The following is a 53,538-nucleotide window of genomic DNA, read 5'->3' on the forward strand; positions in this document are numbered from 1 at the left end:
TCAAAAGAATTGGTTTTTTTTTTTAGAATAATAAAAAGTAGTAGTTTTTTTAGTATAATAAAAATTTTTTTAGTAATATAAAAAACAAACAAACTTAAACTTTAAAATTAATTTTATACAAAACAATCGAAATGAGAATGAGAAAGGCATTAAAAACAATCTAAATTGGAAAGATGTTTCTTTAAATAATATATAAACTTTTTTCAGGAATATAAAGATAACAAAAGATAATTAATATGGAATGTCATTAGAATGATGTTGTCAAATTCAAATAAAACTTGCTTTCAATTTGAATAAGTCTGAGTGCATAACCTTAAGAATTTCAAAAAGTACAAAATTAAATTGCTCTGAAAATACTACATAACATTTCGAGGTAAAAGATCCCCCTCGCCAAATGGCAGAGTTCTTATGCCCATTTAATAAATCAAACTTGACTTGAGACATCAACCAAATAAGAATTGCTTAAAGTATTCTGCAACTCCCACAATACTGATGGTAATATTGCAGGATTAATAATGTTTCAAAATAATACCAATGTTGTATTTATTGTATAATTGACATTACAAATTTCAAACTTATGCAGAATTTGATCTTACTGTAATACTATCAGTTTTAAATGAAAACAGATAGCTTTAATATTTTTAAGTTCTAAAAATATGAAATAATGAATATTACAAATAGTTTATAATAAAACAGCATTAAAATAACTTTGAAAATCGAGAAACACCCATTTCATACAATGCAAATTTATAACACAATAATGAATGACTAATAACTTGTAGCAGTGAATGACAAGTCAAGTTAAGCTAAATCTTGAAAATTACATGCAGTTGTATCACATATATCATTTTAGAATTATAATATGTTTTGTTAACCTTCTAAATCTGTGAAATTTTCTCAGCAATTGTTAGACAACATTTCAGGTTTTGAAAAGATGTTGCTGTATTGATTCAATTAAGTGTCTGTGGAAAAGTTGCTTATTAAAGCCATATAATTTTTGTATAGAGCTATAACAGCATGATTGGCTTGATTTTAGTTTATTAGTTAAAAAATATGATTACCTGACGCACAAACAATGCTCAGGCACCAAAGGGATTAATATCATACATGTTATATATATAAAAAAAAAAAAAAAAAAAATGGATGTTTATTATACAGAATTTTTATTACTGGCATTTAAATTTCAAAAAAAAAAATCAGTTCAAATATATAAATAACTTTTAAATATACAGTTAATTATATATATTGAACTGATGCATAATTTTTAAATAGATGATTAGAAGTATTAAAATGTGTAAAATTATACATTATGCAGTTTTCTTCATATTATCAACTTGAATTGTGAACAACAATAATTTTATATTTAACCAAAAATTTTAAAAATAAACTGAATAAGAATGAAACATTAAATTGCTTTATTATTAAAGCAGTGAACAAACTTCTCATCTATACATAAAACAATACTCACCTGAGCATTTTGTAAGATATTATTGACCAACATGACTCGACGCTTAGCATTCATTAGTTTCTTTACATACACATCCAGGTCAAACATAGAATTATATGTTTCTGAGATTTGCCTTAATTCTGAAAGATTCAAAATTAAAATAAAGATTTAACATATACCTGATGAGCTAAAATTTATAAAATATAAACAGAGAAACAGTTAAATTATCTTTTATCTTTGCAAATCAATTGAAAATCAGATTTTGAAACTATCACAGAACATTATATCTTGAGAAAATTTTAATTATTCAAGGTTAAGTTTTAATGCATTTGAATGCATATAGAGATAAATGATTACTTTCCAAAGAACTTTATACAACACTTTGCTCAATCCAACATTTTAAAAAATGAATAAAAAAACCCTTAATTCTATTGATAACAAGAAATATTTTAATTATCATAAAGAGTATTATAGTGCTTGATAAAAAAAAATATAAAAAGAAATAATATAAAAATTTTAAACAGTCTTTCACTTTTCTAATGATAAAAAATGTTAATTTTTTTTCTTACATATAAAATTTTAACAATTAGGTGATAACAGTCAAAGATTAGCAACAAATTATTAACTTCATCAGTAAATGTTGAAAACATGATTAACTTAGCAAGGCATCAAATTGTCAGCATATTCAGTTCCTAGCATATGGATCAATTCTTAATGTAATCATCAAAGTTTTTTTCAAAAAACTAAAATAAATTTGCTTTAAAAATTCTTTCTCAGAACTTAAAGTTTGAATTCAAAATTATAAGCAGTAAAGAGGATATTTACAATTAGTCAACAAAATGAGATATTGGAATAACTAAATTAAACCACACTAAAGAGACTATGTTACAGATGCTGTATATTAACAGTCTAGAATTCTAACACATTTTAAAATAAAAATTCTACTGATCATGTCAATGGAAATCTGAAATATTACTTTGATCATGCTAATTTATATACAAGACATTATATTTCTTTTTAATTCCTTGATACTTTACAGAAATTTAATTTCTACAATTTCAAAAGATAATAAATATAGCTTCAGATTCACTGGATAAGTTGAGCCAGTGTTTCATATTAAAGAAAATTATTTATAAATATAATGTATGCATGATTCAGTTATTCAATACAGAAGGACTTAGTTCTTTACACAAGGTCAGAAAATGATTAATAACATAAATAAGAAAAAATTAATAAATAATATGCACAGCCTGTTAAAGATTTTATTTATATATATAATGCATAACATTTTTTTTTAAGTAGAAGCAACCATAGAATTCTTTATTAATATATTTTATTCTTTAGGATGTTGCAGAGTAAGTTCAATTTTTATCTTTAAGATTTCTTTGAATGAAATTACAATCAACAGGAGCCTCAGTTTGAAAAGTAATGTAGAAAGTAAAAAAAAAAAGGGGGGGGGACATTGTGTTGAGTTTTGAATGATTTAGAGTTATCATGGGAAAAAAAGAGCTCACATAACTCAGAAGTTAAAAGAAAACCTGAGAATAATTAAAAAGTAATTATTTTTAAAAAGCAGATTAATTAAAAAGATTACATACATACACATATCTCTTCCTCTGACATAAGAATTAATTCAACATAAACATTTTCAAGATAAAATTGAACATTTCCATAAAAATGAAAATGGACTTTTGATTTAGAACTGAGCATTTAAAAAATTTTCATTTAACATAAGACATTTACATAAACTGAAATTTTTTACATAATAATCATTCAATAAAAAGTAATGAAAATGAGACACCAGTAATTTTATATATTTGTATTTGAGCAAAAGTTTTCAAACAAATATAGCTCTAAGATACAATTTTATTATAAAACAATAAAAATAATCAGTGATACCTTCAGACAAACTTTCTATTTGCTGTCGCAATTCCTTTTGGCTGATTCTAAAAGATGGAAAAAAAGTCAATTTTTAAAATCCTTTTAAAAAAAAGTATTTTAATCAATTATATGAATAATATAAATCTAAACAGTTACATTTGAATTTAGTGCTGCTATTTAATATAATTTTATCACTACTGTATACTTGTGATAAATATCCAAAGAAAATTCTTTAGATGGGCAAAAAGATAATCCAATATCTGTTAAAATGTGATATATTATAATATAAAATAATTCAATAAAATCAATCATAAGTCATTTCTTATGATTCACAAAAGGAATACTATAAAATTATTATATTCATAAAATCAGTCTGTTAAGTTGTAAATGGATTACTATAAAGAATTTTGCATTTCTGATCTATGGGCAGATGTGGTAAACTACTACTGCCTACTTATTCAATGAAAGTCAGAAAAAATTGTAAAGTTGATGCAATTCATTTAATTTTCTTTTAAAGTGTTTTATTTGAAAATCATGTAAGATATTATTTCACTTCCACATTTTTGATAAAGAAGAAGGAATGGTAGTGTAAACAGGAAGAAAGTATTAACAGGTGTTTGAATATATTTATGACCATCAGTTTATTGGTGGTTTTTCAAATTATGTTTAGATTGCCAAGCTCATTTAAACTTAATGCAACCATCTAAGTGATATCTCATTTACTTGGTAATGGTAATAAAACTTGGAGATCATAAATATCTGCAAGTACCTAATAACATTAAAGACGGGAATGCAAAGGTAGGGTAATACTGCAAATATATGTAGAAATATATCTCAAATAAATTCTATTCTCTAATTGAAATCAAGAAATATGCACTAAAAAGAAATTTTATTATGCAGCTGAAGATAATTAATTACCTACAAGAATGGCTGATACAGTCAATTTCAATAACTTTTTCCATAAAATTTAAACCCATATACAATTTTTAATTGGTATAGTTCAAATCATACAATTTTTTAGTACATAATAGCCAAGATATATACTTAAAAGACAGTGTAAAAAAGAGGGAGGGGAAGGAAGAAAGAAAGAAATCCATCCAGCAACTTCCTCTTTTCGTTTGAGAGTGTAATATCACATAATTCATTTGACAGACTCGATGTTGAAAAAAAAAAAAAAAATCTGTCAGATATTGTTGACAAAATCTAACATAGAGAAAACTTTAAATGCTTTAAAATGCAAACCATGTCATGCTTCAGTGAGATGACCCTTTGTAGTACAGTCAAACTGACCTGTCTAAGATTATAGAATCTTGTAATTAATTCTTTGTAAATGGTTTTCATGAAATGAAAATTAATTAATCTGCCCAAGAAATGGTTTCCTGAAGATCTCAAACTATCAATTTTATTGAAATCCAGAAAAAAATTAATTCTATCAATCTAATTCTAATTTCTTAATAATGGCATAAAATATAAGACTTGCAGTTCCAATAAAAGGCTTCAAAATGAAAAGTTATACTTTCTAAAGAGCATCTTATTTTATGTGAAGCTATAAATAGTTCAAATCATATAAATATCAAGGTATTAAGGTAACTGTTACTTGTTTACAAATAACGATAATTCTTTTCAGTTAAAGAAAGATTGGACAAACCAGATAGCTAATTTTCATAAAATTCTAAATCAGCAACAGATACAGCAATTCTTTCAATTTTACTTTAGAAATACTCAAGAAAAACATCTGATCGCAATAAGGGACAGCTAAATAATTATCTTCAAAAGCTAGTTTAATGCTTTGCATGGTATAATTCTTGCTTGTGAAACAAATATTAAAAAAATACAATTACATAATTAGATTAATATTTACTTGTTTATCAAAATTACAAAACAAATGCTTAATAAACAAAACATATTGTTTTTGATAAATGTATTAAAATTCAAACAAAAATAATTCATAATGCAATATTTAATAGGAGGATAATTAGATAATTTATTTATTTAAAAAAAAACATCAATAAGAAATTAAATAAAGTAAAAAGCACACATATAAATCTTTAAATAGCAGTAAAAATAGCAAAATTTCTAAAAAAATCTAGAATATTAAATTAAATTCAATATGAATGCAGCTGAAGATTTTAGTAAATGAAGAAAACAGAAAACTAGTTTGCATTGTAAAAAGAGTTTAAACTTTCAGGGAAACATGGAGGAAAAGGGAGCACAGACAATGCATGTTTTGATCTCTTCCATTTTTGACCAAGGTTCCAGAATTAAATATTTTTAATTTAATATCTATATAACCAACATCAAATGTTATAATAAATTAAAATAACAAACACAGTTGCAAACACCATTCCAAAGGGTTAGTTTCAAAATGCTACATATAAAAAAAATCTAACTTTAAAACTAAATTTAATGTTTTAGAAATTGGATCAAATTAGTTTCAAGAAAGGTAACTTTAAAAAAAAGGTAAAGGAAAGTTGAAATCTTTCTAACATAGTTTAAATATTCAAATATAAAAATCTTCAAAAGTAATTAACAGAAGCTCATTCTGAAAACTGAAATCATATCTAGATCACAATTAATGAAAATAGATTTGAAAACACACACAAAAAAACTCCTAAAACCAGCATTCTGAAATTTAAAAGCACTTGATTTCCTTTATTTGAAATTATTATTAATCAGCATGTTCCAGAATAGGGCTTTTTGTAAATCAATGAAAGTGAAAAATCAGAATATCCTGATAACCTCCCAAAATAATTGTATTTTGAAGAACTCTTTCCAAGCCTTAGGGATTTCTCTAAGCTGTGAGACTTTCAGACATTTGCCTATTTAATAATTTGACCCTATAATCTTTATTTTAAAGTTGTATTTTAATCTCTTAATAATTATTAAGTTGATAAAGTAATAAAAAATGCTATATTCAAGCATTCAAATAATTGAATGAAAAGATATTTCGTCTCTTTAGATATATTGGCTTTTCGATTATGATTATTATTTTTACTCATTACGAATCTTCCATCATGCAGAAGACTGAAAAAGATGAGAGAGTAAAATTATCAACACAGTGATTACAAGCATAAACAAATTAGTTCAATGAGAGAAGTGGAATCATAATAACTGACTGCGCACAACAACAGTACACTATTAATAATTTATGATTAGTATAATTATGATTACAGTAAATGTATTTTTAATTGCAACAATTGCATCATCTCATAAGCAAAAGATAAAGATTCTTTTGGCACAAGACATGCACCATAGTACAGAAAAGATTAATAATAGCACTATTATTTTTGAAAAATAAAATTATAGTTAACTACAACTGGGCACAAATTTTATATTTATTAACTTCACTTACACAAACTAATCGAATATGCAATTTTCAGTTATAAGCATGTCAAAATTTTAAAGTATTTAGCTGAAGTTACAATTTTCAGTATTTAGTCTAAATAATATCTTTATGTTAAAGCAACATTATTGAGACTGCTTATAAATATAGAATCTCACTTTACATAAAATAAAGTGGCACACACTTACAAGGTAAGTCTAACATGATCATCTAACTGTTCCACAGATGGCCGTAAAAGTTCCATTAAACCTTCAGCTAACGCATCTCGAGTAGGAGAATCGCCACAGTCATCCGTCTTATCATCAATAGATGTTGTTGTACTAGCCGTATCTTCCATCAGTACTATGCACGGTATGAAGTTTACTGAATGTAATAATTTTCAACGAGCAGACAACAAAAACGAAAATTTCATTCAGAAACTAAATATATTTAACCGTTGCCAAATATTAATTCAAAAAATCTATAAATTGAGAAACATTTAGTCATGTGACCAACCGTCAGAAAATTAATTGACACAAATAAATGTATTTGGATTTCATTGAAATATTTTTGAAAAGTTAAATTAAGAAGCTTTAATTAAAACTCAATTACATGAAAGATCTTTGATTTCAGTCATCAAACGAAATTTAAGGTTTGCTAGATTTCAGTCCGATTTCTTAAGCTCAGAAAATTGTGCTAACCATAGAAAAACTCGCCAAACGTCCACTATTATAGAAAGATATGGGAACAAATATTTTAGTTTCAATACAAAAATTGTCACGACAACATTTAACAAAAAAATCGTCCCCCAAAAAATCCACTCTTTGTAAACAGACATTAATATTATGTTGGGCAAAATGTTATAATATTTTGTAAATTTCCGAGTAATAGAAACTATCTCAGTAAGAAGTTGATTGAATTAATTTGAATAGACAGCGAACTCACTGAACAAATGTAATGAAACTGAAGAGGATTGATTAATCCATAATGTTATTTGCCATGATCTGACTCCATGTAAGGATTTGGGAAACAATCACTCTCCGTTTATTTCAAAAATATATCTTTATTCGACACACAACAACATCGCGCACTCTGTCCCTCGGAGCTACTCTGATTGTATTTCACCGCGTTCCCCGAGAGGCGGGAAACTGAGTCATGCTGCGCGTTCAAGGCCATTTTATGATTAATGGAGAAGAAACGCACGTCACACTTTGGCGCGCTTTCTCCGAGAGAATTAGAACGATCGCTACAGAGTATCCCCCCAGTGACAGAGGATAATACGATGGAACGATACAATATATACATTATGATTACATGGAGCTATATACGAATAATAAGAAATTATTACAAATAAAAGTTGATTATTTACATTGCAAATAATTTAAATGACGATTATTACATTTATTGAAAACAAGACATGAAAAGCAATTTTAGTTTTTTTTTTTTTTTGCATATATAATCAAAGTATTTGTTAATACTAATAGGTGATGTATTTTAATAGCTTCGATAGGAAATGAACTCGTCTGCCCGATCTAGTTGTCACAATTTTATCTGGTGCAGTTTGATCGTCAGACTGTCCTCCCAGAAATTTGCTGGCGAGACAGTTTTTTCTGCATGAAGAATTCGAGTTTTTTCTTCACAAATAGGAATTAAATATGCTGGTTTGACACGATTAGAACGATCGCTACAAAACTCACTTCAATAATTACTTTATTTAACTATACAGAAAAGATGCCAAGATCCTATTGAAAAATTTTGAACTTGCAAAAAATTCAAAAGGAGATAAATTATGTTTCTCTGAATTAATTCGTATTATTTCTTATTTTTTAATTAGTATTATTTCCCATTTTTATTTCTACTTACTATCATCTTTTAAAGTGTTTTTATACAATTAAAAATATATAAAATTATTACGGGTAATGTTTTAATACATTTTTCTGAGTTAACTATTATGAATAAAACTTTCTTGAAGTTTCTTTTCCCTCCCTTTCTCGTGCACGAAGCAGGAAAGGTATTATAACGGTAAAAAAAATTCTAGTTTAACATTTTGATAAATCACTACTTTTTATACCTCCCTGAGTTAGAAAAATACATGTTTCGGCGTTATGTCTTTCTGTCTGACAAAAATAACTTAAAAATGTTTTGAGCTAGACTGATGAAATTTGGTATATAATTTTTACACAAACTTTGAAGATTTCTTTCAAATATTGAGCAAAATCCATACAGAGGAAACCTGTCTGCCTGGGTTTGAAAATATAACTTAACAAGATAACTATAAAGCGAAGAGAACAACGTAGATAAATTTAGTACACAGATTTAACATTAAAGCGTAGATGCCTATTAAATTTGCAACGAAATTCGTCATGGGATGACTGACTGTCTATGGATGTGTAATTTCCTAAGCATAAGTAAACGATATAGCTCAAAAACTCAATAACTTGAATTTATTTAATTTGATACTAATTTTATGATTATAATTTTAATACTATTAAATTTTGTTCTCAATTAGCTAGAAGAAACGCGTTTAAAAACTAATTTGATTTGCGGTCATTATTAACCTCATATTAGGGATTAATAGCCAATAAAATCGATTAAACATGATTAATTCTGTAAACATGTTAAATTTACACCAAATGTCAATATTTCGTAATTACTGTTCACCAACGCCATGCAAGGCATTCATGGCCTTACACAAGGTTTAAAATTTTATGTTGGTTGACGAGGATGACATCCAGGAAGCATGCGAGCAAATTTTGGGCAGACCACTCCGGCTGATTATTTTATGGATGTAACCAAAATTTACCACATAGTGTTTGTATCTAATATAATAATTAGTTATCTCCCATGACTATTACCGATTTGTACATTTTATAAACAATATTAATTTACTTGAACAGCTTATTTAATTTTTGACTATTTGAAAGTATTAAATGTTAAATATAACCAAGAAATAAAATTAAAAACTCAGCAGTATATGGTGGTCAAAAAATGTTTTAGTATTTAAATGAAATTTTGATGCATAAGTAGATAAAAAATGTGATGAATATTTTATTTTTAATAAGAAATCAATGATTTACACTATCACAATCAATTGTTAAAAATTTTTAGATAGAATGCCTTTCCAAAAATAAGATTTAAGTATCGTTTTTTTTTTCTTTGCCATTTATATTTAATCCTTTTGACCCGAATTTTGGCATGATTGAAATTTTAAACCCATTTAAAAATTGTTCTTTCTGCAGTAACCCATATAAAAGTAGAATTTATTTACCCAATATGGACAAGTTTGATCTCCGGAACTCGTATTGCACAAATGCACATTCATTTTACAACCGGGGGGGGGGGCGATATTCTGATTTTCAATCTATCATAGTTTCATTTTCGTATGATGAAAAAGTAGAAATATGTAAACAAATAATGCGTTTCGTTTCAAGAGCTTTGCAATGAAAAATGAAACTTTTTGGCTATATTTATTTTATGACACATTTAGAATGATAAATTGTTTAATTATTTAAGACATGCTGGATGAATAGGCAATATGTGTGAAGAAAAATTCCTTCTGTTACTTTGCAATTTTTGTATATGCATACATAAAAAAAACACTGCAGATAATTTTCTAAATATAATACTTCTTTTGATGATAATAATAAAATATTTTAGAATTTTTTTTTTAACTGTTGTTTTTATGTTGCATTTCAAGTATTGTTTTTTCAAAGTTTAATTTGAATGCTGGAATAAAATATTCTTCATTAATACTCTTCCCTGTTTGAAAAATGTTTTAATATTGATACCATCATTTAACTTGAAAACATTGAAATGCAGCTTAATTGTTAATTCAGTTCAGTTTGAAAGCCTGATAGACATCGAACTATCTCACATCTCTTCCTCAATTGCAACTCTTATATTTTTTGTTTTTTTATAATGGGAAAGTGATTTGAAAACTTTGAAAAATTAAATTTATACGATTTCAAATGGTAAGTAAATAGTTTTAAGAGAAACTAATATTTTCCTCAAAAAGTTGCCAACATCGGCGATAAAACATTTTGTAAGGATTATTCCCGCGGCCTAGTCCACGACCTCCGTGTATTACGGAGGTCGTGCCTAGTCCTACTGAGATCAGCTCTATGGAGAAGATCTACCAATAAGAAGGTCGGAGAGTTCATTGTTTGGTATAAAATTTATAGCGTAGCGTTTACCGGTAACCGGCGTGGTTTGCGTCCCTTCTGTATGCGGGTAGAGTTAACCGGAGGACGTATTGGAGGATCAAGCTAGGTTCCAATTAGTGCCTGTAGACGGCGCCAGCAGTCTACAGCCATCTATAGGCGCTAACAAGAACTATTCCAATTGCAGGATTAGCTATAATCGGGGTTATAAGATTTGGCAAATAAGCACATTTGTGGCGAATTATGCCAATCTTTTTCATTTCCTATTACGCGATTTTGTTTTTTATTTTATTCCGCCAACACTTGGAATCATCAAACTGATTCGTTTCTTTTACTCTTTCTGAAACTTTACTCGTTTTTTTTTACACTCTTTCAGAAATTCATCTGATAATTTTTTATTTTAAATTGATTTTGATGTAAATAAATTCTTTATTATTATTAAAATGTATTTATTTATTAAGAATTTTTTAGGTCATTTGTTAAAAATTATTATTTATTAAATAACTTATTGAAAATATAAATGTATTTATTTATTTTATTATTGTATAATTATTTTTCATTTGAAAGAAAACGTCTCCAACAGTCGATAATAATAGAAATATTTTCATGCGAAATTTGAATAAATAAATTCTTTTATGTTATTGCGATTCGAAATAACATTTGGCTGCAAGGACTCTCCATATAATATATATATAAATTTTTTACTAAATGCAAATTTTTTTTCTAATAAAGGAGAACGTGCGCGTGTGTATGCAGAGAAGAATAAATATGTAGGAAAGGAGGGTAGGAAAGTGTAATGTTTGGTAGAGCAATTTTTTAATTTTTATTATTTAAAAACAGCGAAAAAGTTTGAAGTTTTTCTGCAATAACTTTCGAAAATATTTCCAAATTAAAAAAAGATTTTAATTCATCTTTAAAATAAAAGTATATTTAGACATATATCTTTTTAATTATAAAATCTTATAATATTCTTTATTTTAACAAATTTTTAAATTTTGATTTTCAGCAATATTGTAAATGAAAGACAAATCATTTTCATTTTTCAATCAAAGCTGAACGATTTTTCTTTGTTAAAAAATATGAGATAAAATTATTCATACTTTTAATATAATAAAATTTATAGGCTGGCATGCTATCAATAAATTGCATCTTTTGAGGCAGGTTGTTGGACTTAGAGCTTCCAAATTTGGCTGGCAATTAGCTATTTCTTAGATAGCAATATTAAGAAATCTTGTTTCAAGAATTAAATTAAAATTTTAATAAAAAATTAACAAAATTCCACCATTTTCTTTATAACTTCGAAATATATCACTGACCAAAAACATTTTAAATTTTAAAAAAATTAATTTTTCAGTTATCTTTTTTTTTTTTTTTAATTCCATTCAATATTTTTCTTCTTTGATCTTAGTATTTTTCAAAATACTTTTAAACATATTTTTCAAAAATATTTTTCATTGGTTTAGTAAACTATACTTCTATATGAGCACATTGCAGTGATATTCAATGCAATTTTATGCGCATTTTATTGTCATTTTAATTTTTTAAAGATAATATAAAACTAAACAATTAAAATCTACAATCTTGGCTTTCTATAATATTTTGGATGAAGATTCAAATCTACTTTATTATTATCATTTCTATTATTTATTTTTTATTTATTTTATTTCATTTATTTTAGGTTAACATAAAATTAAAAATTAGGTATAACTGGATTATCATCTTTTTCTCTTTTTTTTTTTTTTTTTCCTCATAAAATACAGTTGATTTTTTTATTTGACCAGCTTTTTATGGGTTTTTTCTATCATTTAAAAAAAGCAATTTTAAAAATTAACTTTCTATTAGTTTTAATATATTTACTTCTTAGCCCAATCATTAAATAAGTCCTCTATCAACTGCAAGATAATTCTTTTCGAAGGTTATGTTAATTATTTACATATTATAGTTTGCTTAAACAGTAATTCACATAAAAAACTAAGAATTAAAGAAGAATTAAACTGAAATTAAGTATTAAAAAAATAATTCTCAAAAAAAATTCTCATAAACAGTATTTTTTATAATAATTTACAATTATATGTAACTTGTTATTTTTTTTCAATTCATGCATTAATTTAACAAAAATTAAATTTATTGCAAATACTTTAATTGACATAATTAAAGTAATACTAAATGAATGATGGACAGACCAGCTGGTCACCGAAAGCAGCTGGTACATCCCTAATTATTTCGATTTCGTTTCCAAAGTATACATCTAACAATAATCATCCTTATAATGTAAATGTGTTTTCATTGTGAAACAAAACCGTCTACTTATATCATTGGGGAACGCGGTGTTTATTTATTAAATAGTTAGCTAACATTAGAGCTCATGTTTCTTCTTCGGCTCTAGCCATGTCATACATGGAATACCTGCTTATTTATGCACCGACTCCTCTTAAAATCCAAAATTAATATTTATTGATTGATTCTCTATTTAGCATTTATGTTCAGCTGCCGGGTATGCGCTTATATTGTTATATTAATGTTGAATGTGTCGCATGGACCTTTAATTGTTCTATAAATTTCTATATATCTTTTCTAATCAACTACTATTCTTTGAATAATCTACATTTATTCTCTGAAAATGTAATGAACTTGTTTGTAAATTATTTGATGAAAATAAGCTGGAATGTATAAACCCCTTCAAACCCATAATGGGATTTATGATATTTGATTTTATCAAGTAAATTCTTCCAATCAGACTTCAAATCTTAAGAAATAAAAAATTCAGTTAAATTTGCATCAAAAACTATTGTTATGACTTTTTCAAACGCTATCAATAGAAGGATATTGGAAAACCTATCAGGAAAAATGATAGAAAAAAACCATGAAGGAGTCCGAAGTGGAGCAGTTCTCTTAGTGTTCGGAAAGGGGACATCCTACAATTGCAAATTTTCAGGCACTGTGTTTTAATTTTGTTCAATTAAATCCTATTACTCCTTCCAATAATTAATACATTAATCTTATCCGGTATCAATAACATCATGTAATTGATCTTGACCATTTGTTATCTGCTAGGAGAGAACAGATTAAGGAAAAAAATCTCTTTGACGGTAGATCAAAAAGATCCTTATATTTTCTATAGACTACTTATATTCTCTTTTCAAATTTATCACAGAAATTATACAAAAAATAAATATTAAGGTGATTCGAACCTTTAATTTGAAATATCGTAGTATAATAATATTTTAGGTTTCATTTTAATCTATCTTTATATTGTTCTTTTTCCTTAATTACAACAGCTTAATTACAACAAAAATGGTGTTTAATATCGACAATATCAAATACATTCTTGAGTATAAGACCAAGAATTAAGCAGGATCGGTCTTTAGTCGATTGCTTCCAATTGGGCGACGTTCATAAGGTCTCTTTCATATTTCCTGCATACAGGGTTAATTTTTCTTCTTCCGCCTTGCCATGGACCTTAACAAACATAAAAGAATCCTAGTAGTCTTTTTACGAAGGGTATTGTATGTCCGTTTGTATGGGATTTGTATTCCCGTAACATAAAATTTACAGCTACTTTGTCTATTTAGTAGGGGAAAAAAGGGGAGGGGCACGAGAAGGGTATTGGGACCAGACATTTCTGTACGAGTTAAACGTCCAATAAATCATTCTTAGCTTATTGAAAAAAGGGGCTAGGGAGTGATTAGTCTTTACTAAAAACGCATAAGCCAGCTGGCAAGAATGTTTAGTGAGAAAATGTATTGGTATTTTAACTAAATTTTGATATTTAAACATAAGGAAAAAGCTTCTGTCTGTTTGTACATGTGCTGACTTTACAAACCAGCCTTTTTGACATGTATCAATCAAATTTGGCAAATATTTAGTTTGGTGGGTAAAAAGGTGCTTTTCAGAGTGATTAAAAAATTTTTTAATTAATTAAAAATTAAGCGAAATATTGGTCTTTATTCGGGATAACTTTTTAAAAGTTTACAGTAGAAAAATAGTTTTTATAGCATTATAAAATTAAAATATATACATATATCCTTTTAATGATACCAAATTTGTTTATCATACAATTTTTCTTACAATATTTAATAAATTTTTTGAAATATATTTTAAACGTATTTTGCAACAATATATATTTCACTGTTGAAAAAAAAAAGCTCAAAGCCGTTTTCAATGTTACTACTATATTTGTATCAGCTTTTTTTTTCTTTCTTTTTTTTTCTGTTTCCATCATTGTTATCAGTTTTTTGTCTATCATTGTTTCTATCTTTTTTTAGAATTTACAATTTAGAAGAATTCGGAAAGTTAAAACTCTTCAGCAACGGAAATTATTAACTTCTTTTCCACTTAACATGCTATTTACTAATGGATCTGTGGCGAAACTTTTCATGAGCAGAAAATAAAAATTTCAAGGCATTTCTTCTTTAAAAAATAATTAGAATTTTATGCATTAGATTCTGGTTCATTATAAAAGTGGTGTTTTCTATAGAATTTGAATAAAGGATTTTTTTTTAATTAAAAGCCTTTTAATGAGGAAATGTGAATTTATGAAATTATTATTCTGCACTGAATTTATTCAAAAACAAGATATTTGTTCTTAATTCGAATTCTCCTGTAATCCTAAAGGGTTATTTTTAAGAATTTTATTTTAACTTTTGCGAGCTCACAAAAATAATTTTTTTTTTAAATTTTAAATTTTTTTTCCATTATGGTAGATATCGATATTCTATCAACATTTTTATTTATTAATCACCATTTTAACAAGACGCATTTATCCATATGTCATTAATGGGAACATTTGGAATAATATAGTTTTTTTCGTAAAATAATTTGCAAAAGGGGGAAAAAATCCCATTCCGATTTCTTTTTTGAATGAAAATATGATAGTTGAATGCTTTGTGAGGAAATTGAAGAATGCCTTTGGAAATAAAATAAAATTAAAAATAAAAATAAAACCATGAAAATTTTGAATTTCTGGCTTGTGATAACAGATAAGACGCATTTCAAATTTATATATTCATCTACGGATTCTCTTGACAGTTTCAGTTTCTTTAGCATTTGTAGAAAGAAAGTTTTCCAACTTGAAATTAATTACGATCATTAAATCATTAATTATAAAACATACTTACGATCATTAAATCATTAATTATAAAACAAACTTACGATCATTAATTCAGCAAGGACGCTTAAATTGTTGGACAGTTATATCGATTGGATCTGAAATCAGCTGGATTTCGGATTTATATAAAAAGTTCGCAAAAGGAAATAAAAACAAGAAAAATTGCTCCCTAATAATAAATGACAATAATGATCTATGAATTTTCAATTATTTTTTATGTAAGTCCTAAAAATTATTTATTTCTGACAATGTTCTTGCATTTTAATTTTCTTTTTGTACCAAATAAAGAATTTTCATAAATCTTTGTTAAGTCACTGAAATAAATAGTATAGTGACCTATTTACTTATTACAAATAGTATACAAATTTTTGTCCATTTGTTGGCTAGCTTATGTGCATTTATGAATTAAAAATTAAAGCATATGTTTTAAAGTATATATAAATTTACGAGTATGTTTGGTTTATTAATGCATTTTCCTTATTTTTTGCCAACGCCACTAACCATCGTGGATGCACTTTGATATTTTTAGTCTTTTGACAATACAATCTAATTTCTAACCTAGAGCAAAACAAAAATTGGCATTTTTCTTCATATGAAAAATATTTTAAATATAAATTTTTCAGATTTTTTTTTTTTTTTTTTTTTTTTTTGCAGAATTAGATAATTATATTGCTTACTTTCCTGAGATCAGCTTTGCCAGTCATAATTTTTTTAAAGGACAGAATAATAATTCGCACAGTAAAACGAAAACTGAACATTTTTTTGCAAATTTAATAATAACTTTGGTGTTCATCAAGAATTCTTATGCTTTTGTATAATTATTCTTGATACGCTTAATATTTGCTCAGAATTCTTAAGATTTTTGCTGGAAAATGTGCCTAAAATATTTTTAGAAAACTGATTAAACATGAAAAAAATATTTATACTGCAAAAAATTACAATCATAGAAAAAAAATTCTGAATATATAAAAATAACATTTATACTGTAATATTTTCGAAAGTTATCGAGGGGAAAAAACATCAAGAACTTGCTTAATTTTTAATTATATTAAAATTCTAAATGAAATTTTAAAAAATTGCTCCGAAGTGCACATTTTAACCGTCCAACATAGTAAGTGCGTACTAAGTTTGGTAGCTATATGTCTTACGGTTTGATTAATAGAGCGTCAACACCCAGATATACAGACGCACAAACACATATTCATGTTTATTATTAGTAGAGATCGCTCTACTAATAATACGCTTTATTATTAGTAGATAATGCATTTAATGTATGTAAAGATGAAGTTTTGTTATGGAATTTTTATTCACCCTCTCAAGTGACACAGTTCAAAATTGCACTACACGTTTGTATTATCTATGACTATACATAATTTTGCTAGAAATTAACTTGTCAATTTACTTAATTTTTAATTTCACATGAGTAGTGTCATCCGGTACTGAATATGAGAAAAAAAAAAAAACCAATTTATTTTTAAATTACATAATGCATGTAGGACTCAGAAATCACTACTATTTTAGAACGCACATTTAGGACGATTAGGACATTTAGGATATATATACATTAACATAAAAGAATTGAACATTCAGTAGATTTCGTCGAATACGTCGCGTCTCGTCTCGTCTTTACTTCGTCCAGATCCGTCTGATCTGACACGTCTACACTCTCGTCCAGATCCGTCTGATCTGACACGTCTTTTCTCTCGTCCAGATCCGTCTGATCTGACACGTCTTTTCTCTCGTCCAGATCCATCTGATCTGCCACGTCTTTTCTCTCGTCCAGATCCGTCTGATCTGCTCTCCGTCTAACCAGCGTCAACTCCGTCTAACAACCAGCAGATGGCGCTCGCCAACAGGCGCTCGTCACTACATTCATATAATCTGCACTAATTATAAAGATAAATTTGTGTGTGTTTGTATTGGTACTGTACAGGGAAAATCGTTTGATCTATAACAACCAAATTTTGCACATATATTCAGTGCGGAAATTTGAAATTTCGGTGGGATTTTTTGAATTTTCAGTTAATTAAAATTTGTGAAATTTTGGTGTTTTTGCAATAATCTCTGAAAATATTATAGCAGAAAAACAATTTGTACAGCATCTTAAAATTCAAAACATTATCTTTTTAATGATAAAAAATTTTTTGCCATATAATTTTTTTTTATTTTTTAAAATTTTTTAAGTTTATTTTACAACATTGTATTTTATTACTGAAGAGAAACTGAAACCATTTATATTGTTGCTCCTAATACTTCATCTTAGTCTTTTCCCACTGATATGACCAAGATATGAAGGTTTGGTTTATTTTCCCATGTTGAGTTGACTTAAATATGAGACATGCTTTTAATAATTTTTCTATATATATTTTGTTATATTATATAAAAAAAAGTTCGCCCTTATGTGACCAAAACTGAGTGAATTATGACAATTTGAATGTCACTGTTTTATAAAAACGCGGAACTCTATTGACTGCCTCGAAGATACAAAATCAGTGCCCTGAGTTTCCCCAAGATTGATCAATCTAAAATAATTACATTTTTGATTGTCCTAAAATAAGGATATTCAAGGCTTTATAACTCGGGCAGATTTGCCGCAAAGATGGAAACGTTAGATGGTCAAGATTATTTTACTGAATAGGATTCCTAGGTCTGAAGGATCGTATAAAATTTAGACTTCATAATCGTTTACAGAAGTACTTTTTTAATTGAAATAAAATAAAATATTACGTCATTTAAATCTTTTAGAAAGCAAAATTAAAAATAAAATTTTATGACGAGGCCAAAGAAAATATTATTGAATTATGTTTTTATTTAATTCATAAAATATGTAAATATTCTGTAATACAAATTATATATTAATTCTGAACTCATATATTTTTTAAAGACGTGTTTGGTTTTAAAAAAAATGTATTTATTGAAGTTTTATCAATTCCGGCTTCAATTTCAAGTTTACATTTTACGGGAGCTCATAGAAAATTAGAGAAAGGCATCGAAAAACGATTAGAATAAGGAAAGGCTTCTATAAAAGTATCGGTGATATGTTTATAAAAATTTGAAGCTTAAAAACATTTTGCTTGAGAATCTATTAAGAGAGCAAGTTACATAAAATATTTCATTGAAAAGCAAATGTTGATTCTAGGCAAACCAGCTAGTTGCCAAAGGGAAATAGTAACAATGATTTAAAAATTTTTAAAAAATCAATTAAAATTTTTAAAAATCTACTTTTAATTCACTAATTAGAATATCTTTTAAAAAGTGTTTTTTTTTTACAAAAGTTATTTTATATAACTGGTAAAAATTGTCTAGAAATAAGTATTATAGAAAATAGTTTCAGACTGGGCCTCGCGTTTTCTAAGACCAACCCTGTAACAAAGGTACTAGAAAGTATTATTATAAAATATTCTTTAAAATATTTTCAAATATTTAATTAAAATATGAAAAGAAATTACACAGAAATAAAATTGATATCACTGAATAATTAATATTTTGAATTTTAAAATGGCATAAGAATGACTTCTATGCAACAATAGGCTCCGAAGTTATTGAGACGAAGGGTTAAAACGTCAATAAATTTTTAAAGAAAAAAAACCCATTTGCAATTTTAAAAACTTTTCTTAGTGAACATTTATTATTCAAATTACGAACCAACTTTCGGCCGAACGGTCTAGCCTTCAGAAATCTCGAATATGTTTTTGCCTTATAAATGTTCTAACTTAATTCAGAGACAACATCCAATCTATAAATTTAATCATGTTAAAATTTTTGTAAATAATGCAACATCCTTTTCAGAAAAATTAGACATATCAACCGACTGAAAAATTGAGCCCAATAAAAAAATAATAATAAAAGAATAAATAAAAATCGATATTTTAACTTGAATTTATTTTTGCAAACGATTGCCTTTATTTGAGAAGCTACTTTTAAGAGATTTCTTTCTTTGATGAATACAATACCAAACAAGAAAGGGGAAAATATAAAACTCATGTTATTAAAATTTTTTGGTTAAAAATTTCATCATTAAGCAGATTAATAAAAATAATAAAAAATTTGCTATATGCTGCCTTCCAAATAGCTCTTCTCGGTCCTTTTTAATGAATATTAAATCAACAGAATAACGTTAGAGTAAGATGCTGATACCCGTTCGTAATTTCAGTCTTACTGAAGAATAATATAATTATTAATGTGTTTATCTATATGTTAACATGAGTTACAAGACAGACTGCAGCCCCAAAGCTTAACATTTAGCAAACGTGATTTAGAGGATAAAAATGTGTACTTTTAGGCAATTTATCAAAATTTACAACTATAATTTTAATTAATCTCTCTCTCTCTCTCTCTCTATATATATATATATATATTTATACATACTATAAATTGAAATAAAACTCATTCGATATGGTTGTATAAAAAATGGTTTTGTCCATTATTGCTATCAAAACATTAACTATATTAAAATGCAGCTCAAAACAGCGAACTCAAAAACTGACTAAAATACATCGATAAAAAAGTATTAAATAAGAAATAAATCGTAATAATAATTCCAATATTCTTTATCGTTTGTAATATTTATATGCTACAAGGGAAAAATAGATTCAGTTTAATCAACTTTACTTAAAAATCATCCGTTCAAAATGGATATTCACAGACCAATGCGAATGTCAAATACTTTGTTATATCATTTGTGTAAACAAATAACTGTCTGTTTAATTATTCCTTAATTTGCCTTTTTTTAATTCAATAAAAATTTATTCATTTGCCTTTATAAAATGAAGGCATTTGTTTGAAAGAAATTAGATCATGAGTTCACTGAATTTTCCCATCTCCAGGCATGGGTTAAAGTGTAATTATCAAGTTTCGCGTGGGAAAAATGTTGATTATCCCATAAAAAAGAATCATTATCCATTAGTCACTCACATTATAAGAATGAGAAATATGCATTCCCTACAGCTTTTCTAACTGTTTACCAAGTTTTCTCTAAAAGGTAATTAAATTCCGTTAATCCTACAACTTTAGCACATATGATACTAGATAAGAGCGCATCTGCTTACCACCACCCGGTGGTTTTGTTGCCGTAAGCAAATTGGGGTAGCTTTTCAAAAGCAGCAGAGATAGATAAGTAGATGGAAGTGGAAAAATCAATTACAGAACTGTCATAAGTATCTATTTTTCTTTCTTTATGCTCATAAAAGCATCGGTTACTGCGCTATCTAAGAAATACTTTTCTGCAAATAAGCTTTCTTTGAGAAACTACATTTAAGCAATTTTATTTTGATGATTAAAATGCTAAAGAAAAAAGAGAAAAATATCAAAATGATGTTTATTAAAATTATTTGATAAAAAAAAAAACCTTCACTTTTAAATAGAATAGTAGATGAATAAAAATTTTACAAGATGCTGCATTCCGGTGGATATCAAATCAAAGAATAACATTAGGTCAATATACAGATATGCAATTGTAATTTCAATCTTACTGAAGAAATATATAGTTGTTCATATATTTATCTATACTTTAACATGAATTAAAAGACGCTTCCAGAAACTGAAAATCTATTAAACATGCTTTAAAAGATGAAAGCGTGTGCTTTGATGCAATGCATCAAAATTTCCAGTTATAATTTTAACTAAAAAAAATGTTGATGTTTTCCTCTTATAATTCCCAAATATATTATTCTGCAAAAATGATACTAACACCATTTTCCAAACTTAATATCAAAATCCTTTTATTGATATCAATTTCATTATCATACAATTGTCTTTTTAATATAAATAAACTAAAAAAATATTTTAGAATGTATTTCTACAATAATTTTTATTATTGTAATAAAATTCATTTCATTCCCAAGACTATCAAAATTTAACTAATCAAGTAAAGATGGATTTATTCTTTTGTCATTAATTTAAACTTGTTTTTTCTGTCACTCAACATTACGCGTTTGTTTGTATGCAATATAGTGATTACAAAAAAAAAAAAAAAAAAAAAAGTATGACAGCAATAATATTATTTGATAACAATAATCTTTGAAAAAAAAATGGAATATTATGTTTGCAGTAGTAGCTGAAAAATCTACAAACGAGGTAAACAATTCCTTATGACATCTTGAAACAACACAATTTCTCGTACCCTTCAAGATATTTTATTTGTTCAATAAAAATGCTTAGGTAAATTAACACAGCCATATTCGAAATTTTGTTAAAATACCATTTCATCATTCAGATTTAGTATTTAAAACTTCAAAAAATACATTTGGAAATTATGAAATTTTCTTCTGAAGCATTAACCAAGGTTTCTTTTATTCCCAAAATAATTATTTTTCTTCAAAAGTAAAATTTTCTTTTAGTGCGAGTTGATTAGTGATGGCATTCAGGTATCTAATTTTAAGGATAAATATCCACAATGGTTATTTATTTTTCAATTAATTGTATTCATATAAAAAAACTGTATGATCTTATATGCTAATGTTATAAAGAGGCAGAAAAAGTATAAAGATAAAAGAGAGAAAGGGAGGAAAGCATATAATTTTTTTTACTTCATAAAATTTTTAAAAAATTAATAAAAAAACAAAGAATAACACATACATTTAACATACTTAATTTAAATTCTTTTTAGTTACAATGAATAATAATGAGGTAGACGATTTTTTAAAAAGTAATTTTAACTAAATAAAAAAGAAAGATTTTTTTTTTTTTTTTTTTTTTTTATTTAAAATGATACTGGAAACAAAAGTGAAAGATACTGTTTATAGTTTTTTCCTTTCCAATTTTCAGGCTGTGGTTTAAGCATTAATAAGAATCATGTTTTAGAGGTAGAATTTGAATTTTGAGAGGAGTTGCATAGATTATCAGCTTTGATACAATATCTTGAGAATATATTATATCATATATTCCAATTGTAAATGATTGTGCTTTCTCTTTGTTCATTAAGTTTTTTTTTTTTTTCCTGTCAAATTCTCTTTAGAAGTTCCCAATTATATGATACATATCCAAGTTCAACTGCTCTTTCATATGCTAAAAGATTTCTTTTTTCTTCTTTTGTGAATACAATGGCCCAGGAAGTTCTTTCAGTTGCATTTAAAATGTACAAAACTACTTTGATTTTTAAAATACTGGTTTCATACTAACTCCTTCATAAAAACAATGATCAGAACATATTTTGTGATCCTTCTGATATTATTCATTCTCTGTAATGAATAAAATCTGTCTTCAGTTGCCATCTATTTTCTTTTATTGATCCAATTGATATATGTAAGTTAAACCACTCAGACAGTTTTAACCTACTTCTGTCAGTAGTTTAAAATTTTTACTGAAGGTGAATTGAATCAATACTAAATTATTTTTGGAAATTAGCCTTTCTTTACATTTTTGTAATGGGGGCAATGGAAGTTGATTTAAAGTCTCCAAGTGACTAAAGTCATATTCTCCAAGTTATTAAATTCCTATTGAACAAATAAATTTGCAGATAATTTGATTCAGAGATTATGATTATTTTTATTATTGATTCTAAATTGTAAATAATTTTTTTCAATTTAACATAAACAGTGTTAAAATTCATTATTCCATTGTAATTATACATTACTTTAAAACAAAAAAAATTATTTTCCCCTTTTATTTTCCTAAAACATTTTTTTTCTTCTATATCCTCATAGAAATTGTCTTTTTTAATAATTTAGTCAAAACCTTAATTTTAAAAGATAAAGTAGGTATATAAACTATATAAGTTTTATAGTTTTAAGGATTTTCATCATCTTTTATAATTTTTTTTACACAATATCTCAGAACTATTCATCACATGGTATTTATCCACTCATTTGAATCAGTTAAAACAATATTAGTATAGCATTTTTTAAGGTGGAGTAAATGTTTATTTTGTTAATGGTTTGGTTAACTAATATACATTTGTATATTACAATAATGAATGCTTGTGAAGCAAATAATTTTTATTTCATGAATTATTATTGAAAATCAAAATGAGAAGAAATTAAGCTTAAAAAAACTAAGAAAAAGAAAAATTTCTTGAGAAAATGTAAGTGTTGAATAAAATATGACAAATATTATGCAAAAATTAACAAATGATATTTTACAATTTAATTGAAAATTCTATTGACTAATTTAGAATACACTAATATTTTTATATTAAATTAAAAAATAATTTTTATTTTTTGAAATTAAAAATTACATTCCAAATTTTCTTTAAAAGTTTTAACTTCTGTGCATTATTATAAAAGTAGAAAATTCAACATTTAGAACAAATTTATCCATGATATTAGAATTTTTAATACAAATTTTCTTTTAAAATATTATTACACCAATCGTATAATTAGAAATAATTGATTCTATTACCTTTTCAAATTTAGTTTGGCTACTTTCAATCAAAATTCTGATTTTTAGCATTAAAAGAAGAATTAAATTGCTGTATGCATAAATAAATGTATTAAGCATTTATGAAAAAAAAATTAATAAATTAGAATAAGAAATATATGTATTGAAAAAGTACTTTTTAAAATCATGTAATATTAATCAGCTTATGCATATAATTTTTAATTCAATATAAATCTTATTTTAACAAAACAAAAATTAGTTTTTATTAAATAGAAAATATTGAATATTTTGATGATTCCTTTGAGGATTTTTGGTTATCATACTTTCTTAACAGAGAATAAGCTATATTTTATCAAAAACTTAGCTAAAATTATATATATATATATCTTTACAATGCATATTTTTACAAGTATGAATTATTCAATTTGAAAACAAATTTTAAAGAGTTCATCTTGCACATTATCAACATTAAAAAAAAAAAATGGACAAAACTGGAAGAAAGAGATTACAGATTTTTATTATTGCAATTTTTAGACCACAAAATATAAAATGCTTTATTGCTACTATAAATACTAGCAAATAACAAAATCAAAGCATGCCTGCAGTTATAAAAAATGTTTTAAATGTTCTATAACACTAATTTATTACTTAATTAGGTAAAAAAATATATATAATTTTTTAAAAGCATCATTTAAAAATTTTTTTAGCTAATTTTTAAAAAAAAAACATTTAGCTTTGTACAACAACAAACAAACAAAATATGGGCATTAAAATTAATAGTATAAAAAAACTAAAATACTTTCCAATGAATACAGCCAAATTGCAAGAAATAAAATTAAAACTACATCGAATTTGTATTCCGAATAAAGCATCATTTTTAGCTTCCATTAAAAATTTAAATGAAACTTGTAAGTTCATTCCATTACTTTGTGAAAACTTTAAATTTCATTTAACAAACCAATAGAAGATAGAATTTAATTATGAGTTAACATATTAGTTTCTTGCCATTTAATTATAAATAGAAGGCGCCTGTAGAAAATTCAGCTTTCCCCACTGTTCTCAGACACAGTCAACATTAATTTCTAATCAAAAATTAGATTCATAAAACTTAACTATGAGCGAAAATAAATATATTATAACACGGTATTATTCTTTTATTAAAAAAGATCGTGCATAAATAAGGTCTGCCTTCATCATAGATCCACCCGACATTCGTCCACACTCCAACCTATACATTCCAAAAATGCGCGATAAAAGCTTTTCCGTAAGCAACCATACATCGATTCCCCCATTTCCATCACTACCGGAATGAAATCCGTCCTCCAGTGCTGCTTCCCCCGACTGCTCCCCCCCTTTCAACTTCAAATGGGGGGTTCAAGCGTCCTCCGGTTAACGAGTCTCAGCGTTTACCGGTAACCGGCGTGGTTTGCGTCCCTTCTGTATGCTCTTTGTAAAGTAGAGAGTGTGTATGAATTCTTTCCTTTCTAATATTTAAACCACGTGGTGGTTATTATATTAATTAAAAATGGATAATATTGGAGAGATTGATTTAGTTAGTCATAACGAATATAATAAATCTGCTATACTTATGAGGATGTCCGATGATGTCTTGAGCTTACTTGAAAAATATGCTCTTAACCAGGTAAGTGGCTCATGTTAAAATCCTTGAAGATTTTTGAAATGTTAAAAAAATTGTGAACATTACAAATTTTTTTTTATTGTTTGATTTCAAGTAATTAGATTCCTTTTTGAAAATCAATATTTTGATAAGAAATATTGCGATATGAAAACAAATGTTGTTTTACTGATAGTTAGAGTTATTCTAAAATAGCTTTGTTGTAATAAATTAGCTTAAACGAAATTGTTTAATTTTTTTGAATTTTTCAAAACAATTTTTTAAAAACATTTTAAAAGCAGATTTTTCTATGCTGTACATATTCACTCAATTTGTAATACTAATGTGATGGATATATACATGTAAGTATATATTTCAATTTGTACATTGAAGATTTTCATCAAGAATTATTTTTGATAAACCATAGATTATATACTATGCTTTTTTTTTTTGCAAGATGTCGAATAAAATGCTACATTTGATCTCAAAATTAAGTGTTTACTTACTTTGTGTTTAACCTCTTCTGTCCTGAGGTACACAAACCTGCAATTTTTATCATTTTTCTTATCTGCTAAAGTAAAATTTTAACAGAACAATGCATGCATTTCAACATTTATGAATGTAGCTTGCATTTTTCATCAATAAATAGTACTACAGTTTGGTATTTTTTTCATATCCATCGCTATTAATTAGAGACTTAAGAAAATGGCGTTGAGGAGAAAACATAGCAAATACAAGTTCATTTTTTAAATATTTATTATTAAAATAAATTCATATTTATTTTTTTAAAAAATACTTAGTGTCTGGTAAATGTCATTACCAAAGTATATCTTCTTATCTATAATAGAAATGGTGAAAATATAAATTTAACTAAGATACACATATGTGTACCTCAGAGATTTTCATGCCCATTTCCTGATTGCTTGTGATCCATTGTGATGTTTATCTTTTGAGCGCTTGTTTTCAAATTGTTACTTCTTGTCCTAGAATATATTGTATATCTTTTTAATAATAAATAATGCTTATGTTCTATAATGTAATAAGATATAAATTTAAAAATATTTATTTTTTAACTTTAGTAAGAAAATTTATTTTATAGCTGTCTTGTAGTCAGTAATTGATATTTCAATCCTACATCATATGTAGAATGTACAGAATTTCATTAGCTAATGATTTTTTCACATCAAGCAGCTTTAACTTTAGAGGAGATTATTAAACTTTTAGAACAAAGTGATTTTAGGGAAAACAATAGAATTTCTCATGTATCGAAAATAATGAAATCTGACAAATGCATTAAAAGAGGAAGACAAATGCATTAAAAGAGGAAGAGGATGAATGGTTCACAGATGATAGTAAAATGTGCCTTGTCAAGTAGAAAGATAATAAATTTGTGACTCTTTTCTCCGTATGCATAGATAATGAGCCACTTGAAACAGGCAGAAGATGGTCAAAATAACGGAAACAAAAAGCTGATGTAAAATTATCTGCTACTGTAAAGGCATATAATCTGCACATGATAGGCATCAAACATTATTTTGCACATTACTGATGTACAGGAAGGACAAAAAATGGCAACGTTAGTATTCACACATTTTATAAATTTAGTAATCGTTAACTGCTGGATATACTATAAAATGGTGTCAAAGCAAAAGCATAGATGTCAGGAATGAAGCCTAAAATATTATGACCTTATTGCAATTTTGAAAGCATATAATTCGGTCCCTGTTGAAATATGAGGGAATTCTCTTCCCCAGCAAGGAAGCAAATTAAGAAAAAGTAAAAAATCATCTTTGGATGAAAACAATTTAATGGAAGAATGGTCATCAAATGATGGAAATGCAACTAAAAGGCCATTGGAGATTACTTTACCACCATCTGATGAAAATACTCCTAAAAGAGGAAGAGAAATTGTGCCTACCCCATTAAAAGAAATAAGACTTGATATGTCAAGCCATCTACTACAAGACATGAACGATATATCTGCATCAAAATGCAGGTATTTGGGTTGTAAATCTAGGGGTGGAGTCAAATGTAAAATCTACTTATGTAATATTAAAAAAATTAGTGGTTTTTTTTTGAAATTTTATTCAAAATAAGATTTAATTAATTATTAATATAATAAATTTTTGTATTTTTTTTCACTTATAAGGCCTTAAAATAGGAAAAGCATAGCTATTAAACAACCAGAAATATTATTTTTTATCAAGGATACTTTAACTTGCTTAAGATCTGAGGTACACATATGTGTACTTTAAAATTATGGGACTTAAAATTGTTTGATCAACAAGTATTTTTTTCCATGAACAATTGAGATGTAACAAAAGTAAAAGATCTTGAAATCAAATTTTTTAGTCAGTTTTAAAAAATTCAGGTTTCAAGAGATTAAAGAATATTAGCCTTTTTTTTATATATATAAGCTTGTTCATTCATATTTCCTTTCATTATTTGTAGTACAGATATGTTTTGATCTAAGATGTACTTTCTGTTTTCTAAATATTCATAATACATTAACAGTATTTAAATTGTAATAGTATCTTAAAAGACACTCGGCTTTATTTTCAAATAAACGAAAGAGGATAACAATAAACAAATAGAGGTAATCAAAAAACGTATAAATCACTTTAAATTTTATTTTTACTTTTTATTTTACTACTTTTTTTCTACTGTTTATCAATTGTGATTCTTTTTATACTTATGATATCAGATTTCTTGTTAAAAATTATTTTATAGATTAAAATGATAATATTAAATAATTATTTAAAACTGAGATAATTTGCATGTTAGATGGAAAATTTTTTTTAGTAATTTTTATTCAGAGTTTTATTTTTTAATATTAAATAAATTGTAATTATTGTAATTTTCAAATTATAATTTATTTTGGAAATTATTGTACAGATAATTACATTGAAATGGATTGTTTATTTTGACATAAAAAAAAGTGGTATCTTTCACTGTAACTTTTCCATCCGCTTGTTTTTCTAATAATTACTTCAAGTAAATTTTGCATTTTAAAATTAAATAAGATGAGTTTTAATTCTTTAAATAAACAGTTTGAAATTAATTTAATAATTATACTTCCTTAATGTAATATTGTGCTATTTTATTTTATTTATTAATTTTTTTTTGTGGAAGTTTGAATCAAGTAATTTTTAAAAAGTTAAGTTGCTGTTTAATTGTATCGATATTAATTTAGTATAAATTTTTTTTGAATGATAGGGTTTGAATGCCATTAATTCAGAACATTATATGTTGTAGTGTGTTAGGCGAGTTTAATATTTTTATATTTTTCTTAAACACATCTTTTAATTTTTCAGACCAACGTCTGAACAAGTTAATCAAAATATCATTTTCAGCTCTTTTGGATTTTAGATATTGGTATTGGATTTAGATATCAATCTTAAATGAGCTCTGAAATATTTTAAAAATAAAATATATTAAAATTATAAATAAAAATAAATTGATTTAAATAGCATTGACAGTGAAAGTTATCTAACAAATTAAAAAGATTATTGATATCTTCCATTTTTTTAATGCTTTTATATTTGGTTTATTTTTATTTCATATTTGGTGTGTATTTATTTCATAATTTTCTGACTTCTGTTTATAATATTCAAATATCTATTTACATTTAGACTTTATCAAATTAATAAATATGTTATTGTACCTGTATATGTTATTATTCCTGTTTTTGTACCTTTGATGATTAGATATGTTTTACTACCATCTTTTAAAAGTGCAGTGTTTCAGTATTTAGACTTTCTGTGTTAGTCAGTATTTAGGCTGCACACTACTAAGATGATTAAAATTTATCTAATATTGTTTTGCCATTGGATTCTAAAACCCTCTGAGCTTTTGTTCTTGTATTAGGATGGGTTTAATTCTTCAAAATAGATGAAAGAAGGGGATGTTTACATTTAACAGTAAATTAAACTCGGATTACTCGTAGACTAAATTAAAATAATGAAATCAGAAACAACATGATACTTGCATAAACATGAAAAGAAATGGAACAAAAAAGTATCTGATAGAGTAGAAATCAAGGTCAAAGAATGACAAGGAATTCCGCAAATGCGCTCATCCTTTCTCGTCTCATCCCTTAGTGAGTTAAAATCGTCGAAAAGTGGTTGTCTCAGGATACTGAAACGAACAGTACATTAAGTTTTCACATTTTTTGTTGTATTTTTTTTAAATTAGTAAAGACTAATAAGAATGAAAAAACTTTTGTCCACAATAATTGTTTGAAACTATGTCTAAAGTGGGAATTTTTTATAATCATATCAGTATAAAGCATATAGAAAATTATTAAATGTATATTTTAAGTAAATATGAGAGTTGTAACCTTCTTTGCCTCTCCCTCCAGCCTTCCTAATGCAATTTTTTTCAGAGTGATTTTTGTGATTACTGATTTTTTATTACATTTATACAAAATTTAGTTTTCATATAACAAGATATTGTAAGGGGAATCTATATATAATAAACACTAACATTTGTCCCACAGAAATCGCCCTTATTACTTGTTGTTGATGGGCAGCAGACAAATGTAATCAAAATATCATACAAATTTTAGACTGCTTCATTGAATATATTTATAGCTGCATTAAATTGAGCACCTTTCTTAGCTAATTGATGCAGCTGCAAAATATTATTAAATATTTTGGAAAGGATTCACTGTGGTGTCAAAATAGTCCATTTTGTTAGAGGAAAGAAAGAAAAGGAGTAAACTTCAAATAGAAAGTTTAATCCAGTGCAAAAATAGGCTTAATTATCATCAGATAGGTAATCGCCGACTTCTTAATGGAAATTGATGTTCAAATCTTCCAAAACAATTACTTTACAAAAATTGTATTTCGATCATTTTAAGATTTAAAAAATTGCAGAAATGAAATTGATTTCATTAAGTAGGTTTGCTTTTTATCTGTTAATGTTAATAATATTATTTAATTCAGTTGGAGGCTCAGTGTTTTTAAATGTTACATTGAAATTTAAATTCAGGCATCAAAACATTCAATCGCATTCTTTTGCTAGTCATTAACTCCATAACAGGATTTTCACTTCCACTATTATTTCATTATACATATACTTTTCAATTTGCAGTAAATTGATTCAATTTAATTCATGTTTATCAATTCATATCAAATAACAAAGCGAATTAAAAAAAAACACCTTTATTACAGATTGAAAAGTCAATAATCTAAGTAAACAAGTTGGTCACTAAAGGCAGCTAGTAATTTGAAATTATGACTAAGATGATATTTAATATTTTTATGTATTTAATCATAATTTTTGAGTAAAAAAATTAAGGGATTTATTAATGCAATAAGGAAAAATCAGTACCTTCTTTGGATAATTATTATTTAACATTGTTTTAAATTTTAAACTCTTTGCATTTTATTAAGTGAGATATACTTCTAAGTTTTTTTTCCCCTTCCGATCTTAATTTTTTTCCCTTTCTGACATTATTAATTCTATCATTGATATTATATTTACTGTAATTTTAATTTAGAAAACTATGCATAATTCTAATTGAGATAAAAATTTAAGAGACTGTCCATAATTTTTACTTTCTCTTTTCAGAATGACTCTTCATCCAAGCTGACAATAAAATTTGATGATTCAACTGGAGTAAGTATTGCCATGTTTACTTTCTTTATTAAAGAGTGAAATAAGACAGTATAAAAAGTGAAATAATACAGTATAGAAATTTATCTTTATTAAAATAAATGAAATTTTAACTGATTTTTGCAATAAAGTAAAAGTTTACTAAAAGTGGCTTAAAAAAAAATTTTTTTTTCAGGTCCCCCCCCCCCCTTCTTATTTTAATTCCTAGTTATGTAACTACTACGACTATAATTTTAAGTACTTATGTTTTTATAGATAACACACCAACTGTCTTAAATGGGAAATAAAGAAAATATTTTTAAAAAAAAATCGGTATTATAAGAACTAAAAGTTTGAACTCTGCTTAAGGATTTTGGGATAAGATTCTCAAATTACTTTAATTTTGAAATCTAAATACAAGAATAATTTAATTTTAATTCTCCCAAATGACAGAATGTTGAATTAATAGACACTATACTTTTTATATTAAATTCAAGAAAATTTTACGTGCTGCTTTTCTTATACAAAAACTCATTAAGGAGTGCTTATTATTTACTGGATTATTGTATTAACTATTATATTAAATTATTTATTAAGTTTTAATTATTGATTAATAACAATCTTTTATATTGCAGGTTATAAGAATACCAAATGATGGAAAGGATGAAGTTTTTAATTTCAGCTTTACAGGTAGCACAGCAGGCCGCGATTCAACTTATTGTGTCCAGGAAACAGAGAACAGGTGGGAAATATATATATAATCATATTTTTTGTTTTCTTGTGAATCATAGTATTGGGAGGGAGGATAAATGTGAAATTTTATATGTGGATGCTTAAGAATTCTAGCATATTTCTGCAGAAACTGATAATATTATATAAATATTTTGGTATAATGTGAGAGAAAAGTGAAATAGCTTAATGTTCTCTCATATTCATTAGAAAAAAATTCATTAGAAAAGCTTTTTCAGAAAAAAAGTTTTTAAAGTAGTTTATTGAATAAAATTCTTTATTTGATGAGTTTTGTTAAATTTTAAAGCAATATGATATATTGTCTTCCAGTGTTTTCAAAAAGTACTTGAATTTCTATTAACTTGTTTAAATATTGATCTTTCTATATAAGTTTACTTCAAAATTAAAAGCCAACTATTTCAAATCGTACTGATTTGTATATTTTTCTCATTTATATAACATGAAATTAGTCCACAATCTTCCTGTCTATAGCATTGTGTAATCTGTCCTCTCTCTGTAGAAATATTTAGTTTTTAATGAATATAAAACAAAAATTTGCCATTTTTTAAAATTTGCATTTAAATTGTAAATTGTGCGGCTGCATGCTTATTACTTGTTTTGTTTTTTCGTAATTATATTTGTAGTAGAAAAAAAAATATGGAGTGATGTTTAAAATGGTAAGGAAAATTTGTTCATTAAAAATATAAAATACTAAGTTGAAATTATCAAACATTGACATGAAAATATTTATATGGGGAAAACTCTTATTATTGTATATATTTGATAGAAATTATAACTCTTAATATTGTATGTATTTGATAGAAATTATAAAAATTATAAATTTATAAATGATTTAAGGATTAGTTTGATTATAATTTTTATTATAAAAATATCATTTGGATGTAATGGTTTTTTTGTGTTTTAAATTTTTTTACATTAATTTTATGAAATTGGATTTTTAGAACATTGGAAGCTGTAGCCCTTGTGGAGCGACAAAAAATCAATATTAAGCCGAGTGTTAATAGTTTTGAAAAAACTAGATCAAAAATAGCAAATCAACGTAAAATAAACCGGTAAGTAATAGTTTTAAATTTTATACTTATAAGATTTTTATGTAATTATTTTCAATGTTTTATTTTTAACCCGTTTCTGTTTCTTATTTTTAGGTGCAGAGAAGTTGAAATGCCGAATTCACTTACTAGTATGTATAAAATTTATTGTCTAGTATCCTTTATTACTGAAGATTCTCTAATATCTGGTTCTGGACATCTATTTACCTACATCTCTGTTAAGCAAGCTAATAGCATTAATTTGAACTGAAGTTTTCATTTTTTTAATAGCTAATGATTTTTTCTGAAAGAATGTCAAAGTTTACATTGAATCCAATATTCATGATGCAAAAATTTGAAGGGAAAAAAAAAAAGTAATTAGCAAGAAATCGCATCTTTTAACTCAAAGAATTATCAAAGGCTAGGTAAACAATAAAAATAAGTTAATTCTTAAGTACTTTATTAATGATATGAGCAAATTCCATTAATTTTCATTTTGGGGGAATGTATCTTGTGCTTTTGAGAAGAGATGGGGTATATTCTTAAAAGAATAATTTGGTAAATTAAAAGTAAACATCAAATATTAATTATAATCATGAATTTATATAAGTTTGATCAATGTAAGGTAGGCTGTTAAAAGGTAAATGCATGGCAGTACATGCAAAGTTATTTTTATAATCTTACAAAATCTTGAACGGGAAAAATAAAAAAGTCACATTTTAAAGTTTAGTCTATTTCCATTAAGTTTTATATTATCCTATTTAATTACAATTTAATTATATTATCCTATTCATTACTATTATGTTTAAATGATTTTATATAAATAATTACTTGTTTCAGTTTGAAAAATTTCAACTGTGAGAGAGGAATTTAAATTTGGATACATAGCAGTTTTTTGATATGTTATAAAATCTGTCTGAGATTAACATAGGAAAGATATAAATATGAAACTGTTTAGGAGGAGCTGAAAAAATTGTCACTATTATGTACAAGTTTAATCACTTGAAGAATTAATGATCATACAAATTCAGAATAATTGCAAAAAACTCTCTTATTCCATCAAAAATGTTATCTTTATTATTACATGCAATGTAGTATTTTATTTCTCTAGTGTTTAAATGAAATTTAAAATTTTCTTTTAATTAAGCTTAATTAGCTGTTTCATTCCTTTCTAATTTGTAATTTTTCTTATAATATTTCTGTGTCAAGCATTTATGAATGTGGAAACTAAAACAGGACAGAAAGTTTGTAAGGTTGTGAGAAAATTTTGTTTTAATTTCAATAAAACATTATAATTTATTTCTGTTTTAAAAATAGGGGCCAAGAAAGTAGCAGTAAAACGCTCAAGAACTTGCACAAATGCACCTAATTCTGTGACCATAAATGGCAATGAAAAGAAAAAGTTTATGCCCTATAAGGGTTTTGATATTGTGAGCCAACCATTAAGGTATGTTTAAAAGTGTATGAACTATTATTACTTCTTAACAATGCTTCTTTCTTCCTTGACTTTAAATGAAAATATAAATTAATTCTGGTATAAAAATCTAAAGCAGTGTTTGCATTTGGCTACCTGAAATGTTTAAAATTTTCATATATAGTATATGATAATTTATATTAGAGTATTTTTAAGTTTTATGTGTTTGTTAAAATTGTTTTCTTGGTAACATATATTTTTGATTTTAAATGACCTATTTTTCAAGTTCTTTCAATAATTTAAAAAATTATTTCTACTTATTAAAATGGAAATATTTTGTAATTATTGAACTTGCATATAATTTTTGGATGTTTTTTTTAATGTACCAATTTTTGGTTATGAATTTGAAGATTGTTGCTACACAATGCAATTTCAGTTTGCTGTTACAAATAAATGTGTTTCTGTTGTTTTATAATGAAAACAGTTTTTTTTAATTCAGTGTGTCCCTGATTTTAAACTTTAAAGATAACTAAAACTTTAAAGATACGTAAAGTAATGTAAAGAAGCATTTTTTGTATAGCAATAGGGAGTTAGAAAGTAAAAATGTTGGCACAAAAATCAAGAAATATGGTGAGGGAAGCAGCATGCAAGCAGTTCCTGGAGTGATTGGAATGAACCAATCTTGTAATGCTGATAGCATAAAAATGGGAAAATTTTTATGAATGAGTTTTACTGTAGAAGCATAGGACAAAGCTCCTCTCTTCCGTTACAATTTACAGCTCTGTGCAGAAGATGCGTGTCTGCTTTCTCAAATCATAAATTTCTTCGTCCCACAAAAATATTCTCCAGCAGCAAAAAATGGTTTGAAGCTCCTGTAATATCATTCAAAATTTGTCGACAATTTGAAAATGCCAGCTAAATAAATTTTCATAACAATTCAATATTTTTCTTTCCAAAAATTCAGTTTTAATTAATCTACATCATTAGATTTTTATAATGTCAGTTCTAAAAATATTGCTCAAAGTGTCTCCCCTTTTTTTTTTTCTTTCCATTTTCCCAGTACTTTCTTTTCCCCCTCTACACATTTTATCTTGCAATTCCACATTGCTATACAAAAAGAAAAAAAAAAAAGCTTTTTTATACAGGTTTTACCTATTATTCATTTTTGCCCATGAATTCATGGACACTTTTAACTTTATGTTAGATTTTAAACATATATTTTACTTTATATTAAATAGAATATTTGACTAGAAAAAATAACCTGTATTTATAATTCCATTTTCAATAATTTTCATTGCAAGAACAGCCCAACCCTCTTAAGCAGAGACGGAATAATTGCTGTTTCTTGATTATTATTATTTTTTCAGTTTTCTGAAAAGAAATTATTTAACTGAAATGTATTTTTTAACATAGAACCAAGGATGCATTTTATTGTCATTCATATATGTACATACTTTTCTGTATAAAATTATTATTTTGTGTGTGTGTATATATATATATATATATAATTTTAATTCTTTTGTTTTTTAATTAATTTTTTGTTCCTTTCTTTTTGAACAGAAAAAGGATTATACATATGTTAGCTTTAAAACCTTGTAAAAAATCAGAAATTCTGGATAGGCTGATGAAAGGTATGTTGAATTCAAAGTATATTTAATTTTATACATTTTCATATCAAAGTCAAGTTTCTATTGAACAAAAATATTAAAATGTCTTCTTTTATTTATACAATAGAAACTGTAGGCATATATTACATTCTGTTTTTTTATTTAGTTTTATTCCATTTAGAAATTTCATGCTATAATAATAAACTAATGATTCTATATTAGATTAAATTATATAGAATTGTGAAGAACTTGTATTTAAGATGCACGATTCTGAAATTTGTGTGTAGCCAATTCATACTATGATGCCGATACTTTGTACCTTGCTCATTTAAACGATAGCTTTATTCATGCCATTGTTTTTGTAACTTTGTGCAAGTAATTTCTGGTATTTTGATGATTTTGTTTTAAAATTTATGAATTTTGTGTGCAGAATTTCTTTGTTTTTTAAAACTTCCAGTTAATGTTTAAATTGTATGAGATGGCGGTGATTTCCATAATTTATTTACTCATTTCAAACATTATATTTTATTTCAAGAAAGAAAATTAGAAAAGTGTATTTAAAATTTAAAAATTATTTTGCATTTTAATTAATATACTGAGTTTTATAAGATAACACTATATGTTTAAAATTATCTTTCATATTTTAAAAATACAAAGGGATAAGTATTCCTTTATTTTCTGTATGAAAAGATCTGTTTTTATTTGGAAAACAGAGGACTTAAAAACATTTAGATTCTATTTACTCAAGAGAGTGATATTAATTTTTTTCCTTTTTCCTCACATATTATTCAGCCGAAATCAGTGCTATTACAAAAAATCAGATCAGATGTTTTTATCACTTTTTCATGCATTTAATTTGTAATTTTAATTATATCTTTTGAATTTTTAGTACAAACTCCAAGAACATTTGAAGTTTAATGTATGCATGAAAAAGTGATATAGCTAAATTTTTGTAATTTTTATATAGATAAGAGATAAAAAAAATGTTAATGTATATATTTTTTATTCTAAAAGGGAATGTTTATGTATTAAAGAAAAGCATGCATGACAGTGCACTGATTTTAAATCTGGAAATAATTGGTTGCAATATTTTAATGTATCCTTGAAAATATTTTTTATTATCCCCCCCCCTTTTTTTTTTCTTTACTCGGTACCTTGTATGCTGATTCTACTGATGTTTTTTCTTTTTTAGAGGGTATCTCTGAATTTCAGAAGAGTAAATTAATTGTCATATTATATGAGGTTGGTTTTTTGAAGAATGATATATTTCATTTGGATCCCAAAATGTGGAAAGAAGTTGAAGATGACTGGAGTTTTTATTCAGCAGAAAATGCAGCAATTGTTCAAAGGTAGGTGATTCACCCCTTCCCTCAAAACTTTATTTCAAAATCAACTTTTTTTAGGTCTTTTTCTGGGCTAAGCAACAATTGTTTGATGATTTATTTAGGGGAAAATACATTTCTGGTATCTGTTAAAGACAATAGATAAATGGCAATCCTTCTTTTGGACTGCCATGCCACCAGGATAACCTTGGAAACTGGGGAAGCACGGAATTTAAAAATCATCTTATAAAAACAAAAAAGATTTTTATTCTAAAGTTTTATATAAAAATGCTGCTATCTAAAGAATGCAAGACTAAATGATCATAGTCATAGCTTCCAAAACTGAAATAATACCATTCACAATTGTGTAACATGGGAACTCTCCCCTTCTTTTCTTTATAGATCAGTGCAGTTTCGATATGCTCGGCAGTTGTTTTACCATGAGATTCTCAAATTGTAGCTAATGAGCATGCGTGAGACTTCTATAAATGCATAAAGGAATAGAATGTATTTCTTAAGCAGGAACATTTCAATTTGCAGAAATACTTGAAGAAATACTTTGTCTACCATACTTGAGTTATTGATTGGTTTGATTATTTGAGAAATTGTATGCTTTTTCAAAGTAGATTAGAGAATTTCTTTAAAACAATGAGCTGCTCAAAATCTGTATTTAATACAAATTTGACAAGCAAAAAAAATCAATCAAATGATTTTGTTAAAGGGGTTGTAAAAGTTCTGCAAAATGCATTTATTGTGTACTGCTCCCTTTTTAAGATAATAAACTAAAGGGAAAACAAGAAATTTGTCATGGTTGCACTAAGAAAGGGCATAAATAATATTAGACTTTATATCTAAAAGGAATCAAGGAGGAGATGATATATAAATGAAAGAATAGAATGTATTTCTCTTTTTGGAACATTCAATCTGCCAAAGCAGTGATGTTTAATCTATAGTACCTGAATTTATTGAATGTTTTTTATTATTTATTTATTATTATTATTTGGGAAACTGTTATCTTATTCAGAGTAGATTCGAGAATTTTTTTTATCAATGAATTCTGTCAAAATCTGTATTTATTACGATTTAAAAAATTCTATCCTGATTTTGAAGTTTTATTTTCATATCCATGGGATATAAAAACAGGGATGGGGGAGATTAATGTATATCTTCTGAGAAAAACTTTATATTTTGTTAAAGTAGTGATTATTTTTAATTAAAAAATTGTCCTGACAAAATATTAATGGAGGAAGCAGAAAGTGAAATTTAAAAGTGCATGGATATGTTAAAGTGTCAAATTAATTTTTTGCTCTAACAAATTCCTTAGACTATTCATTGTTTTGGCCTTAATTGCTTTAAAAAACTTTAACCCCTTTATTGTGGTAGTATTGTGTATTGAATTGTAATTTTAAGTTACTGTTAGCCATTCATGGACATTATAATTTGACAAAAGTATGGGCATTCTATGAACTATTAATTGATTCAATGCAAAAATATATTCTAAAAGACAAAAATATTATTGTAATATAATTAAAAGTATTTGTGGCTATCCTTGTAAGTAATTGGGCTAAATTCAACCAGGCTTGACACATTATTATATAAAACATGAAAAAGAATATTAATTTTTCAAAATACAAAAACTAATTAAAAAATAACTATAATTTTTTTTTAATAAAGTTTTGAACTATTCTACGATAATTTTTAAAAATGTTTCTTTTTTAAAAATTTGGCTTTTGATAATTCTTTTATTGATTTTAAAGTAATGATTTAACTGTGTTTAAAAGTAAGCTTAAGTCATTTGATCGAACAAAGATAATTGTTCTAATATTCTGTATTTGTTAACAAAATTTACAGAACTAATATAATAAATTGATAAAATTATTTATCAGTAGTTTTTAAATATTGTCTGTTCATTTAATATTCTAATTTTACTTAAAAATGTTTCAGATAATACAAGAAATTTGTATGTTACAATATTTTATGTAAATATAGTTTTTACATTAAAAATATTTTACATGAAAGATTTTAATCATGAACAATTTTGAGTATATATTAACAAGTCTAATAATGGAGATAATAACATAATTGAGGAGTTTAAGTTCTCAAGGAAAATGTTATAAAAAATATATATTGCATATCTCTTTATAAGATCGCAAGTGTGATATTATTGTAATTTAAAAAAATTATGTTGTTTATTAATCTAGTTGTAATCTGAAACATTTTGATTCTTATAATTTAATATAAAATTTGGTTGTATAGGTCGTCAAAAAAAAAAAAAAACTGCCATTTTTAAAATTTATATTATTATTATAGATTTTGAAATCTTCACATATGAAACATTTGTATATGTTTCGATTGCATAAAACGCTCCATAACAGAAAAAATGTCTATTGCTATGCTATTCTTTCAGTAGTTCTTAACAGTATAGATATTTTCCTTATGTTTCAATAAATTCTTTTCAAAAGTGCCATCAAGCAGTTTATGGACAGCATGCAAAGTTAGCATGTTATAATCTATCAATAATAACATGTTAAATGTATCATGTAATTCACCAGAATTTTCAGTGTGTTGAAGATGCAATAATAAATTATGAAGTTACTGAGTTTTTTTTTTCCGTTGTTGCAGATTATACAAATAATGTGGAATAAATTTTATGTGGTATAAAATGGAATGAATTTTATCTTCTAGATATATATTATTTGGTTTTAGAATATTTATTTTCAAAACCTATTTTTAATAATTAATATTTTTATTATAGAAGGAAGCAAAAGGCGTCTCAAACTGGTGTAATTCTAGAACCCCAAAATCCACCAAATGTTCTACCTCCAAATGTAAGAAATTTTTGATTTTGGTTGTTAAAAAATCCATTGAGATTTCGATTACATTGTATGACAGGCTGCCAAAAACTATTAAACTATCAATAATGTAAAAAAAAAAAAAACTATATATATATATATATATTATTAAAATGTGTTTGTTGCTTTTGATTACTAAAAATATTAAATGTTTGCATGCATTCTACCATATAAAATTGGCATTGACTTATTTATCACTATCTTCGGAATGTTGATATAGAATCATGTAAACGCTATTGTTTCAATTTTTACATATTACATTGTTTTTTGTCTCTCTATTCAACTCGTCACTTTTCATATTAATATAATTTTTTTAAAGCAAACATTATTTAAGTAAAATGTTAAATCTTTAGAATTATTGTGATTATTTTCCTTCTATTAAATTGAAACCCAATTCAAAGTTCCTATGATATTCAGTAATAAAATTAATAAATAATTTTGTTTAAATATCTGAAATACCATTATTATAATTAAACATTTCAATAATTTTTTGACAGAAACGCTCATTAGTAGATGAAATCATTGCCGGTTCTACGCCTATCCAAAAGAAACAGAAGACAATTGTTAAAGAAGAAAACCCTGGTATATATTTAATTCTTCAGTTTTTTTTTCTTTCATATCATAACATTTGCTTATAATAACAATTGTTTAAATTTTTTTAATTATTATTTTACTATTAAAAATAAAAGTTCCATTAATTTTTTTTTATTAAATGGATATCTTAATTTAATCTATACTTATAATAAAGCTCAATGTGTGTGTGTGTTGGCGCTCTACAGGCCAGACCGTTTGACATACAGCTACCAAATTTGGTGCATGTATACCTTGGAGGTTGGGAATGTGCACCTGGGGTTTCTTTTTTCGAATTTTTAATTAGAATTTTAATTATTAATTAAAAACTAACTTTCCCGCCAAAAAAATCTTCCATTTTCTCCACCGCCAACTTTTCCGCCAAAAAAATCTTCCATTATCCCCAGCACCATACGAGAAAGGCTTCAGTTTTTTTTCTCCCAACAGTAATGAGGCTAGGGTTAAAATTTTTCGGCTGATTATTTCAATCGGTTCTGTTTATTTTCTTAATGTTTGATGCATTTAAAATTAAACATTGTTAATGAATCAATCTTTCAGATTCATTCTAAAGTACTTTTGAATTAAAATAAAACAGAATAAAGGAAATTAAAAATTTCTAATCCGCATAGCGTTACCCCAACTGGCATAGAAAAAATCACGTACTTGCATTACGTAACCGGCGAAGAAAATTCACGCATGCGCATTCTGTTCTGATTGTTGCCATGGCAACGTTATCAATGGATGTTTTAAATTATTTTTGGGTTAGTTGCATGCTTTTCTAAGTAAATTGTATTTATGTTAGTTATATATTTTTTGTATATGCTTATAGTTTTAAGTACATCGTTTTTTAAGTAGTTTTTTTATAACCTGTTTTCAACCGTTTATTTTAAACGATTCGTTTTATTTTCTTAGTGTTTGATGCATTTAAATTTAAACATTGTTAATGAATCGATTTGCTCATAATGAATCTAAGAAAATTTTGTTGACCAACTCTTGAGATATTACATAAATTAAAAAAGATATTCTTTAGTGCCCATAAAGTTTAAACGCTGAGTGACTCTATTTTCAGTAATCAGATTATAAAAAAATGCTTTGTTTCAGTAAAAAATATTATTATATTAATTGAAGATAAATTCTTTCCACTTTAATTTAAAGCATAAATTCTACCGTTTTCAACCGTTTATTTTAAACGATTCGTTTTATTTTCTTAGTGTTTGATGCATTTAAAATGAAACATTTTTAATGAATCGATCTGTTCAGGATGAATCTGAGAAAATTTTGTGGACCAACTCTTGAGATATTACATAAATTTAAAAAGATATTCTTTAGTGCCCATAAAGTTTAAACGCTGAGTGACTCTATTTTCAGTAATCAGATTATAAAAAAATGCTTTGTTTCAGTAAAAAATATTATTATATTAATTGAAGATAAATTCTTTCCACTTTAATTTAAAGCATAAATTCTACCGTTTTCAACCGTTTATTTTAAAAGATTCGTTTTATTTTCTTAGTGTTTGATGCATTTAAAATGAAACATTTTTAATGAATCGATCTGTTCAGGATGAATCTGAGAAAATTTTGTTGACCAACTCTTGAGATATTACATAAATTTAAAAAGATATTCTTTAGTGCCCATAAAGTTTAAACGCTGAGTGACTCTATTTTCAGTAATCAGATTATAAAAAAAATGCTTTGTTTCAGTAAAAAATATTATTATATTAATTGAATAAATTCTTTCCACTTTAATTTAAAGCATAAATTCTACGGGTGCAAACAGAAAATGGGAGAGATACATATTACGTTATGACTGAAGGCCTTTATAATATTATGAATGAATTATATGATAATCAAAATTTGAATTTTAAAAATATTTTGATGAAGAAGCTATTAAAGTAGAAATTGCATAAAATATTTAATTATTAAAATTTTAACGAAGATTGGCGAACCGGCTGGTCGCCAAAGGCGGCTAGTTCATCTATAACTCCAAGAACTTGGATTTGTTATTATAACTTTATTGTATAGTTCCTGATTATATTAAGATTGTAAAACTTTATTATAAGACTTTTACCTATAAATATAATTATTGATTAATGTATAGTTTACTGAATTCTCTTTATTTCAGGTCTTCCTTCTTTAGCACAATATGCGATGAGGAATTCCACACCTAAGAATAGCACAAGTCCTACTTCTGAATCCAAAGAATCTAACATTGAAGTTACATCTCCTCCATCTTCTAAGAAGAAGCGTAAAAAGAATAAAAGGAAGAAGAGAAAGAAAAACAAGTTATGTTTGAGCAATTCGGAAGTTAAGAGTTATTTGCCTTCCACTGTAATAAATACGACAAACCCTGTCCTTCTTAAAGATTCTTGCCTGGTAAAGAAAATTACTAGTCCTCCAGTAGCACCGTCTTCAACAGTTGATGACACAACATTAGATGCTAATAGAGTGTCTTTAAATAACTCTGGTTCATTTTTTTCCTTTAGAAATGATTCTTCTTTGGTACAAAAAACAAAAGTTCCATTTCTGAAAGAGACTCAAAGTAATAATACTTCGCAAATTGTGGGGAAACCTACTCTTTCTCCAAAAGAATTTCAGAATTTGGATTCATTTAATCCGAAATCGGAAGAAACTCGTAAAAAAGACATTTTTCCATCAACTGTTGTGAAATTATCTGAACCTCCTGTAACAAGAACACAAGAACTTTCTTCACATTCTGCTTCTTCATCCTCACGTTCTGCTGTTGTGAAATTACCTGAACCATTTCACAAACAAGAAGAGTTTGTACCTACTGATTGCATAAGAATTTCTGAATCTCCTGTAACAAGAACACAAGAACTTTCTTCGCATTCTGCTTCTTCATCCTCACATTCTGCTGTTGTGAAATTACCTGAACCATTTTACAAACAAGAAGAGTTTGTACCTACTGATTGCTTAAGAATTTCTGAACCTCCTGTAACAAGAACACAAGAACTTTCTTCGCATTCTACTTCATCACATTCTGCTTCTTCATCCTTACATTCTGCGTCGTCTTCTTCATGTTCTGCTTCTGCTTCTTCTTCATCCTCACATTCTGCGTCGGCTTCTTCATGTTCTGCTTCTGCTCCTTCACATTCTGCTTCATCATCACATTCTATACTGTGTAGTATATATAAAATTCTATCTAAGCAAATTATCAAGTCTGCAGATCATGATGCTAATGATTTTAGAAGGTAAGTATTTTGATTTTTAAAAATATTTATATTAGTCATTTTAAACTGTTTACTTAAGATTTTTACATAATCCCAAAACAGATGTTCATATAATTGAGTTAATCCTCAAGAATAACCAAGAGAAAACTCGCCACATTTGTGTCAAAAAGATTAAGTGAAATCTTCATACTTATGGTTGTCCCAAATAATCGTAACTTAAAATAATTCTTTATTCCTATCAATAGGAATTGGAAGTTCTGCTAATATGTAATCAATAATTTTTCACAAATGCTGTTTTTAAGAATCCCTGTTTAAAATAAAAATATTCTATATTCTGTCTTATTTTAGTATTAATTGTATCTTTTTAAAATATATATATTTCAATTTTTTTTTTTTTTTTGTTAATCTTTTTTAATATATATATTCAATAACATGTCGTCTGTGCCTATAAAATAATTTTTTAATGTTGCTTAATTTTTTAAAAATTGAACTACTTTAATTTATGAATCCTGCAGATCTTTTGTTTTCTCCACCTTTTTTTTTTTTTTAAAAAAAATTCAGTTATTAACTAGTACAAGACTGTAACTTCGAAAAACTGCAATTCTTTCTTGCCATCTCTACACCTCTAGTCAACTCAACTTTTATTTCGCTTTCATATATACTAGGGGGCTTCTCTCATCAAACTGCGTTGTTTCCCAGTACTGTGTGCAATATTCATCAGTTCTAGTTAGCAAGTTTTTAATCTCCTCTGACTGTTTGTTTAATGCAGAAAGTTTAATCTTTGCATGATGAGAACATACATGTTCCAATCGGCCTACTTCCAATTCAAAACTCAAAGCCCCACAATGGGGACATTCTTTGCTTATATCGCCAATATCTAAATATTTCATCAATTTTTCACGTACTGCGACCAACTTAGCAGCTCTCTCTCTCTCTCTCTATATATATATATATAAATATATATTGCGGTCCACTAGCTAATTTCTAAACATTTAGATATACAAATGTAGTTCTAGTTGGAAAATTGCTTTAACTGACAGGAGGAATAATATTTTATGTTGTTGGAGTCAATAAACATATTTCTCAAAAAAAGATAGAAATATAACTTTTTATTTAATTTCCTGGTCTTAACACACATAATTAGTAAAATATTCTACACTCTGTAATATTTTCAGTTCTTCTATAACTATTCACTAACTTTCCATTCTTCTATAACTAAAACTTGTTGACTTGTAAAACTGTGAAAATCAATATTTTAGACGAAATTTATTGATAAACTTTGGACCTCGAGAGATTTTAAGAGATCTTTTTTACAATAGAATGTTAGCTAACAAATGCAAAGGCAAAGGATTGTTTGCCACTGAATTAAAAGAAATGGATGCATCACAAAGATTACATCAAGGATTGTTTCTAAAATCATGGTACAAATTTCGAGACGTGGTATAGCTTATTAAAAACCTTTTTGAACAGAAATATGTGGACCGGAATGATTATGTTAAGGCATCGCACAGTCAAAAGAAGATGAAAAAATAGAATTCTTGTAAAGAGATGTTTTGCAATGCTATAATTAAGCAATGTTTTTCTTTCCTTTCATATCTTTATATAAAATCGTGTGTGCCTCCACACTTCAGTTTTGCCGATATATAAAATATTTTTTTAATATGTTCTATAAAAAAATATTAATTTTATTGAGCTGTAGCATCACTTAAACTTCATCCCATGATTCAAATTTATTTTTTTTTTTGTAAAATTAAAATGTGGCATTTTTTAAAACTCTCTAGCAGACAGTTTATTGTAGCAGTTTTTTGCTTTTGCAGCCTGACATTCTGTTGTAAGAGTGATTTTTTTTTTTTTTTTTTCCATCTCTTTTTTTCTCTCCTGTGTGTAAATTTGTCGCATGATTTTAGAGTCCCTTTTCATTCATATATTATTTCAAATTAATAGTTGAATGAACTAATTGAATGACAGTTCTATTGAATATTTCTTTTGCATCTTTTAAAAGAACATGTGTGTGTACTAAGTTTCTCTAAAATTAAGGAAGAGATATATTATATTACAAGATTTAATGCTGAATTTCACTTGTATGAATTATAATGTATTGAATAATTGAAAATTTTCTCTTTTAGGAAATTTCCTAAAATTACTTCTTTGGAGCAGAGAAACAGATGTAAAGAACTTTTCGATTATGAATACTCTAGTTACATAGTATTATTAAAATCTGTGAACAAGGCAATTGAAAGAATGAATGATTTAGAAGAAAATTTGAAAACTTTAAAAGAAGGAACCCAAGAATATGAAGTAAGCAGTTTCTGTTTAATTATTTATTGCAACATATCTTAATGGCCCTCTGCAGGGCCAATTATTTTGATATGATAGCTATCAAATGTTAATGTAAGAAACGTTTAAAGTGTGCATACAATTGAATCTTTAAACTGAAGAATTTCTTTGAATGAGCAGTTTTAAAGAAATATATAGCATGTGTGGATTTTATCTCTAGATTTAAGGGTAATATTCGTGTTTAATTTCTTGAAAAATTGATATAGAAGCTTTCAATATATAGCATTTTAATTTCATTTATATATAGTAAGCGTCAAAATTTTTTTTCGTGATTTATTTGTTTAGACATCATGAGTTTGAAATATGCATTTTTGGAATTATGTCTATCTTTGCACATAAAAAATCAAAATTGAATATAGCAAAAAAAAAATCTATTTTAAAAGCCATGCTTATTACAGGGTTGCACTGCCACTGGGAAAATCTTAAAAACACAGGGAATTTTTCAAAAAAAAAAAAAAAAATGAAACTGCAGAGAAATTTGAAATTTATAAAAACAGGGAAGTTTAAGTTTCTTAATTATTTTTTTCCCATCTAAAAAATTCTGATCTTTAAAGGTTGCAAGAATAAAACATCATAGTCATTGCTTCCAAAAACAAAACAAAACAATTCCAATTTTTTAATGCCGAAACTTGCACTTTTCCTACTATTTCCTCCTTTTTTTTTCTGAATAGATCAGTGCAGTTTTGATTTGTGAAACAATTGTTCTTTTTCCGTAAGATTCCCAAATTGCTGATAATGAGCATGTGCGAGACTTCTGTAACAATATGAAAGAATACATTTCTCTAACAGGAATAGTAGTATTCAATCTGGTGGTTATTAGTCACTCACATGCGAGTTTATTGAATGGTTTGTCATTTGAGAAATTGTGAGCTCATTCAGAGTAGATTGGAGAATTTTTTTAAAGAATAAACTAAACAAAATTCGTATTTAATACGATTTGGACAGATAAAAGAATCAATCTTGATTTTGCTGAAGGGATTCTAGAAATTCCGCAGAGTCCATTTGTTGTGTACTGCTGGCTTTGTAAGAAGATAATAAACTGAAGAGAAAACTAGCACTTAATAGTCATGCCAAAAAAGTGAAACATACAAAATTGCACATAAAAAAAATTGTAATTGACTTTGTATCTAAAAGAAATGAACGAGGAGGTGGTATTTCAAATTCGAAACCATCAAATTTAATGTTCAAAAATAAACCAATTTCGAACATTTTAGTTCAAGAACAATAATTTAAACAGAGCCTAACTAAGGCAGGGGCATGTGAGGCAGTTGCCCTGAGCCCCATATCAGGGGGGGGGGTGCAAATCAAATAGAAAGTTTATTGTACGTTTCCTTCTGTATGTTTTTTATTTTTATTTACTCGTATTATTTTGAGAGAATAGTAATTCTTGGTTAAAACTGAGTCAGTAATAAACATGTGAAATTTTGTAGATTTAAAACTAAGCATAATCATTCAAGGTCAGTATAAATTTTATTATTCACAGTTTTTCTTACATAGTAATAGTACAGCCTAGCATAATATTGTGTAATAACTTTAAAAGAAAACATTATTTAGTGTTATGATACAAAAGTACAAATACGTATTTACACAAATGAAACTTTTTAGTCTCATTTTTCATACAATGTTCTGTAACAGTGTAGTGTAAATAATACTTTATTTCGATGTATCTATGAAGTAAGATGCAAAAAGGTTTTAGTTGTTTTTTAAATTTTAAAAGAAAATTATTTATCGAAATTGTTGACCGTTTTATGCATCTCTAATTCAGTTAATGGGAAGAAAATAATAAATTAGTTAAAATAACATTGCTTTTCAAAGACAAAAATAACAAAAGTATGGGGAATTCCCTTTCCAGTTTTCCTTTTAAGTTTTGCATGCAATAATTAATTGAATATAAATATATATCCACCTTGGATTTAAAATTTATCTTTAATGCATGTACATTAAAATTATTTTTTTTACTGGAATTTGAATAAGAATTAGTCTGGATATATTTCATTCTGTTAAAATAATTACCTTTCTTAAATAATGAAATTTGTTTTGTTTGTATGCAATAAGTGCAGGAAATAATTAATTCTGCATATGAAAATAACTGTTGAGAAATTTGCATACTTTTCATTTAAAAATGAATTAATATTTAGTTTGAGATTTAGGAGTTTCTCTTATAGGCAGATGCTTAAGACAGTTGTAGAAAGCATTCTAATATAAATCTTGTCTTAGCATTTTGTCAGATTGCATTTTAAATTCATTAGTTAAATATGGTACTTCGAGTTAAGACTAAGAGTGTTTTTAGTTTTAAGTTTAAATAGCATTTTGAATTATTTAACAAAACATACCATAGACAAGTTCTATGAACAGTTCTTCATTACTAAAGTAGTGAAGAAGAGTGAAACCCCCAAAGAAGTTTTTGGCAAGTCGTACCCTGAATTTAAAGCAGAATTTTTATTGACATTAAAACTCAGTGCATCGCATTCGTCCTATAATACATTCATTGATATGTTGGAAATATTTCCACACATGTTCACTGAAAGTGAAATGGCTAAAAAATGTACTCTAAACCGTACAAAAATGTCGTACCTTATTTGTTAAGGATTAACTTCATAAAACTGATGGCCTTGGCAACTTGATGTTTAAATACATGAATTGGCAAAAATAAAAGAATAATAAAAGCAATCTTGTATTGTAAGGTTTTCTTCTGAAATAATTGTTAAATGTTTTATATCATGATAAACAAAAATGTTTTGTTTTATTTCACCCAATTCTTTAATTTTGTGTGATTTACAAATAAAGAGCATGAGAGGTAATATCCCCTCCCCTTAATATATATATTATTTTTGCTAAATTCTAGATAGTAAATAAAGAGATTTTTTAAACAATGCAGCAAACTAGATAAATAAAATTGGTTATTAAAATTACAGAGTGGTTTCAAAGTTTCGATCCAAATACGCAATGTAAGGGGTCCAAAAAATATATTTCTGACTACTGCATAATGTTTTTGTCTAGATGGATTGTTATCGATGGATATTCTGGTTAATAATATTTCAAATTAGCTAATGAATTAGGTAATTTTAAAAAAATTATTGCGAAATCGTTAAAAAAAATCCAATTAATTATCATGGAATAACCAAAAACTAAACCAGTTTCCATGCTTCTCATAAGATGTAAAAATGTCTGAAATCATTGTAATGCATTTTTTCCCCTCCTCCTGCAATTTTATGTAATTAAGATTTACAAAGTTTTTTTTTTTTAAGACAATCTTACATCCTAAATACATTTTATATGTTATTAGTATTCTTTTGTGGTTCATTAAGATTATTAAAATGACCAAAATGCGTGAAAAAATCTAAGAAAACAAAAGGCAAGTAATAAGATTCATGGTTGCAGTTCAAAAAAATTCAAATTAAATAAATAAATAAATAAACTTTGCATGTAAAGAACAAAAGGAAGATCATCTGTCCAAACTCTTTATAGAATATTTTTAACATCTGGGTTTACTCTCATTAATGTGTAGAAGTTTTATTGTATTGATTATTTTACTTTTATAAGTAAGTTAACTTTTAAAAATTTTATTTTTCAGGCTGCTTTGTTGAAATTGTTTCAAGTTTATAAAATGTACCTGGAAAATTCCCAGCACAGAGAATGTAGTCAATTAGTGTCTCGTTACCAAAAGAAATTATCTTACATAAGATCTCTTATTCTTGAATTTGACAATGAACATTATGGAAATTTGTCATCAAATAATTCTGAATAATTTTTATTTTACTTTCTAATTTCCTTTTGGAAGGAATCGAGATAGCTATGTATATATTAATTAGAATGTTCTTAATGCCATTTGTTACTTGGTGCTTGTCTTGCACCAAACTTTTTAAAACAATCTTCTCCTGGCTGTATTTATTTTGTAATAGATATTGATTTCTAAATGCTTCTCTTTCCCCATTTCTAGTTATTGTCCATTTTCATGTTGTTAAATTAGTACCTTTCCCCATTATCACCATCAAATCAAAGGTATTCATTTATTATGAAGAAAAGCTCTTATTGTATGATTTTTCTTTATTAAATATTAAGCATGTGGTAACAAGGTGTTGTAAAAATTTTTCATAGTGAATTCTGCCATATATTTAGAAGCCGTAAATCATTTCCATAACATCTGTTTCTTTATGAGATTTAGCGTAGAATGATTAAAATATGTGAATTTCCTTTTCTTGAAAGGAAGCTTGTTTTATGAATTTGAATTTGAGAATTCGAATCTAGTCGATGTTTCAGTTTTGTGACATTTTTTGAGCGACTAAACAAAGAAATTTCCTTTATAAAATCTGTAATCTGAAAAAAGAAGAAAAAAAAATTTGTTTTTAACTAAATTTTAGGTGAAGAAGGCTAGATATTTGTACAAAACTTCAGGCTATGGATGTTTGTACAAAATATATTTGTGTGAAACATTCTAGTCAATGTTGTAATAAGTTCCTATAAAAGCATTTATAAATAATTATTTATTATAAGATGGGCAAATAAATGTTTGAAATCTTTTATTGGGTTCTTATTAATTAATAGATAAAATTATTTAAATAATTCAGATGACATTTTAAAGTATTATTGAAAAATAATTACTTCAGTTGCATTTTTGTTTTTCTGTGAATTTGTAAGAATCTGATAGTATTGATTTTTTTTAGTTATTTACCCAGTTCTGGTTGCTTATTTTATCTGCAATGTTCTTCTCAAATTGCAAATTTCTTGCCGATTACCCAAATAGCTCTGTATGTTGAGTTTTTACAGTTGTATATGCAATTGTAAGATTTTTTTTGTAATGTAAAGTTTTTTTTTTTTTTTTTTTTTTTGAATAAAATCTTTTAATGTTATTACAGAAAGTATTTAAAATTATGAATGTTATAGAAAATAATAATAATTATTATTATATCTTTATTAATCTTTAAAAAAAATAGTCTGTGGTTACAATAAACATGAGAAATCAGCCTTTCTGCATGCTTCATTGGCAGTTGGTTCATTGTACTTTAAAGCAAAATTCTAAGTTGCAATAATTAATTTGACTCTTCGTGCTACATTTAATGTCATTCATATTAGGAATATTATGTGTGTGATAGTTGTAAAAACTATGATAGTGAGTTTTTTAAATATATTTTAAGAATATAATTCTAAAAACTTATATCTAATTATTATTATTACATTCACATTCTTAATACTTAGGTTTTTGTTTTAATATTTTGAAAAATAATCTAGTTAATAAATCTATTCTTCAGCATGTTTAAGTAAAAAGTGATAAACTTTTTGTGCATAGTGCATACATTATTTAATGATTTATATGTTTAAAATAAAAATTTCCGATTACTTTAGTTTGTAATTAAGGACATTTTAATGAGTTTCTTTGTGCTTTATTCTTAGAAAGTTAAATATTTGATACGTAATTTTTTAACTATTAATAATAATTGTTGTTATTATAACATTAAAGTAAATTTTCTTTGTACCTTATTTTGAATGAAACACAAAATGGAAAATGTTTTCCAAAGGTTTTGTATGTCATTTGACCAAATTTATGATTATTGACAATTTGTGTTTTGAAATGTAAATGATCATTTTCAACTTTGGTTGAGTGAGTTGGTTTGACAAAATATGTATAATAAATATTTAGTAACCTTTGGTTTGGTTTGTAAATTGGCAAGGTTTAAATACAACTGTGATATATTGATTTTAGTCTTCATCCTTATTCAATTATATGTTCTGAATCATATGCATTCATTTACCAGCCTGAATGTTTAATGAAAAAGTTAAACTTCATTATGGTTATTTGAAAAACGTCATTTGTTTTATTTTGTATATATTGTTTCCAGTTGTGATAGCTTACTTTGATAAGCAAACGTCACAAGATGATATTGGAACATTTTTGTATAAAGAGCTTATGTTATTAACTATGTCCTTACCTAGAATGTGAATTCTTGAATGTTATCTGGATGCGACCTGTGCTATTTTTTGATGTTTGTCTTGTCATACAGTAATGAATGTTTTGTAATAAAAATTTTTTTAAATGTATTTATGTGTTGTTTGTTTTACTTGTTCCTGTAGTTTTCTAAAACTATCAATATTTGGCTTATTTTGCAAAGATTTTTAGGTGGGAAGTTTTATTATTATTATTTTGCATATTCAGGTAATAAAAGAACAATTAAAATAAACATTAGAATTTGCTTTATTTATAAGCATTTCATTTATAAATATATGATATATTACAAGGTGCATAGCATCTTAAAAGTGTTTATTTTTGAAAAAAGGTGCTTAATTTTCTCAAGAAATGCTAAGAAAACTTTTTGAGGGTTATCATTACATATTAATATAATATTTAATAACTTTTTCTTACTCCCTCTTCAACAATGCACATTATTGTTTATCGAAATATTGGGAAGGTTATCCTGAAGGGACAGTACAAAAACATGTACTGTGTCATTCTTCTAGCAACTTCAAAAAGTATTTGAACTTTAATAAAATTCAAAGATGATGAAAAATTTATTTCAGTTATGGCTGATAAATGTAATGCTAACTTTTTAATGTGTTAAAGAAAAATACGCTAATTAGATAACAAGTGGAAAATAAAAATACAGCAGGATGAATTTAGTACACCAAAGAGATATATCAAACATGATCTAAAAATACTTACAGTGAAGCCTCTGTAGTCCGTTATACATTCAATCATTGTCCTCATCAACATGTTTTTCTTGGATCAATCTCTCGGACAACCTATGTAAATGAATTTTACTGTTCAATATTGAAATGCAGTTCATTGCTGTAATTATTTTAGTCAATTGCATAAAATTTAGTATAATGAAATTTTAATTTGAAGTCATAGGTTTTCAATTGTCATGGGTTCTTTCATTTTTTTTATATGTCCTTATCCATTTATAAATTTTTATTTTTTAAACCAATCGTGACAAATTTTAGTTTTTATATATAAAAACGAAATCCTGCTAGATCTAATATTTATATTTGGAAAAAAAAAAATTATAAGATTTTTCCTTCTTCTCACTGGT

At 26.1% G+C, this 53,538-nt stretch overlaps 2 protein-coding genes across 2 annotated transcripts in view; one reads left to right on the forward strand and one right to left on the reverse strand.

The window, feature by feature from the left end:
* LOC129972848 (SNARE-associated protein Snapin-like) overlaps positions 1–7,110 on the reverse strand; it is a 12,364-nt gene extending 5,254 nt beyond the window's left edge. Inside the window, exons 1-3 of the mRNA XM_056087145.1 lie at positions 6,860–7,110; positions 3,347–3,393; positions 1,469–1,587 (exon numbers count right to left, since the gene is read on the reverse strand). Coding sequence (XP_055943120.1) covers positions 1,469–1,587; positions 3,347–3,393; positions 6,860–7,008 — 315 coding nt within the window. The 5' untranslated portion in view covers positions 7,009–7,110. The remainder of the gene's footprint in view (positions 1–1,468; positions 1,588–3,346; positions 3,394–6,859) is intronic.
* An 18,539-nt stretch (positions 7,111–25,649) lies between these two features.
* On the forward strand, positions 25,650–51,064 carry LOC129972122 (RNA polymerase II elongation factor Ell-like). The gene is made up of 13 exons (XM_056086119.1): positions 25,650–25,875; positions 31,423–31,470; positions 32,082–32,188; positions 33,138–33,248; positions 33,342–33,376; positions 34,542–34,671; positions 36,199–36,269; positions 37,438–37,594; positions 40,323–40,395; positions 40,917–41,001; positions 43,111–44,197; positions 46,303–46,474; positions 50,088–51,064. Exons 1-13 carry the CDS (start codon positions 25,759–25,761, stop codon positions 50,259–50,261), a joined length of 2,367 nt encoding a protein of 788 aa, XP_055942094.1. The 5' UTR covers positions 25,650–25,758; the 3' UTR covers positions 50,262–51,064.
* Positions 51,065–53,538: the final 2,474 nt, after the last annotated feature.

Source organism: Argiope bruennichi, chromosome 6, assembly GCF_947563725.1.
Source record: "Argiope bruennichi chromosome 6, qqArgBrue1.1, whole genome shotgun sequence".
Lineage (NCBI taxonomy): Eukaryota > Metazoa > Arthropoda > Arachnida > Araneae > Araneidae > Argiope > Argiope bruennichi.

Bases quoted from the DNA above. Each gene is read 5' to 3' on its own strand.
- LOC129972122 (XM_056086119.1), top strand. From the start codon at position 25,759: ATGGATAATATTGGAGAGATTGATTTAGTTAGTCATAACGAATATAAT. The intron at 25,876-31,422 runs GTAAGTGGCTCA...TTCTCTTTTCAG, and splicing joins AAAAATATGCTCTTAACCAG to AATGACTCTTCATCCAAGCT. The intron at 32,189-33,137 runs GTGGGAAATATA...TTGGATTTTTAG, and splicing joins GTCCAGGAAACAGAGAACAG to AACATTGGAAGCTGTAGCCC.